Source organism: Ahaetulla prasina, chromosome 8, assembly GCF_028640845.1.
Source record: "Ahaetulla prasina isolate Xishuangbanna chromosome 8, ASM2864084v1, whole genome shotgun sequence".
In the NCBI taxonomy this organism is placed as follows: Eukaryota; Metazoa; Chordata; class Lepidosauria; order Squamata; family Colubridae; genus Ahaetulla; species Ahaetulla prasina.
In genome coordinates, this window is record NC_080546.1 from 25490862 (window position 1) to 25562950 (window position 72089).

Here is a 72089-nt window from a genome sequence, read left to right on the forward strand (position 1 = left end):
TCCCAGGAGTGGGGAGGGAATGGAGATTTTGCAATATCCTTCCCCTAGGAGTGGGGAGGGAATGGGGATTTTGCAGGATCCTTCCCCTGGAATGGGGACAGAATGGAGATGTTGCAGTATCCTCCCCCTACCACGCCCACCAAGCCAAGGCCACCAAGCCATACCACGCCCACCAAGCCACACCCACAGAACCAAAATTAAAATTTGGTTTTAATTTTACCAAAAGTAAAAAAAAATTAAATTCCACCACTGCCCAGAAGCATTGGAAACCCAATCAATACCTGTTAAAGGAGAATCAATCCATAGTCTAAAGTTCAACCTTTCCAAGACCTATCAATGTCTGTTTCCAATATGGAACACACTGAGCTAAAAAAACATCTTTTCTGCAATATCTGCAATTTTCCCATAAATAGCAAATGGCTAAAAATGTACTTGTTCCAGTAAAGCAGAGCTATCCAGCTATCTCAAGAAGAATTATTTTGTAGATTATTTATTTATTAGTTTAGTTTAATTTAGTTATTATTTTATTTTATTACATTTTAATTTATTTTATTTGAGTTAGTATTTTACTTTAATTTTCCAAATAACATAAAAATTTATTCAAAAACAAAATAAATTCTACTGACTTCAATGGGATCTAAACATCCAAAACTGGCATAAGGCATCACAAAGAACAACAAATCTTGTGATTACACAAAGCAGGCCAGCTCAGAATTGGATGAGCTCTCATGAAGGACCTTTTAATAAATCCTGATATATTTAATTTAGTCACTGTCACAACAATAGATAACAACCTAACATCAGGGACATGGGAATTCACATTTAAATTTTTCATAATGTATTTGTCTTCTTATTGGTCCAAGGCATTTGAGAAATCTTAAGTCAGTTTCAAACCTAGCTTGACAAGAGTGCTAAAAAAATCATTTAAATGCCCAAAAGAGAAGTTAGTGGTAATTAGAAAAATCCAAACTCCATTGTCCCACAGTCACCATTGACTGGTTCCTAAAGTTTTAATACATGAGTGTCCAACCATTCGGCTTGCCAGGGCTGCAAGTGAAAAAGAATTGTCTTGGCCTGCAAATAACCTAATTAATATATTGTATATCAATAAGCTTTTTAAAAAAAAAAAAAACAGTCTTGTGGGGCCACATTATTAGCTCTCCAGGATTATAAGTGACCCATGGACTGTGAAACATCCTTCTGCAAGCTTTTAAGTTATCTAAAGATTCCATGAAAGTATATTTCAAACATACAGAAACAAGCAACTTAGTAAAATTCAGTCTAATTATAAGTTGCTTAAAAGCAACTTTTGCAACTGCAAAAATGAATACATTGGGATATTGTTCATTGATTTGGAGGGTAGGGCAGGCAGATTCTCTTCTTTGAGAAAAGGCTTAAAAGAACTTCCTAACTTTTCTCCCAAAACTGTTTTAATTGAAACATTGCTTTTCATTAACACAATAAGACCTCTTGGTTGCACACATGCTGTTTATAAAGAGAACTCATTTAACAATTCAGTCAATGGTTCAATATTCTGAATTTATATTTTTGCTTACCTAAATACCAGAATAGTTTTGCATCTGTTAACTGGATGACAAATATCAACACCTGCCTTGTGAAACACATGGTCAATAAATACCAGGTTCCAGCCATGTAAATTTATTGCCCCTCAGTTTCCAAGTTGATCACTGACTTTCAATCTCAATAGATTCAAACTCAATGTAATTCTCTCTAATCTTGATTGTAGGAGCACAATGTCTGGAACACTCTACCTGATCCTGTTGTTAGTCTCTCTAATCCCTATACCTTTTACCTTAAACTGTCTGTCATTGACCTTTCCCGTTTCTTAAGAGGTCCCTAAGGGGGCGTGCATAAGCGCACTAGTGTGCCTTTCCTACTGTTCCCATTATTTATAGAAATATGGTGTACATAAAATGGAAATATCTCTTACATTTATAAATCAAAGACATAGACTTTGGTTTTATTTGATTTGATCTCAGTTTATAAAAATAAACCTTCAAAATATAGACCTGTATTTAATTGTGCAATTTTTAAAGAAAATTAATTACCTTAATGTAAGCATTAAAACTCCCACGGTGGGCACTGTATTAGAAGAGACATCACCTGTTCACATTAGCCAAGCACTAAAACCTCTTGTATAATTACAGGTGCAATACCTCCATCATTTAATGAGTTTCTGTAACCTAGCCACTATCTTCAGTTAATTAGAGTTCTGTATATTACAGTCATTGCATTTTTCTGTTTGGGGAAGTATCTGTAAGATCAGCAAAGTAATCATTTGTGTGCTTCATACAAACAGTCACCAATCTGATAAAAAAAATGGAGCTATTTTCAATTACAGTCCAGCTTTATATTATTGGGAAGGAAGCATTAAGATAAATTAAACTTGTCATTTTTGCTCAGCCAATGCTTCAAATTTATTGGGCTGTTGTTCAGTGAAACATAGTTAATAGTTTAAAATGGAATTGTTTCAGTCTCCACTTGGCCATTTCTGTGATAGCTCTCAAAAAGTTTGATGTTCAATAAAATTGGCTTAAATCAGCTTTCTTTAACTTGATGCTCTTCAGGTGAGCATTCTAGAGGGTTTTTTTCCCATCTATTCTGGAAACTAACCAAATTTTGCCTGTATTAATGCAATGCTGAAGGTTCAGCCAACATAAATCTTGTGATTATGTCCTAGTCATTGCATCTATTTATTGACTTGTACACTTGAGAGATACCATCAGTACTTTTGAAAATGGTCAAGAAGTTTTGTGCTATGACAGAAACAAAATGGGATGGTCTCATCCCAAAATCCCCAAAACTTTAACCTAAGACTGTCTACTGTTGACCTCACCCCATTCCTAAGTCTGTAAGGGGCATGCATAAGAGCACCGGCGTGCCTACCATCTCTGTCCTAATGTTCCCTTTGGTTGTATTCATTTTGTGTGGTTATTTCATGCTTATACTTATATATATTGTTGTGTTTGACAAAATAAATAAATAAATAAAATAAAAATAAAATCAAGGTGATTATCTCCTATTGACAATCCTCTAGAATAGAATAGAATAGAATAGAATAGAATAGAATAGAATAGAATAGAATAGAATAGAATAGAATAGAATAGAATAGAATTGGCCAAGTGTGATTGGACACACAAGGAATTTGTTTTGGTGCATATGCTCTCAGTGTACATAAAAAAAAAGAAAAAAATCTTCATCAAAGGTACAACATTTACAACACAAATGATGGTCATAGGTTGCAATTTAACCCTTAATGATAGCAACAAAAAGTTACAGTCATACAGTCATAAGTGGAAAGAGATTGGTGATGAAAACGATGAGAAGATTAATAGTAGTAAATAGTTTGATATTGTTGAGGGAATTATTTGTTTAGCAGAGTGATGGCCTTTGGGAAAAAACTGTTCTTGTGTCTAGTTGTTCTGGTGTGCAGTGCTCTATAGCGTCGTTTTGATGGTAGGAGTTGAAACAGTTTATGTCCAGGATGCGAGGGGTCTGTAAATATTTTCACGGCCCTCTTCTTGATTCGTGCAGTATACAGGTCTTCAATGGAAGGCAGGTTGGTAGCAATTATTTTTTCTGCAGTTCTAATTATCCTCTGAAGTCTGTGTCTTTCTTGTTGGGTTCCAGAACCGAACCAGACAGTTATAGAGGTGCAAATGACAGACTCAATAATTCCTCTGTAGAATTGGATCAGTAGCTCCTTGGGCAGTTTGAGCTTTCTGAGTTGGCGCAGAAAGAATATTCTTTGTTGTCCTTTTTTGATGATGAGGCAGCATCAATAACAAAAGTGAGAGCAACCATAATCTGGTTAGATTGTTCTTCCCTTGAATGCAGGTGGAAGATATATTGTCATTTACCCCCAACAAACTTCAAAACTGCTTTACAGAGAGATTGCAATGAAGGATTTTAAAATCAAAACTGAAAAGACTAAAAAAAACTACATAAAAGATATAATGAATTCTTCTCCTAATTTTTTTTCATCTTTTCGGTTACTATTTGGAATACTTATTTATTTTATTTATTTATTTTGTCACAACATCATATAAAAGGATTTTATAATATATAAACATATATATGAGTAAATATTAGGAGGTATAAGCATCTATATATATATAGGAAGAAGAAAAGAAAAACAATAGGACAGGAACGGTAGGCACATTTGTGCGCTTATGCACGCCCCTTATGTTCCTCTTAGGAATGGGGTGAAGTCAATAGTAGAAAGTTTTTGGTTAAAGCTTTTAGGATTATGGGAAGAGACCACAGAGTCAGGGAAAGGATTCCAAGCACTGATGATTCTGTTACAGAAGTCATATTTTCTGCAATCTAGATTAAAGCGGTTAACATTAAGTTTAAATCTGTTGGTTGCTCTTGTATTATTGCAGTTAAAGCTGAAGTAGTCTTTAACAGGAAGGACATTACAATAGATAATTCTATGAGTTAAACTTAGGTCTTGTCGAAGGCGACGGAGTTCCAAGTTTTCTAAGCCTAGGATTTCAAATCTGGTGGGATAAGGTATTTTGTTGTTTTCAGAGGAATGGAGAACTCTTCTTGTGAAATATTTCTGGACACGTTCAATTGTATTGATGTCAGAGATGTGGTGAGGGTTCCAAACAGGTGAGCTGTATTCTAGAATTGGTCTAGCAAATGTTTTGTATGCTCTGGTTAGTAGTGTAGTGTTTTTGGAAAAGAAGCTACGCAAGATTAGGTTTACAACTCTTAGAGCTTTTTGCTATGTAGTTGCAGTGGGCTTTGGCACTTAGATCATTTGACATGAAAACTCCAAGGTCTTTAACGGGTGGGGTCATCTGTAAGGTAATGTCCATCAAGTATGTATTTAGTGTTTGGGTTCTTTTTTCCTATATGTAAGACTGAGCATTTGCTGGTTGAGATTTGGAGTTGCCAAGTTTTAGACCAAGTGGTTAGATGATCAAGGTCTTTTTGGATGATAGATGCATTGTCTGTGGTGTTAAATAGTTTGACATCGTCAGCAAAGAGAACACAATTACTTGTGATATGGTCACAAAGATCATTAATGTATAGTATGAAGAGTGTTGGTCCAAGGACGCTGCCTTGAGGAACGCCACTCTTGACAGGAACAGGATTTGATAGAGCATTGCCAATTTTGACCACTTGTTGTCTGTTAGACAGAAAAGCAGATATCCATTTGTGAAGGGGTCCTGAAATGCCATAGGATTTTAGTTTTAGGAGAAGTTTATCGTGTACTACTGAGTCAAAAGCTTTGCAGAAGTCTATGTAGATTGCATCTATTGTTTAACTATTCATGTAGTTGTAATCCATGTAAACTATTCAATTTAAACACAAATATCTATTAAATGAAGAACCTCAACATTGAACAGTTTAGTTCTGCAAAGATTTTAGCCATTAATGTCTTTAAGAAGTCTTTCCTGAATCAGTTTGCAACAGTTCAGTTTAAGCTGTCAACCTAAGCATAGTTACAAGTGAGTAAATGCTACTGAATATAATAGAGGTTTGCAGTTAACTTTCAGGTGATTGTGTCATATCTTCTTTTCAATCTGCCATAGCCAGTGAGTCCCTGGCCAGCAACAAGATGAATGAAAGATTCCTAAATTAGCAGCACAGGCTTCACACCTTTCAAGGTGGCCAGAGGGTGGAGCAGAGAAGAGCAACTAAGATGATTAGGGGACAGTGAGAACAATTAATCAGTGGAACAACTTGCCTCCAGAAGTTGCGAATGCTCCAACACTGGAAGTTTTTAAGAAGACCATTTGACTGAAGTGGTGTAGGGTTTCCTGCCTAAGCAGGGGGTTGGACTAGAAGACCTCCAAGGTCCCTTCCACCTCTGTTATTCTAGCTGTGTTCTAGCTTGTCCCATGCCTGAGTTCTCACAGAAGCCCCCTTCCTCAGTAAGCCTGAGTGAATGGGTAGATTCCCTGCAGGATGCTTGGGGACAAAAGGCAATCCCCCCCCCAGCGCTTTCTGGGAGTTCCACAATAAAGTCCATCATTCTTTCCTCCCAGGGTTGTGACAGTTCGGCCACTTGGTGCAACAATCTTGGGGCTTTTCCAGATTTAATTATGCAGAAACCTCAGGAAAGAGTTAGAATTGGTTTTCCACTGAAGCTGTGCGGATATGATGTACTCAATAAAGACGACCTCTGAGAAGGAGCCAAGTCTCAGAGTTCTCATTTGCTTGGGTTCGTTAGTCAGAGACCAAGTCTAAATCTTAGCCCTGTCCATACAAGACTTCTATATCAATGAAAAAGATGTACTGTATGGAGAATTTTCAATATTTGTTCAATATAACATTGGATGATTATGAACTAGTAAAAATGGAATTGGAAAACTAATAAATCAACTAGTAAAGCCAAATCCTGGGCCTATTTATATGTAATTATCAAAAACTATTATTTTTTACAAGAGGGAAGAAGGAATAATCTTGTTCTCTATATCATGCATGCCTAGTTAATATCTTTATTATTTATAAGCATCTCTCCATACATATTCCAGTATATATTGTAGTGGGCTTCTAACAACCAGTTTGCCCAGCACCAAAAATGTGAGTGTGCATGCCTTCCACACATGTGTGCGGCCCTCTGTGCATATGCACGGCTTCAAAAACACAGTGATATAGGACGGGACAGTGCCGGGGTGGGTGGGCAGGCCCACCTGCTGGTCACAACTACCGGTTCACGCGAAATGGTCCAAACCAGCAGCAGCCCACCTCTGAACCGATCACAAACCTGTACTGCCCAATAAAGAAGTAATGTTAAAATGTTTAAGAAGTAATGTTCAAATATGTTCTGTGACATCATAAAAACCTGATATATTAGAAAAAATGGCATTTATTGGAAATTATCTATCCAAAGGGTCTTCATATACTGTTTTCTCAACTCTTACAACCATTTATTTGAGGTAGTTCAACATGATTATCAGATGAAAAACTAGATTTATACTTAGTACTGAATCATGGTTGCCTGATTGCTCAGCAAATCTGACTTTGCAAAAATAGCCAGACATATATAATGGCAATTGCAAGAGCCTCGTAGTCCATCATAGTTGTAAAGGGTAGTAAGAATGGCCTTAAGGTGCAGGAGGAACAACCACTACCAATACAACAGTCAGATAAAAGAGCCTGAGTCAAGGTCAGAAATGTAACCTGAGAAACAGCTCTGACAAGGCCTTCCCTAATTATCACAAAGATAAAGGAAAGGAGGAAGGAAGCATATTCAGACTTTCATTATTCAGTTTGTTATATCTTTATAATAAAAATAGCATTGACCTACATGACTTTGAGTTCCTAGTCTGATCTGCCTTAAAGGACTAACAATACTGACATTCAGTAAAAATCTGGCCTTCCCTTAATATGGTCACTAATAATTTTCTTCCCTTCTAGACTATCCCTATTACCTGCTGAGGTAAATGAGAGAAAATTGAAAGTGAAGATGCTTTTGGCTCAAGAATGGTTTTGTTCAGCTCCTAAATGCTTCTGGTGGTTTAACTTTGTATAGTTCCATTTTACTTGAAAATTAAATAAAAAAAGAAATAAAATTGAGTAATGGGATGTCTGTGGATAGTCATGGCCCATTAACTTAGGTTTTTCTTTTTATGTGTAGTATAAAGTTTAAATAATTGTCTTAGTGGATGCTGAATGTTTAGTGTGTGCTTAATTGTGAAAAAACCATCAATCATTTATCCTGAAAATTATTTTTCAGCAAAGTGGTTTTATTATTGCAATGAGGGGGTTGGTAATTTTGTAAATCTACATTTCATATACATTATAGACTATATTTGACAACAGAAACTCACTTCATGGTTTCTGGTTGTTTAATGCTATTGAGGCCACCGGGATATGTGAAAAATTTATTATATTTCCTATCTTTCATGGAATAAGTTTCTAAATTGTTAGTTTCTCAACTGTTTACAGATTCTGGTCACACAGAAGAGTCTAAACTGTGTTATTGGTTGGTATGCTTGGAAATTGGGTCTCATATCTTTGCTGGTCTTCCAAGTTTTGAAATGGTTAGTAATTTATGGTTAGAGATCCATACAGTTCCTGATCCAAAAAATATAAAGACTGAAAGTTACATTGTACTTTTTTAGGCAAAATGATTTCCTCTAGATTTTATCTGCTATCCAGATAAAAACAGGAAATATAAATGAAGAATAAATCTCAAACAAGGAGTAATAGTTTTTAAAGGATCAGGCAAGAAGGCACCATAAGAATCAAAGCTGTATTGACTTAGTCTAATTACAATTGGTTTTCTAATTGTAATCTAATTCTAACACTGATCTCCACTCAGCTACAGCAATAACCTAACTCTTCTACAGAAAGTTTATAAAGTACTTTCTATAGTTTCAGGCATCTTGGAATTTGGAGGATTTCCCAATCTTTGCTAGTCATGATCTTGAGTTTCACATGGAACTTATAAACTGAAGTGGACTTCAGAAGATCCATGCACTTCTTCACTTTGAAGATGTCACCACTGTGCAATGTAATGCCTTAATTAAAAGGGTAGCTCTTCTCCACAAAATTTTTCCAAATTGTTTTGTTGTTGAGGAAGCATTATACTTCAACCAATTGCTTTTTAGACTATTGTTAACCCACATTTATATTTTTTTTAAATAAGTAACTCAAGGCAGCAAACATATCTAATATTCCTTCCTCCTCCTCTTTTCCCCACAACAACCACCATTTGGGATTAGATGGGCTGACAGAGAGACTGGTTTTATCTTTACCTGTTTGTGGCCAGTTGCCAAAGCCAAGAAAACCTAAGGGGGAAAAAATCAATATTTATGCAATCAGCTACGCACCCACTTAATGTGTACTTACTGGTGCAAACCATTAAAATACTTATGTCAAACAAAAATTGGACATCAAGATAGTATCCTTAAAATAAATCATGTTTTTCAATAGAATAGTGATGTGAATACAAGGCTTACAGGGCACAATGTTATTACTTAGGAAAAATACTTGGTTCTAATGAGTATGATATTTCTTTATAGTGTATAGAAGCTTATCTCAAACTGAGATCACTATTTCTTGCACTGGACCTGTAGGGAATGACTTTATCAGTGAATTGTTAATTTGCACTAACTTCTTCTGAATTCATCATGTACTACACAGTGCATCTTTGAACTTGGAATATTAAGAACTCAGTCCTACTTCACTCTTGAGGACATGTAGTAAGCTACTGAAAGTACAGGTTTTGCAGGATGAATGTTTAAATGAGTCATAGCAGTAAAGCCTTTGCTAATTATCCTGTTTCCTTAATGATCCGCATGCATCAAATTGCTTGAGGTTTTAATGAAACACTGGTTTAAACAAATGTCAGAGCCAGTCAAAATGATAAAGTAAATCCAGTCATAGATGTTTTTGAATGTCAACTATTTTTTATTCAAGACATAAAATTAATTGTGTAATTAGGAGGAAAGTATTACTACACTTGTTGGCTTTTTAGCTGAGAATAATAAATGCATTTTTTCTTGTTTTCTTGCAAAAGTTACCTGTATCTTTTCTCCCATTTATTGTGCTACCAACAGTTCTAGATTTAGAAGATGTAAAACGGAGCAGCAAATGATCCAACCTCTCAAGTCCATAGCACACGCTCGACTTGGATTGAATTGGATTTTGAGATCCAATCATAAATATATGCTGCATTATAAATAGTTTGGCATGGCAACCTGAAACTGTGCAAGACTGATTTGGTGAATCCTTCAAGTACTTTAAATCTTAATAATGCACATACATAATTACTTATTGAAAGTGTCCCCGTGTAAACACTTCGAACACATCCATTGAGGAATCAGTCAGGACTTTCTCTTACAGATAATGTTTCCGGAAATGGCGATCTCTTGGCAAAACAGAAGCCAAGTGTTGGTTCTAAGATAATACAGCCTATCCCTATAGCAGGGGTCTCCAACCTTAGCAACTTTAAGACTTGTGGACTTCAACTCCCAGAATTCCTCAGCCAGCTTTGCTGGCTGAGGGATTCTGGGAGCTGAAGTCCACAAGTCTTAAAGTTGCCAAGTTTGGAGACCCCTGCCCTATAGCGTGTTTCAATAAAAATTTAGATTGGTGCTACGGATGGGTTTAGACATGGAAATATTGCATTTGGAAGCTTCTCAACTGAAGCCCAGGATTGGAAAAATGGATCATGGACAATGAAAATGAAAACAATTTACATGAGATAGTTTTTATATTGTACTGTCTCTTCCAGTTTTTTCTTACAGCAATAATTCTATAAGGTAGGTTAGGTTTAGAGATGATAACTGAAACTGACCCAGTTTTAGCCATTATGTACCTATTCATTGGCTAAAACTCTTGTTTGAAGACTAGACAACATCCAAACTACCACGTAATGCTTTGTATTATGGAAGATTCATTTCTGACAAACTATGCCTAGAATAGTTGAATGGCTCTTCTAAAAAAACATTGACAATACCAGGGAATGTTTTTAAAAATGCCATAAACATAACACAAGATTGGGTACATTCCTTTTCCACAAATAAGGTGTCTCCACAATCACTCTCAACACAGAAAATGCTACAAAGGGGAAATATGTATGTGCATGTAAGCTAAAGAGCTGAAGTGAAGAAACTCCTGGTCTAGTGTCTTAAGATGTGTATTTTTTATTTATTTATTTGTTGACTACGTATTAGATAATATATATAAGTATGAAATTGTATACATAAAATGAATACAATTAAAGAGAACATTAGGACAGGGACGGTAGGCACGCTGGTGCTCTTATATACACCCCTTACAGACCACTTAGGAGTGAGGTGAGGTCAACAGTAGACAGTCTAAGGTTAACATTTTGTGGATTTTGTGATGAAACTACAGAGTCAGGTAGTACATTCCAGGCATTGACCACTCTGTTGCTGAAGTCATATTTTCTGCAATTGAGTTTGGTGTGGTTTACCTTAAGTTTGTATCTATTGTGTGCTCGTGTATTATTGTGGTTGAAGCTGAAGTAGTCATTGACAAGTAGGACATTGTAGCAGATGATTTTATGAGCTATGCTTAGGTCATACTGAAGATGGCGTAGTTCTAAATTTTTTAAGCTCCAAATTTCAAGTCTGGTGGCATAAGGTATTTTGTTGCGAGCGGAAGAGTGGGGGACTCTTCTTGTGAAATATTTCTGGACACGTTCAATTGTATTAATGTCCGATATGCAGTGCAGGTGCAGACGAGCTGTATTCGAGAATTGGTCTAGCAAATGTTTTCTACGCTCTGGTTAGTAGTGTAATATTACCATGGTTGTTATGCTGGTTATGTTGTTATGTTGGCTTAAGATGTTGAAAACCCTTGTCTTAGAACTATTCCTTCTTTCTTTAAATGAATTTCTGCTGTTGTTTTGCAGGGTATTTAGCCTCAAGCTAGCTGCTTTGCCAGCCTTTAAAAATGGGGAGTAGTTGTAGAAGTGTGAACCCTCAATGAATCACGTCTCTTTTCATTCATCACAAACCACAAGGTGGCCCTCAGATTAATTACAATGTTTATCTTAGCATTTGAATGTATGCAAATAAAAGTAATTACAATAATTACCATGACATTAGGGGAATGATGGTACTCAAAAGATCTCACGGCACCCCTTAGTGCCGCGGCACACTGGTTGGGAACCACTGGGTTAGGGGTTATCTAATTTATCACAGACGCCCATCTAAAAGAATTAGGTTGTGTGGAAGTACAACAGAGATTTCCAACTTTCTCTCAACAGTTCTTGAGCAATTTATGAGGAGTGGAATATCTTCAGGATTGTCTTCCGATTTAGGATAAATGTAGTTTAGATTGCTGAGCATACTAATCACCCCCATGGTAATGATTGCTGTAAATTAAAAAAAACAAAACCCTAAGAAACACAAAGTAAACATTGAGATGTATATATTTTATTACCTTGCTTTTTTGCCAGAAGCAGCAATTAAGGAATGAAAATTTTGTGTGAAGTAATAGCAAGCAGAGAAGAAAGACTGCCTATGCGCATCCACTTTATTAAAAAGAGAAGGAGAAAGCTAAGAGAAAGTGCAGATTTCCATAACAGTTTTTATATGCTGGCTTATGTTTGGCTTGTAGTCAACTACTGATCCAAGATGGGGAGATGATGATGCCACCTGATTTGTTATCCTTTATGTGATTATATCTGATGCCGTCTATTATATTTCTTTTTTAAAAGTTATTTTATTAAAGAGTTTTAAATACTAAAAGATAATACAAACTGGAAATACACAAATACAAACAGGAAAAAAGAAAAGAATAGAAAGAAAAGAAAAGTGGAGTGGAGTGGAATGGAATGGAATGGAATGGAATGGAGTGAGGAGAGGGGAGGGGAGGGGAGGGGAGAGGAGATTTAAAGAAATGACTCCCAATGTCTCCATCTCCTATGGAATTACATAATGTTCACTTTTCCAAAAGCCCCCTTTCCAGCCATCCATTCACAAATCATTGTCATTTCTGCCTTAATATCAGCAAAAACCTCCAAAAGAGTACCCATAATTTTATTGTAATATTTCTTTTTTTAGCCCTCACCAAACAAGTTTATATTCCTTTTTTTTTTGCTTCTGAGAACCTTAATGTTTAATTCATGAAATTCAAACATTCTTCAAAGTTTAGAAAGCTCCTTGCAGGAGAAGAACAGGCATAATGGGGGAGGCAGACTTAAATATGTTATTAGTTTAGAGCAGTGCTTCTCAAATAGTGGGGCGCGCCCCCCAGGGGGGGCACGAGGCTCCGTAAAGGGGGCCGCGTTTGACCTCGGCAAACACTGTCATAACAAGCTATTGATACTATTTACAGTCGCGCGGGGGGCGCAAAAAATGTTTTCTTCTTCCTAGGGGGGCATGACAGAAAATAATTGAGAAGCACTGGTTTAGAGTCACATTCCCACAAGCTCTCCATATCCAACCTCTCCTGAATTTCATTGACCCTTATATGGTGGTGACTTTAGTATTGGACTTTAGTTGATCAGATTAATGTCAGGCACCAAAAATCAAGCTTAGGTTACAACATAGAGAATTTATTCAAGTCTATACTCAAGAATCTGGTACGCCTCTTTTGTAAATCAAAAAATAAGTCCTTGCTTAAAATAAGTCCTTTTTCATCTCTTATTTTATTTATTTATTCATTTATATTTTCACTCTGACTGTCATCTCTGTGTTATAAACCTCACTTTATTTCTCCATCAGCTGCAATGTGTATCTCCTCTTCACCCTGTCCATAAATTCTTCCATAACGTTACCAGTCACGTCTTTCAGAGGTGGGTTTCACCATGTTCTGACCAGTTCTGGAGAACTGGTAGCAGAAATTTTGAGTAGTTCAGAGAACCGGTAGTAAAAATTCTGACTGCCCCTGCCCCCATCTATTCTCTGCCTTCCGAGTCCCAGCTGATCGGGAGGAAATGGGGATTTTGCAGTATCCTTCCCCTGGAGTTGGGTGGGAATGGAGATTTTACAGTATCCTTCCCATGCCATGCCACCAAGCCACACCCACAGAACTGGTAGTAAAAAAAAATTGAAACCCATCACTAACATTTTTCATTTTTTTCCTCATAACCTTGTTCCAAAAAAAATGTACAAGTTCAGATATTATTGATGGCAAATTAGTTATAAATTTCTTACCCGATGCTTCAAAAATCCTTTGAAATGTCTTACACCTCATAGCTTTATCAGTCCATTTCTGTCACTTTTCTTTTTCCTGTCTGGAACTTTAGTCCCCTCTGGTGGCTTATTTTTATATTCACAAAGTCTCAGGTTACTTTTTTGTTTTATTCTCAACTTTCAGACAATGTTTTCATTCCTGATAAACCAAATAAATTGTGGGTGAGAGAGGGATGAATTATAGGTCTGAAGTTCCAGAAGAAGCCCCCCGAGCTTATTTTGGAGTTATCACTAAAACTACAATTTTTAATGTGAGGTAAAGAGAAAGTTACATTTAAATGGGGAGGGGGGTAATCATAATTATTGTAGGCAGTTAATTTAATTGAAATATACTTTAAAGCTTGGGCTAACTTATTTTGCCAAGCCTAGAGGTAATTATTCATGGGAGTATAGTCTGTAATATGTTACTCAAAAGCCAAGCATGGTTTTTAAATTCTAAGACCAAAAAGAACTGCTTGGACCCCTTCTACTGGCCTTGCTGGATTCATCAAGGCAAATCAGGGTTGCCTCCCAGACACCTAATAATAATTCAATCAAAGTAAAAATAGCAGCTAGAAAGCGAGTAGCTTGGATTGTTACTCTAGCGCACATTTGAAATCCACTTGCAAAGAGGAATGTAATTCAGGCCTTATAAGTTGAAAAACTTGTGTCCTTTCACTTGCTGTTGAAATACAACTTCCAGCAAGCCTCATTATTTGCCCTTGTTAATCCCACCCACACACACACACACTTTGAAAATTCCCATAATGACTCACCAAACTTTGTTTTAAACCATGCAGGAAACAGATGGTGAGGAAAGAGATAGGAAGTGAATCGTCGGAGGGATATTTGAAGTTGGGATTGAAAAGGGAACATTGGGTGTTGTCAAAGATAAGCCAGTAAAAGGTTAAACCCATCCTTTAATGGTTAGTTTTTTCAAGCTTCTTGACTATGAGTCATACTTGAAAAAAAATCATATTTACTGAATAAAATTGCAAAGAAATCTAGGTTTTTGTAAAGTATAAGACAAACAAGGCTCAAGTTAGAGATGACCAAGCCAGTGCTATTATCTAGCTGTCTGTTTTCTATCTAGCTGTCTGTCTTCTGTCTCTCTGTCTTTCATCTATCATCTATCATCATATATATATATATATATATATTTGTTTTCTGATATATATATATACATATATACCATATATATATGGTAGGCAAAGGTGTTTTTTTCATATAGAGTATGTATTTACTTTTAATTAAAGTTCTGCCTGTTTGCGAAGTGTTTTTTAGATGTTTGTAAGTTTGCCACTCCAATCTTTAGGTGCCCTTATCTGAATTTCTGTCTAGTTTGGGAAGGTACATCTGATTTTGATATTAGGGGTTCAAGTGTGATGTGATGATCTTTCACATTCTTACCAAAAAAAAAAATCAAATTGCCAAAATTAAACAAGTTCATGGCTCCCATGTTCTCCTGATCCACCACTTCACATTATATTTTTACATTTTATTCCTTTAAACCTGTGCTGAATGTTCAGCATTATATAGTTTTATATGGGTATAAATATGTACCCATATAATTTGAACCCATATTTATATGGCTACAAATCCTGGCAAATAGATGGGGAAGGAATGGAGGTAGTGACAGATTTTATTTTCCTGGGCTCCAAGGTCACCCTATGTGAGGACTGCAGCCAAGAAATTAAAAGACACGTGGTCCTGGGGTGGAAAGCTATGGCAAATCTAGACAGCTTACTAAAAAGCAGAGACATCACCCTGCCAACAAAAGTGCATATAGTCAAGGCTATGGTTTTCCCAGTTGCAATGTATGGCTGTGAAAATTGGACCATTAGAAAGGCTGAGCACCAAAGAATTGAGGCCTTTGAACTCGGTGCTGGAGAAGACTCCTGCAAGTCCCTTGGACTGCAAAGCGATCAAACCAGTCAGTCCTAGAGGAGATCAACCCTGACTGCTCTTTCGAAGGCCAGATCCTGAAGATGAAACTCAAATACTTTGGCCACCTAATGAGAAGGAAGGACTCACTGGAGAAGAGACTAATGCTGGGAAAGACTGAGGGCAAAAGAAGAAGGGGATGACAGAGAAGGAGGTGGCTGGATGGGGTCACTGAAGCAGTAGGCATGAGCTTAAATGGACTCCAGAAGATGATTGAGGACAGGAAGGCCTGGAGGAACATTGTCCATGGGGTCATGATGGGTTGGACACAACTTCACAACTAACAACAACAAATACAAAGCACTGGACTCCTTTTGTATTCAGAAAAGAAGCAGTATTTATCATGTTGTAATGTCAAAACTCATCCTTCTTCTCTAAGTCATTTTATCAGGGAAGGGTTGCAAGTTTACTAGAGCCAATTTAGAACTAATTGCTGTAAACACAGTCATACTGTACCATGCAGCAGAAATCAATATAAAACAATTGCGCACCACCTATGTCAATATACTCTAGGGAAACAGATTTAGCCCTTCATCATATTCCATTCATTGGACTTCTTTGTCATTTTCATAACTCCAAAAACCAAGCCATAAATTTTTCCCTACACTTAGCTTTTTATATCCAAGAACATGCTCAAGAATTGAATTAGTTCTGAACATATAATTAAGCAGTATCAGTTAGAGCTTTAATAGTCATTAAGGTTTACAGAATTATTGATGCTCATTAAGAGAGACTGCAAGACAATCTCTACCAGGCTGATACCTTCCAGATGTCTGGTACAAACAGCAGGGAATTCTGGAAATCTGTCCCCTCTTAACAGGAGGGCAATGGCATGGATTTCCCTCTGCCTTCAAGAATAAGAAAAGAGTGTGTATGCAAATTTACAAAATACCATGAGGAGAACAAAAAAAAATTGCCATGTAAGAACATTTGATTTGATGGAATCATATCACTTGATTACTATTAAAAAGGTAAATGTAAAGGTTCCCCTCACACATATGTGCTAGTCGTTCCGGATTCTAGGGGGTGGTGCTCATCTCCATTTCAAAGCCGAAGAGCCAGCATTGTCCGTGGTCATGTGGCCGGCATGACTAAACGCCAAAGGCACATGGAACACTGTTACCTTTCCACCAAAGGTGGTCCCTATTTTTCTACTTGCATTTTATACGTGCTTTCGAACTGCTGCGTTGGCAGAAGCTGGGACAAGTAACGGGAGCTCACCCCATTACAGGGCTCTAGGGATTCGAACCACTGAACTGTCGACCTTTCGATCGACAAGCTCATCCACTGACCCACTTGGTTACTATTAATTCATCCCCAAAAAGGAGAGGTTGGAAGAGGAGGTCAGTGCTGGAATGACTAGTTTAGATCAGAGGTAAACTACCTGTAGAACATCACATATTGCAAGGCCAGAATGTCTATCATCTGATACAAATCTACTTCCCAAGAAAACTGGGTTTAGAAGATGTCACATTACAAATTCCCTTGAATTTGAAGGGTTATGCATCATTCAGTGTAATCTTTTTATTATTCTATAAAAAATGACTGGAAAACCTTTTGTATTAGAGCTTTACTGAAAATTCCTGCTGTGTGCAGGGCAATGATACCATTAATCAAACATTTCTATTCTGTCCTGGTTTAGATGAATTTCTCTCATTCTTATTGCAATTAGTTTACATTTACTTTAGGGCTTAATGCGTAGTATTCATGTTTTTCTGCTTCTAAATGGTGGTAACAATGCCATCAATTTTCAGCAGTTGGGTAGAGGGAGGCACTGCAAAAATAATATCTATTATCAACTTTTATTTATATCTATTATTATTATTATTATTCATTAAACATGAAACTCAGTCAACTAAACATTTAAAATGTGTCACAAATACTAATGACTGGCGCTGATGATTGATATCGGTTGCTGCCAGCATCCTAGGTATCAACCAAGTATCTTCTTAAAATATATGATGTTCTGAGTAGCAGTTTTTTGCAGTTCTGCTGGTGTTAGAGCAGGAAGCTGCAATTTCTTGATATATTTTGTAAAATTCTTGAACATGGTACCAACTGCCCTGAAGACAATGGGTATCCGTGTTGCATGTTTCATCCATAATCGCATAGTTTCAATGGTCAGGTCGCATATATTTCATGATTTTTTCCAGTTCTTTTTCTTCAACTCTGGTGTCTCCTGGTACAGTGATATCAATAAATTGTATGCTTCGGTTTTCGACAACTGTGATATCTGGCATGTTGTGTTCCAAATGACGATCCGTCTGTATTCGAAAGTCCCACAAGATCTTCACTTTCTCATTTTCGACAACTTTTTCTACTTTATGTTCCCATTACTTTTTGGATATAGGTAAGTAGTAGTAATAGTAGTAGTAGTATTGTTAGTATTAGTATTATTATATCTATGTAACAAATCATAAGGTTTAAATGTGGTCTTTCTGTTCTGAAGTTCAGTGTCTGGATCCTCTATACTATTTCATGGAAGTTCTGTGGATGTTCTTTGTTATACACTTATAATTTTTTATACACATACACTTGATCACTATGTGCCATGAAATTTTCTTTGGGATTCATTGCCATAAATTAGGTATTAATCAAATACTACATTGAACCCTGAAATGGCACAAAAAACATAATCATGAAGAAATAAAACTCTGTGAATGAATAGTGGAAGTTTACTGTAGCAAGAGTGAGCTTCCAAGGCAATTGGTTGGGCAGATTGTTGGACTAGAAGCCGACATGAGCCATGGTGGTACAGTGGTTAAAATACACTATTGGAGGCTAATTCTGTCAGCTGGCTCCAGTTCAATCCTGAGCAGCTCAAGGTTGACTCAGCCTGCCATCCTTCTGAGGTCGGTAAAATGAGAACCCAGATTGTTGGGGGCAATATGCTGAGTCTGTAAACTGCTTAGAGAGGGTTGTAAATGAGACTTCCAGTTGATGTCGCGGTGAGAACGGCTGGAAAATAGCGGAGCTCCACCAGGCTCTGTGAAATGCCGCTGGCAACTGCTTGCTGGGAGACCCTATCCTGGAGGGGAGGTGAAGAAAGGAGAGACACTTCATCAATCACGAGGAAAGCCCAATTTCCTCACTGATCTGAAGAAAGCTCTCCTGAACAGCAGCAGGGACAACAGCCATTTTTGGTCAGTCACAAACTGGGACAACCGGGACACTAAGATCTTGTGCTGGAGCGATGTGTGAACAGAGCAGTGAAACTGGGTGAGAAAATTTCCAACTGTTACCTTAGAGATTTAACTTAAACTTAAAGTTCCAAAAATGATCTCCAAACACTAAAAAAGCAGCAACTGGATTTATGGAGAAAAATTAAAGACTAAAAACTAAAGAGGAAAATTAAAGATTAAAGATTTAGAAGTAAAAGAAAAACCTAAAAGATGATTTAAAACATAGAAAGCCTGGAAAAGCCAAACAACATTGTGAAAAGTGACTATTTGGGAGAAATTGCTTTTCTAAACTTTATCTCTAACTCCCCTGATTGGATGACAAGCAGCTGTTTTTGATTTTTTATATTCTGTGGAATCCTGGAATTGGGAGTAGGGGAGCCATCTACTGGAGGAAGATTATGCATTGTACAAAATCCAAAAGGAAATGAAGAAAAAATAAATAACATCTGGAAGACTATCTTACCTTGACTTTATTTAATAGGCAATTGGAATGCTGCCGTGGCGGGCTGCAATCGGTTTAACAACCGGTTTAGTGAGTGCATATGAAACATACTTGACAAAGTATTTTACAATTGTTAACCCAGTTGGATTTTTTAAAAAAATCAAACAAAGAAAAATGCATGAACAGATTCTGTAAATCTAATTTATTCCTTCACTGGAAATATATTAACAAAGTCAGATCTCACCTCAAAAATCATGTAGGTAAGTATACCATGAATCTATAAAGTAGTGACCCCGTTGAAATTACCTAGTACTGTAGAAAATATGCATAATTTGTAATAAATATTGCACATATCCTCCAAACTGCTGTAACATGGAAAAGAAAAGTGCCATTATTTTCTTCTTCCTTTCTGTCCACAGTATCAAGTTTCTTGTGTTGTTGTTATTATTTGCAAAAAAAATCAATTTGCATATATTTTAGAATACACATAAATTCCAATAAGAACTAAATTACAGCAAGAAAAAATACATATCCATCAAGATGTAAAATCAAATTTGTAAAAATAAATGCAGGAATACAATGTGTTTTCTTTACTAAAATGTATGAAGACCTTTAAAAACTGTGCATATATCTAGGCAGGACCCAAATGATAATTACATGCCATACATGCAAAGGTCCATCTTCATTGATCCTGGATTAAATCAATAGGAATACCATAACTTTCTTCTAATTCCTTAATTCCTCCAAAAGTTTTCATTAATCATGGTGGGAAAATAATGATTTGGGCCAACATGAATAATTTGGGGGAAATAAAAGCTAAAATGGGCATGTAAAGCTTTTGAAAACGTAAATGTTTGGCCCTCAAGTTTGTCAATGTTTTCTACATTGACCCATTCTATAATATCCATATATTATAGCCATGCTTGTTGAGACATACTCTTAAAAAAAAAAGCAAAATATTTTTTTTAAGTTGTTTGGCCCTTGATTAAAGAATTTAATATAGCAATTCCAGGAAAGATCCCTCTCCTTAAAAGACTGAAGAACTGTTCTTCCGCTAGAATAAATTATATTGGTTATGAACCAGTTCAGTCAGTGTTGGCTAACCTTTCGGCACCAAGTGCTGAAACGGGATCGTGCGTGCCAGAAACTGAAAGAGCAGCTACCTGGGGTACATGTGCGCCCTGGGGTGGCCTGGAGCAGCTGGTCTGTTGGTTTCTGGTGCATGAATATGCACTGGCCATCTGGTCTTCCGGTTTCTGGCACGCATGTACGCACAAAGACCAGCAGCTGTCTGGTGCACATGCGCACACCAGGAAGATGATCTTCTGGTTTCCAGCACACACATGCGCACCATCCACATGGTCTTCACGCCAGCATGCATCCCAGAAGCCATAAGACCAGGTGGCCGGTGCACATGCATGCACTGGAAATTGGAAGAGCAGCTGCCCGGCACGTGCATGTGCACCCAGCGGCTGATGTTCCTGTTTCCGGCACTCCCACATATGTGAAGACCAGATGGCCAGCATGCCGGAACCCAGAAGAGCAATGGGCAACGACTCAGGTGTCCAGAGAGATGGCTCTGTGTGCCACTTCTGGCAGGCGTGCCATAGGTTCACCATCATGGAGTTAGACTGTTGAGCACAATGATGCATTCCTAAATATTGGGTTAGCAATCATATGGAACATTTACCTGACCCGGCTTCTTATTTAATGTTTGGAACTGAAGCTGGACTTTCCATTAAAATTGGAACACAATTCTTATGAGAGCTTTGTTTATATATCAAAAGTGTACACAGGCAATCAATATTTAGAGCATATCTAGACATGCAATTCAGCCAAAAGTCATAGTTTTCCTATCCTTTCCATTTCTAAGGAATTTATAACAAGAAACTTTAACAGTTTAGAATGCTGACTGTGGCTCATTTGTGTTGAAAGTCAGTAATAAAAATCCAATGTTTCATGGCTGTCTACTGTTTAATTCTTCCTTTAAAAATAAATGTTATTAATTATTAAAAAGTTGGTGAATTTTTTTCGCCAGCTTTTAAATTTATTTTTAATGCCATTCCCATAAGCATGAAAGAAATAAAAATAAATAAATAAAAGGAAGTCCAATTAAACCAATGTTAATTAGAAATTGGAATTTCTGCATGATTTTTAAGATCTTGCGAAAAATGTTTGTTTATTTTCAAATTAATAATTTCTGTGGTGGAAATTTTTAAACCTATTTTGAATTACACTGTAGTAAAAAAAAGGCAGTGATTTCTCTAAAAAGAGGAAAAGGGGAGGAGCAGGGTGATGAGGAAGAGAGAGGGGGAGGGTCAGGAGGAGGAGGGGGAAGCGGGAGGGGAAAGGGGGAGGAGGAGGAGGAGGAGGAGGAGAAAATTGGTATTCCTTCAGTCCTAGCAGGCAGAACAAACCATTTTCCAAAAGCTAGAGATCTGTAAAATCAGAGTCTTCCAGTTGCCATATCATTTTCATAAAAATTAATGAACAAAGTATGTAATGCTCATTCAGGAAGGCGATAGGCCAGCAGGATACTGAAATGACAGTGTGATTTCTCCTACTCGGAGGAGTCCCCTATGTGGTTAAAATGCTATAAACACATACCTTAAAATGGGACTGAATTTTCTGTATATTTTTATAAAGGATTGATCTATACAGTAAACCATTTCAGCCTGAATTATGCTGCACACGTACCTTAAAACAGATCTCAGTACAAAGTTCGAAACCAGGGGCTTTTCTGATATAGAGGTTTGGTAGCACATTTTCATTGACATAAATAATAAATGTCTGTCTGTTTTTCAGACAAACCCTTTCATAACTTAGTCCTCTTATCCCACTAAATTGTTGCTCTCTGATATAAAAGTGACTAACATAGGACAAACACACAGAGGAAAATGCTATCCTAGAATGCATATTAGAAAATTATTTTTATATATTATTTTTATATTTATATATATTATTTTCATGAAAAAAAAGTTGTGTTCCATCAGGGAAGCAAACAAGGTGCCTTTTATTACTTTCAAGTTCCTTTCTGAAGCGCTTCCATTTTCACCTAGTAAATTGTCTTCCTTGTCACATTATTCCAGTTCAATTTCTCCTGCGTAGAGAGTGATGAGCAGGATTGCTGTAAACCCTGTGAGCAAGCCAGCATTTTGAATCAGGAAAAAAACCAGATCTGTTTTTCTTCCAGTTACTTTTTCTCTCAACATGTCGTTCATCTCTGGAAACTGGAGTTGCCATGGGAATAAAAACCACCAAAAAAAAGGAGAAAAAAAAATTACAGTAGGTAAATCTTGCCATCTAGTGGTAGAATAGCATGTTAGTATATTCAATTTATAAAATGCTTTCATTTCTATTTTATGGTGGGGGTTTTTTGTACATTACTGGTAAGAATAGATACAACTTCTAAGTTCCAAGAAAAAAAAAGAACTTAATGATTTGGGGATACACCCATCTTGGAGAGTAAAGCCAAACAATTACTTCACCAAGACATGGATAAGAAAAAAGAAGCTATGCTTTATTTCTAAACCTCTATTCTTAGATTCGGGGACTTCCTCGTCTCTCCATCTTAGTCAGGAAACATTTTATTAGTTTGTGTAGCAAATTTAATTAATAATCATCTGTTTTGGGTCAGCTTATTATGAGTGAAAAGTTAAGATGAAGTTCAGGTCTAGCTGCAAAACTTGATAAGTCGCAGTGTTATGTAGGTAGGAAAAAATAAATCTTTCCTTGTAGACCTTTCATTACCCAGCTAGGTAACATCAACAGTACACGGTATGTTCCCTGTTTATATACAGTAACTTGCCCTTCCAGTTTTAGTCAGTGGATGCTTTTCTCCTTGGTATTTCTTTGAATGGAGTATTGTTTTCTACTTGATTGTTGTCTAGTGTTTATCCCTTGTTATCTAGCTGTTGGCTGCTGGCCAGGGGTAGTCAACCTTTTTATATCTACTGCCCACTTTTGTATCTCTGTTAGTAGTAAAATTTTCTAACCGCCCACCGGTTCCACAGTAATGTGTTGTGTATCATAGTCTGCGCATGCCTCTCGTGCATCGTGGATTGGGTTTCGGGGGAGAGGCGCCAGCTACCAGCTCTGCTTGTTTGTTACAGCTGGGTGGTGTGGGGGGAGATGCACAAGCTATTCTGGGATGAGGCTCTCTTGTGCGTGGTCGCACTATAGCGCCATTTAGTTTCATTTAGGTAACGTGAACTAAACTTATGCACAGACGATACAAATAGTATATTTTCAGAAATTTAAATTGTCAGAGGGAATTTTATGAAAACCTAATGAAAATGTTTTTAAATAATACTATGAATTTTTTTTTAAAAAGTCAATTAAATTTAAAAAAAAGGAAAGTGCTTCAATATCGGACAAAACCCCTATCGCCCACCATGAAAGCTGGAACGCCCACTAGTGGGCAGTAGGGACCAGGTTGACTACCACTGCTGCTGGCGATTGTGTTTATACAATATAGTCCAACAAAATGGATAGCCATACAACTTTATCAAAAAATGCCTGACCACTCAACCTACTACAACACAACAAATATAATATATGAAAAGAATAATGTTACCTTATGTCACAAGTATCTCAGAAACAAACAACAAACAACAGACTATTGTAACCACGTGACTTCATAATAGCACACAAACCAACTAAAGTCTTCTAAAACATAAGTAAACCAAAAGACTTAGTAGCCCAAAAAGAAAGAAGTCATCTGCAACAAATTGCAACACACACTCTAAGGACTGTAATAGCCACTATGTAAGACAGACAGACAGAAGATTATCTATGAACAACAACTAGCAGTCAGAAGATAAAATGGAAACTCCTTAATCTCACAACCCATGGACAGACTCAATCACAACTGGGAAACTGACTATCTCAAACCAAGTTAAATCTAAAAATAACATTCCTTCTTAGGGCTAAGAGAATGTGACTGACCCAAAGTAACCAGTTGGCTTTGTGCCTAAAGCAGGACTAGAACTCATGGCCTCCTATGGTCTTAACCACTACACCAAATTGTTTCTTTCTGCTTATTTACCAACAATTAATCTGGATTATGTCTTGATTCTTTTCTGCATGAGTATTTCTAGATCTTAACTTGATGGAGATTGATATCTGTTTTAACTAAAAGTATTGAACTATTGTCCCACTAGCAGTAGAAATATAGTAGATGCTTTATGTACTTGGCAGCAAACAAATGAAGACAATTCTCATTCCTTGCTGCAATTAGTAAATATATGATTATTTTTTTTAGGTTCAGGTTTGGTCAATCTAAGGCTTCAGCCAACTCCCAGAAGAATATTTCTCCAAAGATCTTACCTAACCAAGGATGGGAAACAAAGCATCTTGGACCATAGACAAAAAGAAAAGAATTTGTAAGTAAGTAAGCCATAAACTGTAGCTATTGTATAGGGCATACATTTAGAATCAATTTTAGAATGCATTTTTAAAGGCTGTCTAACTGTAGAAGGCAAAGACATCAGACCAAAAACTTTACTAATGCTTTACCCATCATATGTAAGCATTTTAATGTGCAGAAAAGTTTCTTATGGAGGAACATTTGACAGTATGAGACCATACAATCTCTGTTTTGACCCAGAGTACTATCACTTCAGCTGATAGATTCCCTTGAACAATGAGATCAGTTCACTATGATCACCTAAGAGAAATGGTAAGAAAGAGAGAAAACGAAGAACTCTTACGAATCCTACCTGTTTCTAGACAGAGAAGAATAAAGTGAGGTTCAGCAATAAATCGGGGTTCTGTATTGATCATTCACACATATTATTACATTTGGCTTAGACACAGTTCTGGTCTAGAGACCTAAAGATAGAGAGATTTGAAAGGTAGATAGAAAATCCTATCACCTACTGTGCCATAAGCAGGCTTTCAAACTGGGTTCTATACATCATGTAAGATAGAAAGACATCAGAGAAAACAGGTTTAATGTCCAACCTTGTCTATGCTCTTGATAAAGATGAGAAACAGCTCATAAAATATACCCAGCTACCATATTTCCACTTTTTTTCTGAACTATGCCTAACTCACTGTACCTCAAGAAATGAGGCACAAACATATCCTACCATTCACTGTGCCAGCTATGATTATAGATGTGATCTATTCATGTCTTCCTCTCTAAGTGGGCGAAATTATATATCTCTACGAATAATTTCACATAGCTTTATTAAATTCTCTGTATTTTTAACACATTGATTTTTCTGGTTTCAGAATTTGCACCGCCAGAAGTATTAACATGTCACGCAGTCCCTGAAAACTTAAGTACTCCAAAAGTTGTGAATAAATTGTAATGCATAACTTGATAAAATAAGAAAAATATTACATACATAGTTGCCCTAATGGCATTTTAATTAATTTTTACTTAGCCATCTTTGTTTGTTTGTTTTTGTCCTAGACATACCAAATGTTTTGAAATGAAAATTGCTAGTATGCCACCACAAGCAAGACGGTGGTAAATTCTAAAACTATAGCTCTTGAATCCCACACAGACTAAATACTAAATCCATATACTTCCCCTTATTTCTCTCAAGTTTTTCAAGCCATTGGCCTCAGTACACATGTAGAACTATTCAATCTTCCATATAGGGTTTTCAGGTGCAGCTGGGTAACTCAGGGAGAACAGCTGTTTTTAGAATTAAGCAAAAAAGGCCAAGATACAAGTTCCTTACTTTGTCTCATAGCAATAAATATTTCCTCCTAGGGTTAGACTGACTGAATTTAACATCATGCTAGATCACATCCAAAATGTCCAGCTTGGAAAAAAGTAACATGAACTAATTGCCATTTCAATGTCCTAATTTCACGCTAATAGTACTGGTACTATGGTTTCTCTTAACATTGTCTCACAAATATTAGTCTCTCATAATCATGCATCGTAATAATGCTAATGGTTAAGTCCATTTATAGTAGACTATAAATATTGTTAAGTAGGTAGATGGGTAGATAAGCTGTAGCAGAAACTTACCATATCTGCAAGGGAGATGTATAGAAACATGCCTCCAGCTACTGCAAAAATGATGTTTGGAGCGAAGTTGTTGCCTACAATTATGCCAAAAACTAGGCCAATATAACAAGAGCATGCTGATAAAAAATTGAAAAACAAGGCCTGCCTTGTGCTCATTCCTGCATTAAGAAGGATGACAAAATCCCCTAAAAAAGAAATGTATGACATTATCAATATGTAACACAGTTACGATTTAAGCTTTCTCCAAGATAAATCAAAATACAGAGAGACAGTTTGGTGTAATCCTTTAAAGGCACGCTTAGTACAGAATGACTTTGAGCCAGTCATTCTATCATTCTTAGAATGAGAAGTTGAAAAACGTCTGTCTATCAATCTCCAGGACAAGCATGATAAATTATAGTCTGTAACCTTCAGTGGAGAGGCTTTCAACTTGCAGTAGATTGATTCAGGATGATAATAATTCAAAATGGACTGGTAAGATGTATATAAAATGTATCAGAAAACTATCATTTCCCCATTTAAATATAAAATATTTATGGATTATGTCTTGCTGGATGAGAAGTTTGTTAGGACAGCTTACCCCCAAGTACCGATGCCCTTAGAGTTGGAATGCAGATTCCTGAATCACTATGATTAAAAGTTGAAAGCCATAACTATGGTAGCTTCATTGGTTCTAGAAGTCTGCCTCAGCTACATACCTTAAACTTTGAAATGATGTAAAACACATTACCTAATTCATGAGGAAACTCTTCACATAAAATGGCTATAGATGTGCTAATTCCCTGAAGTAGGGAAAGTGTGAAAGAAGCTCCAATGGCTAATCCATCAATGAAGTTGTGCAAAGCATCGCTTAATGTGATCATCCAGGCAATTGTACCAATCTCAGATAGGGAAGGCCCTTTCAAACACTTGCATGAACTACTTTGCATTTCTTCTTTCTGCATCAACAATAAAAAATGAGAGTTACATCAAATACTAAGTCACTGTAAAAAAGCAAAGGATCATGTAGCAATAGCAATAGCACTTATATACCGCTTCACAGTGTTTTATAGCCCTCTCTATAGATTTAAACTGCATTTACTGAGAAATAAGACATGGAATGCAAAGTACAGGTAGTTCTCATTTAAAAACTGGTCACTTAGCTACCATTCAAAGTTATGACACACTGTCTCCCCTTACAATCCAGTTCCGGAGTTCCCACAATGGCGTGCGCACGCACACATACTGATCCCATGACCATATTTCAGATGCTCACCTTTACAGCTGGTTGCAGCATTCCATGGTCATGTGACCATGACTTACATTTTTTTTTCCGGTTGGTTTTCCAGCAAAAAAAACCCATAAAAACAAATGGATTCATTTAACAATCAGTGTTTACTTAAGTACCAACCACAAAAACCTCATAAAATCAGTCAATCGTGTGGGTATTATGACTTGGGATTGTCACAACATAATGGAAGTTCTGGGGTCCATTACAGTCATACAGTGGTGGAATTCAAGTAATTTAACAACCGGTTCTCTGCCCTAATGATTTTTTCCAACAACCAGTTTGCCAAAACTGCTCAGAAAGTTAACAACCGGTTCTCCCGAAGTGGTGCAAACTGGCTGAATTCCACCACTGCAGTCGTAAGTCGAGGATTACCTATAATCATTTTCCACATAATATTTCAATTCAAGCACAGAACCATGAAGTCAAATTCACTTCTGATCTATATCACAGTTCTTCTCTTTCTCTGCAGTAAGCTGCCCAAATGAAGTGAATTATCTAAAGAACTGCAAAACAGGATGGACCCAGGTTTCCAATGCTTTTAGCAATAGCAATAGCAATAGCAATAGCAATAGCACTTAGACCTATATACAGCCCTCTCTAAGCGGTTTACAGAGTCAGCATATTGCCCCTGACAATCTGGGTCTTCATTTTACCCACCTCGGAAGGATGGAAGGCTGAGTCGACCTTGAGCCGTGAGATTTGAACTGCTGAATTGCAGCTAGCAGTCAGCTGAAGTAGCTTGCAGTACTGCACTCTAACCACTGTGCCACTTCAGCTCTTAATGTCCAATGTTTTATCCATTTGGTTCAGAAGACCATAATGACTTGGATTCATCTTCTAACAGGCTTATCATAGACAACATGACACCTCTTTGCAAATTTTTAAAATGGCTATTAGATAATACATCAAATAATATGTTTTCCTTTAAAAAGCAGCTGAGCTACAGAATAGTTAATCAATTAAAAGTGGTCAGAAATTAGGTTGATGGACCAGGGATAATTTTCAGCAATAAGATAGGATTCTTTTATTCTTTTAAGCATTTGATACTATGGCAATTTTTCTGAAAGAATTATATTTCATATTGTTAACAGCCAGAGAGTCTTTCTAAGCAGTAGGGACTTTTGGAAACAAAGACACCATATTTTAGCTTATTTTTTTGGTCATCCAATTAAATCTTGTCTATCTCCCTCTAGAACCTGACAGGAGTATTTAAGACTTCACATAGCTTAATAAAGCAAACAACAAAGATAGCTCTTCCTCTGGGACTCTGAATTCAGAGTCAGCACAATTGTTGAACAGAAATTATTGTTCACCTATTAATCATGCCATCTAATTTCAATAGGAAAAGTCTGGACTCCCAGGACACAAGTTTTACTTTAAGTAAACAGATTAACAAAGGAAAGAACACTCTTCACTAATTCATATGATTTAGGGGTAGCTAAGTTGGAAAAAAAACTCCTGTGTCAATTTAAATAAATAATCCATTACATTTTTAAAATGTGATAAAATTTAGAATAGAATAGAATAGAGTAGAGTAGAGTAGAGTAGAGTAGAGTAGAGTAGAGTAGAGTAGAGTAGAGTAGAGTAGAGTAGAGTAGAGTAGAGTAGAGTAGAGTAGAGTAGAGTAGAGTAGAATAGAATAGAATAGAATAGAATAGAATAGAATAGAATTCTTTATTGGCCAAGTGTGATTGGACACACAAGGAATTTGTCTTTGGTGTATATGCTCTCAGTTTACATAAGGAGAATAAAATACATTCATCAAGAATAAAAAGATACAACACTTAGTGATAGTCAAGATTACTAATAAGCTATCAAATCGTATTAGGAAACAAATATAATTGAAAGATACAAGCAACATGGTTATAGTAATAAGTGGGAAGAGATAGATCAGTGATGGCTAACCTTTTCCAGATCAAGTGCCCAAAGTACGCACCTGAAACCCCAAAATGCAATGTGTGTGTGGCCCCTACACATATGCCCCCTCCCCACACATGTGCATCTGTGATCTAATGACCAGCGCCGGCACGAGGCACACACACATGTGCAGTGGAGCTGAACTCGGTCAATGGCTCGCGTGCCCACAGAGAGGGCGCTGCGTGCCACCTGTGGCACACTTGCCATAGGTGCGCCATCATGGAGATAGATAAGGAAGAGAAGACTAATAGTAATACAGTCTTAGTAAATTATCTGACAGAGTTGTGGGAATTAGTTGTTAAGCAGAGTGATGGCATTCAGGAAAAATAATAATAAATTAATAAAATAAATAGTAGTTTATTTGTAAAAATAAATAGTAATTATTAATAATTAATTAATAAATAAAAATAAATAGTTTATTTATAGCAATGGTATGATTATGATCAGTCGCCCAGTCAACCAGATGTGGATTTAATGGCCAGACTGGATCTAGCCAGGCCGGATTTGATATTTTTATCCTCCTATCAAGCCCAAGCCTGGAAAAAAAAATCTTGAATGGCCTGCAGCTGCCTTGCAAAGAGCCAGGCTGGATATGTCTCATCAACAGTTGAAGGAAGAAGGCAGCAGAGGTCATCTGGGGGTGGCAAAGGCAGTGAAGCACAGGTTGATAAGGCTGACCGAGTGCAGGTGGCCAAAAGGGCAGAGATGAGGCAGGGGAGATAGGCAGAAGGCGGGAGTTAAAGTGCCCTGTAGTCATAAATGCAAGTCGGGTATCAAGCACACAAATGTTGATAGTGTGACCATGGGAGCCCTACAACTTCAGTGATTGGTATAAGAACAATTAGTTTAGGACGACTTCCGGTATCCAGCGGCAACGGACGTCTGGAAGGCTTCTCCTGCCTCCAGCGCCCGAATCCGGCCGCCGCCGAGGCCCTCAGGGGCCAGGTGTTCCGAAAAGGACACCTGCCGCACGGACGGCTCGCCAGGGGTCTCCCAGCCGACATACAGGACTGTGGGGACCGATGCTGGCGCGTCCTAGGCTCGGCGGGGTTCGGAGGCCACAGGCCGCGGCCATTATTTTGGTCGTCGCCTGGGCCGCTGTGCCCAGTGACACCGGGGCATTGGATCTATAACTGCAGCAGCCTGGTGGTGAACAGGGCACGGAGAAGAATTGAGGAGGAGAAGGAAGGAATATCGGTAAACGTGAGTGGAGTGCTCCGAGTGCGGGGGTTTTCTCCCCTGCGGTTGGAAGGAGCACGAGTTATTCTGGAGAGAGGAGAACTTAAAATAAGAAGATTACCGGTTTTGTGGAGCTCTGGAGAGAAGAGGTGATGGAGAAATTTAGGAGGGAAGGTTTGAGGCCCCTCCTTCTGGGGAACAGTGGTGGCGCCCAGCTCCGCCTTCACTATGAGAATTTTGATGACATCACTTCCTTCGGCTTCCTGGTTGACTAACTGTACTCTGGACTCGTTGCTCCTGTGAGTGCCCCTGGTGGATCCGGAGGAAATTACAAGGATACCGTGCCTGCCTGAGGATTTTGTATTTTTTTCCTTAATGGCAAAAGGTCAGAGACCAACTGCTGGAGAGATGGAGAGAATTTTGGAAAAGTTATCTAATATGGACAAGAAATTGATGAAATAAGAGCAGAAATTGTGACTATCCAAAAGGATTTAAAGGATACTCAACAAGTTTCAGCAGAAAACAAGCAGAAAGTGGAAGGTTTGAGGGTGAGATGCGGGCAGTGCAGAAAAGAGAGGAGACGACAGGCAATGCTGTGCTTGACCACAGATGGATAAAATGTCTTATTTCCTTAGGTTTCAAAATTTGGAAGAAGTGGACCAAGAAGACTTGAGAGATGTTGTGACTAAATTGTTGGGAGAATTTCTTGGGAGAGGTGTTGATTTCATGAATTGGGATGTGGATCGAGTTTATAGAGTTAATTCGCAATATGCACGCACGCATGCAGTTCCCAGAGACGTTCATGTCAAATTTGTGAGAAGAGAGACGAGATGAAATTTTAGAAAACATAGGAGTGGGGCACTGATTTACAGGGGCAGGGAGATAGCCATTCTGAGGCAGATTCCCAGACAGGTACGTGAAAAAGAAAGAAATATTATTTTTGTCAAGCAAATTGTACCAGAAGGAGTGGGCTTCAGATGGCTGATGCCAGAGGGATTGATGATTTTCCGGGAGGGCATTACGAAAAAATCAGTACAATTATGGAGGCTACGGCCTATGTGGAGGAACACAAAGCCTTCCTGGAATCAGATGACCCAGGAATTGAAGAAGGGGAGGTTATAGATCATGGGGCTGAAGCGGCTGCCGCTGTTGCGGCCCTGGAGTTGGGTCAGGCTGAACCCAGAGTTCTGAGATCCAAAACTAGGAAGTGATAAAGATATTTGTGTTGGTTTTCCTTATTCTCTTTTGTACGATATTCTGTTTATTCTTGACTCTTCTTTATTACGTATTTAAAATTTGCAAACTTAGCTACTTCGTGTCACCTGCTTGCCTTATGGCTGTTGTATGTGTTAAAAAATTTGAGTAAAATTCTTATTTTAGATAAGAAAAATGAAAATTTACCATACCTGATATGTATTTGTATAAACCTTTTTTGACTAATAAAAACTTTTTGAATAACAATTAGTTTAGTACCATTGCAACTTTGAACTGTCACACAGGTGTATGTATTTTTAGCAAACATTTTATGACTATATTTTTTATTGTGGATGAACTGCACTGAAAAATTTGAATAATTTCAAATACTATCTAAATTTCAGTCAATGCATTGGAAATACAAAATTAGGTACTGATTTATTTATTTTTTTACCATTGGCTAATATGGCTCTATTCTGACAATGAAATTCTCAGAGACGCACTTAAAGAACAATTTCAACATTTCAAAAATTACAGTCAATTTTCTCATCAAAGTAAACATAGAAAAATTAAATGATGTCTGACTTAATTTTCCTATTGAATTTTTTTTTCTTTAATCTTCTTAACCTTCAGTAATTAACAGGAAGGATCCTGAAAAAACTGTTAGAGCAGAAATTTTCTAGCCACCAGACGTGGCCAACCAATAATAAATAATAAAAATAAAGCTTTATTAATAATATTAAACAATAATATATGTGATTAAACAATAACAGGTCCTTAGGAAGGATTTGATATGTAAATAAAAATTCCAGCTGTAGTCCAAACATTTGTATGGCTATAATAATAATATTTGCCACAATACTAATAACACCCTCAAACATCTACCTATCCCTAATCCTAGAGCAGGACTTTATAAGTGGATAAAAATGTCAAATCCAGTCTAAATATCTGGCTGACTGTGTGGCCAACCATAAAATTTCTTAACACTATCTTTGTTTTAAGGCAGAAGGGAAAGTTTACAATATTGTCCTTTTTTAACCAAATCAAACATTAAAGCTTTCCAGTCTGAGCAACCATGAATCTTGTATAAACATTACACAAGATGTTAAAGGTTACAGTTTCAACTATGAATGGAATTTAATTTTACGTGACTGCTGGAGATATTGACAGAGAGCTAAACTAACAGTTCACAAACCTAAAAGAAAGAGAAAGGATACTACCCTAAAGTTTAATTTTATTGTTATATTAACAGGACTTGCCTAAAGTCAAACAGGGTACCTTAAAGTCAATGTTTAAAGTCAAAGATAATCTTATGAACCTGCAGATTTTCCCAATGTAATCTAGTGTCAGCTTCCTGTTATGCCTAATATTAGGTAAAGGTAAAGGTTCCCCTCGCACATATGTGCTAGTTGTTCCCAATTCTAAGGGGCGGTGCTCATCTCTGTTTCAAAGCCGAAGAGCCAGTGCTGTCCAAAGACGTCTCTGTGGTCATGTGGCCAGCATGACTAAATGGCAAAGGCGCACAGAATGCTGTTACCTTCCCATCAAAGGTGGTCCCTATTTTTTTACTTGTATTTTTTACGTGCTTTCAAACTGCTAGGTTGGCAGAAGCTGGGACAAGTAATGGGAACTCACCCCATTACGCAGCACTAGGGATTCGAACCATTGAACTGCCAACCTTTCGACCGACAAACTCAGTATCTTAGCCACTGAGCCTCCATGTCCCCTTATGCCTAATATTACTATATAACCAGTAATGAGATTCAAATAATTTAACAACCGGTTCTCTGCCCTAATGATTTCTTCCAAAAACCAGTTCACCAAACTGCTCAGAAAGTTAACAACCGGTTCTCCCGAAGTGGTGCGAACTGGCTGAATCCCACCACTGTATATAACTATATATGCCTCAGTCAATTGCAGAACCAACTTCAGGGAAATGTTTTGATGGGCAAACCCAGAAAAGAGAATATACCCAACAGGCTATTACCTCCAATTTGCATGACATAATGAAAGAGATTATGTTTCTCAGTTTATGGTTCTTACATGTTCCATTGCGTGGAACTTGGGATATCATTGCCAATGACATCAGATTCTTGGAATCAGTACTGGCCAAGCCCAGCCTTTTCCTGAACAGCTGCCAGCCACTGTCTATTTAACTATGTAGTGTAGTATATATTCAGTAGGTAGGAAGGCTGGAGTGAACTATGAACATATGAACCAATTTATAACGAAGTTGAAAATGATATGAGTTGGTAAAGTGCAATGGTTAATAAGAAAGCAATATATATATGTGTGTGTCTGTCTGTCTGTGTGTGTGTGTGTGTGTGTGTGTGTGTGTGTGTGTGTTTTCTGAGGTTTTCATGGGTGTTTGTATGTAGGTCTTTGGTTGTTCAGGCTTTCTCCCGTGTAAAATTGGAAGTGTCTTGATGACGTTTCGATGAAGTCTCATTCGTCATCTTCAATCAGCAATGATTGCTCCTAGAAGCACGAAGCAGTAAACACCAGCCTGAAGATGACGAATGAGACTTCGTCGAAACGTCGCCAAGACACTTCCAATTTTACACGGGAGAAAACCCGAACAACCAAAGATAGATAGATAGAGAGAGGGGGGGGAGATAGAAATATATATGGATAAAGTAAATCTACAACTTAATTGTAAGAAATATTTATATGTGTTTGTATAAACAAACACAATTTTTTCTCTCTGTGTTTCTCTGTGTGCACACACACACGCACATACTGATGTTGGAGTGGACAATGAACTCAAGGTCAATTTTAAAACTATTATCAACAAAGAAAAGATCAGCAATCAGCTCTTTGCTGGAAATGCTGTGATAAACTGGCAAGACATGTTCATTCATACCTGTCCAGAGATCACACTGACATTATCAAAACCCAAGTTTCCATTAGCTTCTGCTACAGCTGGATTTGCATAGCACATGGTTCCATTAACTGGTTTGATTGATTCTACAGGAGCAGGAGGTGCAGAACAATCTCGAGGAAGTTTCAGTTCTTGAGGCTCAAAATGACTGTGGCCCATCTAAAGAGAACCAGATAAAACAATCCAGGAAGGAATCAATGGACTTTATGAAAATATAACTTTAGAAATAGAATAGGTAGGTAGGTAGGTAGGTAAGTAGGTAGGTAGGTAGGTAGATGTAGGTAGGTAGGTAAGTAGATAGATAGATAGATAGATAGATAGATAGATAGATAGATAGATAGATAGATAGATAGATAGATAGATAGATAGATAGATAGACGGATATAGATAGAGACAGAGAGAGAGAGAGAGAGAAATACAGAGAGGGAGGGAGGGAGAGGGAGAGGGAGAGAGAAGGAAAGATCTTGTCTAAATGTACTTTGTTCCAATGAAAATAGCTGATTGATATACCACAAATACAGTAAATATATCTTAATGTGAGCAATGTGGCATTCTTATCCAGAAGTGCACATCCTGGATCTGAGGAATACATGTGACTCTTAAAAGCCTTATGTACAAACCTCAGGACACTCCAAAAGTTACCACACAATTGTTTTTAATGGGACAGAAAGGAAAACTATTCAATATTTATTTTTATTATTATTTTTTTATTTGTCATAACACCATACATAAGCATAAGCATGAAGCAACAGTAGGACAGTAGCAACAGCAGATACCCAGCAAAGAATCACATCATGTATTTAATCTATATGATTAAATGTTAATGAAATATAATCGTACATTAAATCCAATTTAGCATTTGACCTGGCCTATTTATTTATTTATTTATTTTTGAACAGATCCATGTGTGGTTAGCATAAAAGTGTAACATTAACACTGTATATCAGAGATACTATTGTCTTTTCAACCTACAATTTCACACATGTCAGTGGCATTTCTCTTCCAATCTCATTCTGGCTGGAGAGAAAGTCCTAGCTTCCACTCAGACTTTGCTTCTCTACAATGAACTGACTTGTGTGAGATCTGTTGTCTGATGTGGTCTTTGGTTAAAACATTGCATCAGTTTTTTTCGCTATTTTCTGCACCGTTAAATAAATATAATCATCTTTAGCAGTGAAAACAGCACACATCTCCACATCCCTTTAATTCAATCCTGCTACCCAACTCACTTGACTATAGGTCTTCAATATCATTTTAAGAATTCTTTCCACAAAGAATAAGATGTAGAATCCACCAAAAATTGCAACTGCTTTTTCAACATAGTTATCTTCTTTGGGATCAAATCCAAATGCCTAGAACAAAAATATTGATAACAATTCCATGTCATTTGATATTTCTGTATTCTTTTTAAGAAGGCTTTTTTTTCTTTACGGTATTCACTTTTTCATCATATTCATGCAGTAAATTTAACCCAAATTTACTTGTTATTGTAATTCACCTAAATTAAATCATAAACAGTATGTCACCATTTGCTAGGCCCATCCCATAACAAAGGTTGCCTGTTCTGTATTTAAATATTCCAAACTGGCTGATTTTTTAAATCAATCTTGCAAAATAATTAATCCACAAAATGTACATGTGGGTCAGAATGAATGCTGAACATGGTAATTTGCATGGAAATAAATTGTAGTAGGCAACTCTTATTCCATTTCACCTCTCTGTGGACTGTCAAACATTGGGGAAATCAGGAGATTCAGGCAGTTCAAATGAGCATAGAGATTTATTGCAAGGTTAAGCTGTCTACAAGAATCTGAACTATTAATGGTCAAGAGAAATTAGTGGGAATTAAGAAAGGAATTCAAGGTGGGCTGGACTTAGATCTCTTGTGGGCATGGACTCTTGACTGATGAAATGTTTGATCCCTCCCTCAGGCTCAGTCTGGTCATCTCAACAGTTCATCAGGGGTGTCAAACTCAAGGCCCACGGGCCACATCTGGCCTGCCAGGTGCTTAGATATGACCTGCGGGGCTACTCTGGAAACAGTGAGGGACTGGCCCACAGTGCCTCTGTCAGCGAAAACAGGCTCCCAAGCTCTGTTTCCAGCTGCGATGCCTCCTGCCATCCTCTGCCAGTGAAAACAGAGCTCGGGAGGGCCATGTGCAGACATAGGGTTGCAGGACGCCATCATAGCTGGAAACAGGTGCCCAACATGAGTGACACTGAGCAGGCCATGCCCACTCTGGCCACACCCACCCCAGCCCCCTGAGGTCAAACCCAACCCTGATGCAGCCCTCAATGAAATTGAGTTTAACACCTCTGTCCTACATGAACTCTATTCATCCAACATGCTTAACCAGCTCAGCAACTAACCTAATCATTTTTTCTTACCAATGGTTCTGGCAGCAAACATCATCATTTGAGGAATAAAAAAAAAATCACTTCCTCTTTCCATGAAGCAATCCTGCCAAAGCTTCATGACATCAACAACCCCTTTTCCACTGGCAGACAACCATAGACATGACTCGGTGACTGTAGTCAATCAATGCTTTCAAATTGTGTTCTATTTGCCAGGCCACTGCCAATAGACATATAACATTAGCATGTTCTCCCTTCCACTTCCTGTCAGACTGGTAATTTATTTTTCTTAGATAGGGAATAGTGGTACAAATCTAATCTATCTCCCTGAAAGAGTTTGTGGTTTTGGGAAATGGGGAAGAAAGGGAATGATTGCAATATTGAAGAGAATCTTTCCGGATGTTCAGTCTTAAGGGAAAACATAAAATATGGTTATATTCCCATCATTTTTGTTTAGGTTTTCCTTACCTCTGGAATAAGTTGAAAAATTGCATTAGAGAAGAGCGTTCCAATGGCCAAACCTACAAAGTAGGTTAAAATCTTAGGGAAATAGTCCTTCTTTAAAAGAGGTGTTAAAACCAATCCAAGAAGTGACGCAAGGCTGATTATAGTCACAGCAAGGAATCCAAAGCCCCAAACTGTAAAAAGGACAAAAATGATACAGTAAAATATATATTAGTTGTATTAAACTAACAAAGTCCTTCTTGGTGATTCATTGGATAGGGAACTCATCTGGCAGGAAAAAATAGTTCATCCATCTAGTTGAAAAACAGCTGACGGCCTAACATTCAAGATATAGTTAAGTCCAAGGATTTGCTGAGATTATTTGACTAGGAACAACATATAAATATGAGTCCCATAGGTGATGCAGGCAGTAAAAAAGCTGATTAAATAAATGAATAATAAAATATGCTAAATTGCACACGGCAACACACTAAAAATGCTAAATACGGGGTTTTTCATGTTTATGATCACTATTTCCATTCTTGAACCATAGATTGCCACAATAACTTCACATTATTTTATTTCCTTTTCCTTGACATTTCCCATTATGCTACATTTCTTGTCAGCTAAAGTTACAGTAGTTAAAAATAACCCAAAAAAAAAAACAAGGCAGAAAAATTGTGACCTGACTAAAATGCACCTGACAGATGCAACAAAGTTTTTTACTCTTTTTAACTGCTTTTTAACATTTTTATTCATATTTTTAAAGAAAATAAAAAGAGAAAATGAACAAAAATAAGAAACAAAAGAGAATGCAAAGATATACAGATAGTCATCGACTTACAACAGTTCATTTAATGACTATTCAAGGTTACAAACCACTGGAAAAAATTACTTATGACCATTTTGCACACTTAGTTGCAACATCCTCATCGTCACATGATCAAAATTTAAATGCTTGGCAACTGACTCATATTTATGACAGTTGCCAGGTTCCAGCATCATGTGATCACTTTTTAACCTTTTGACAAGCAAAGTCAAATGGGGAACCAGATTCACTTAACAACTCTGGCAAGAAAGGTCGTAAAATGGTGGAAATTTCTCACTCAGCAACAGAAATGTTGGGCTCAGTTGTGCTCATAAGTCAAGGACTAGCTATAATATTAATAAGTTGGCACAAAAATTATAGAACTTGTACAGTTAGGGCTCAATATATTGTTGTTGAAGAATTAACCATAAAAACAAAATATGCTGTTTTTAACAATAAGGGAAAAGAGTTTAGAGATCTTTTTTTATTTCTGAGTGTCAAACTCTCCATTATTTTGTTATTTAAAGACACTAATAAAAGAAGTACCGCTAAAAGCATTAGAGGTGAATATGTAGTTTCTAACAACTTCTTTGTTGTATCCGGACTTATTTACAATATTTATAAATATGGTAAATTTCATGTGTTTCTGATTTTCTTTGGTCAACTCTTTTTTGTCTTATAAACCATACTGTTGTTGTTAGTTGCAAAGTTGTGTCTAACCCATCACAACCCCATAGACAATGTTCCTCCAGGCCTTCCTGTCCTCTACCATCCTCTGGAGTCCATTTAAGCTCACACCGACTGCTTCATTGACCCCATCCAGCCAACTCATTCTCTGTCGGCCCATTCTTCTTTTGCCCTCAATTGTTCCCAGCATTACTCACTTCTCCAGTCAGTCCTTCCTTCTCATTAGGTGGCCAAAGTATTTGAGTTTCATCTTCAGGATCTGGCATTCGAAAGAGCACTCAGGGTTGATCTCCTCTAGGACTGACTTGTTTGTTCACCCTGCAGTCCATGGGACTCTCAGGACTCTTCTCCAGCACCATCGTTCAAAAAAACCGTAGTGCTTTTTGTAGTCTAGTTTAGATTCCATTTCTGTAAATTGCCTTTCTTTTGGAGATTCTTTCGATAACTTTTCTCTATTTGTCTTGATGATTGTCCCCTATGATTTGGTTTATCTGTAAAAGTCCTTGCTCAACAGTCTTTCTTGAAAGAGATATAATCTATTGACATCATTACACATGGGAGGCACTATTTACAGTTACCAATATTATAGTTTGCTAAGCTAAGACTATGAAGTTCCTTCTAAGTTCAAACAAAATTCCTGCACTATGTCAGCTTTTATGCAATTAGTGTTTAAGTTTAAAATGTTTCACAACAATGCCTTTCTAATAATATCTGCTGAGACGATACAAGACTTAGTCTTACCTGTATTACTAAGCACCATGGTATTTGGAACTAAGGGACACAGCATCATTTTGTTATTATCACAATATAAAAATTTAATTATGATCATTATCTGAGTTGATATAATAAAATTATCATGAAATATCAGTTAGTAGTGAAAACTGGCAGCCAACATTATGCCACTGTAACTATAGAAACATTGATATTTTTTGTAGAACTACAGAACTAGAAAAAAATAATCTGCTAACTAAACTAGATTCCAAATGGAGAATTACCTTCTGTAGGAGATGGCTTGGAATTGACTTTGGGGCCTTTTTCACAGGGGTGAAAGATCACTTGTTGTAAGACAGCAGGGCATATTGTAGAGAAGGAGGATTCCATTAGCCTGGTACTGTTTGATATTCCATACAGAGAAAAAATATCTTCAGAAGACATGCACTAAAAGAGAATAAAAAAACCTATGTTAGTTTGACAAAGAAAAGGAAGGTACTTACAGCAGAGAGATGCAAAACATTTTAGATTCGATTGTCATCAACTGTATAAAAGATTACTTTTAGAATGGCATCTGAGGAGAAAATTCTCATTATACTTCTCAGTATCCTTCTGAAAGGATCTAGGAACCTTGGCAAGCTCAAAGTTTATTTTAATTATAGATTTTAAAGTGAATCTTAAATATTTGCAAGGTAAACTTTCCTTGAACTTGATCCACCCTACCCTGCAAATAAGGAAAATCAAGCTATCAGAGTACAAGACATGGGCACGGTCACTAGATTCTCAATGCAGGCATCTCAGCCATACCTTATTCCATTCATTATTAATTTTTGTTCATTAATTCATTCCAGCTGTACACCGCTCAATCTAGAATGACTCATGTGACCCACTTGCTGCCTGCTTCTATGCAGAAAACGATGGCACAGTTTGAAAAGTGCACTTCATCATGATCACATCACAATCCCATGAAGTCACGGGAGGTCATGTTGCAGGCTAAGGCTGCTGCAGTTTGGATACCAAACACAGAATGGATAATAAAAGCTAGACTGAACACCATTAGCAAAGCTGTATCAATCAATACTTACACAGAGATCTGCCATGATGAGTGAAAGTGGCAGGAGAAGTGAGCCATTACAAGTCCATTTGCAGTGGGTTGCTTTCATTGGCCAAGTTGTATAGCAGTGATGGGTTGCTATCGGTTCTCCCCGGTTCGGGAGAGTCGGTAGCGGAGATGTTGAAGTGACAGCGAACCGGTTCACTCCGCCCGTCATCTGGGCCCTCCCATCCGCCCTTGCGCTATATCTACCTTTATTCCTCCGTTTTTAGCCCAGCTAAAAGGCACGGCAGAGCGGATTGCCATGCCTCAGCTGTTTAGCCAGTCAATGCACGAAGCGCAAGTTTGGCATGTGTGCGAGCGAAAAGAGCACGCGCACACTGATCACGTGAAAAGCGCGTGCGCGAAGTGAACCGGTAGTAACACCGGTTAGAATCCACTACTGTTGTATAGCCTTAAATCCCTCCCTCTTCCCTTAGTGAGGTTCCTTAGATAGTTTTTTAGGGAAAATAAATCAGGAAATGGCTGCAGAGTTTCAGCAAAGGAAGGTTATGTATTACCTACAACTGGTATACCACTAAGTGTAAGGCAAAAGCAGCAAAATAATTATCCAGTTGGGATCAGGCCAAAAAGCTCTTTAAAGTTAGGTTTGCCCAAAGCAAAGAGAGCATCAAGATTCTCAGTCATCTATGTCAAGGTTGTCCCAAAGATGCTTTTTCAAGAGGCAATTGGATTTTGTTTTTCCTTGAAGATGTTTCATTTCTTGGATGAGAAGCAAAATGCCTTCAAGGAAAAACAAAGTCCAGTTGTCTTTTGAAAAGCATCTTTGGAATAAAGTCAGCTAATGTGGTTTTAGGGGGGAAAATGAGGAAGAAGTTACTTTAATTAAGCAAAGTTTTGTGGACTGGTTGAAAATGCAGTTCATTCACAGTTCAGGTCATGTCTCTCTTTTCTTTCATTCCTATGTTTAGGAGACACTTTTGCACAGTTGAGAAGCAGATCAACCAAGGAACCTGTTCTGAAAGGAATGACTTTCACTGGATCAGCACTTTCGAAAGGACATGAATAAGAAAGAAATATAATTAAGTGATATATAGAAGCATGTTCCAATGTTTGCTTGACCTGGGAGCAAAAATCGGTAATTGAAATCCTGTGCATTTCTGCTCCTAATATTTCATAAACATGTTGTATTTCTGGAGACAAGATGTCATTCAAATGTGCTTCATCCTTTATTGTTTATACAGTTTCGCACAGATTGTGTTAATCCTATGGATGGTTTTGTTCTGAAGCTTTATGAAACCAACTAATACTTTCCCCTGAAAAACTTGAATTGCTACATATTTATATCATGAAATCCTATAATCATTCAATTATACTTTGGAAGTATTCAGGTAATAGTTATTTAATCTCTGAAACAGAATATGTGGCAAAATTGACGTGTTAGGTTAGAGAAAATATCTATATTTACTGGATATTGGAAACACCTTATGGAATTTTTGCATAAGAAGAGAAAAACATCAACTTATATTTTATTATCTTGATTATTAGAGAGGGTAATTATAAAAAGAACAGAATCATGAAATAATTTTAGAGAGAGAGAGGTTAAACTATCATTGTATTTATAACTGCTGAAAACAAGATTGGATGCCATTTCTTTATACACATACACACACACACACACACACACACACACACACATACACACACACACATACCCGTGCTCCACTACAAAACTATATGATTGGGCTTGATAAATTGATATAGCTTGAAAATTAATGAGTAGTTACGATCAGCCTCTTCTCTCCCCTTCTCTCCCTCAGGCTTGCCCCACAGAAGCCTCACCTATCTTATCCCCTTTCTCTCCGTCAGTCTAACTCCTTAGCATCAGAGCATTTTTCAGATGGGGAGGGGGAGTAGAATGTCTAAACTCCCAGCCCACAGGCTGGATGAGTCATGCGCTGGCCACGGCCACACCCAAGTGGCAGTTGGAACAGAGTTCTTTTCAGGTGGGGAGGGGGAATAGAACATCTAACTCCTTAGAATCAAAGCGTGTTCATAATAATATAAGAAATATTAATGATCTGATGGCCATTTTGAAAAATCCTTTATTAGCGAGCACCTAGAAAGCAAGAGGAACATACGTGTCAAATTACAAGTTTGTAGGCTTTACAGTTCTGGAGATTTTATGATGATGAGTGAGCCAATTGGGCTTATTATCAGAGGATATCTTATTTTGGGGTGTGTGTGTGTGTGTGTGTGTGTGTGTGTGTGTGTGTGTGTTCTACTTGTTTTCTTTTTGCACTTTTAGGCAGAGTGCATAAAAATCAATAAGTTTTTAAAAAAATTAAAAATCTGATTTTTTTTATTTAAATGTTTTTTTAATTAAATTTATTTTAATAAAATGCTTTTGGAGTAAAAATTAATCTAAAGTTAGTTTTCTATTTAATATATATTAATAATTTAGTTTATTCAGCATGAAAGCAGCTTAGTTATGTAGCATGTTATGTAGCATTCATTGGCATCATCCATTTTGCTCTAAGACTTCATGGGGACCTAACACTAACCCTAAGTGGGTTTATCCTCCAATGGGATTTTTCCATGTATTTTACCTGGGAAGGCAGAAAAGCCTGTCTGAAAAAGTCTGCACCCTTCTAAGCATACTGTTGCGCTAGGAATATATTCTGCAATATTGGGACTGTCAGTGAGTCAACAGAGGAGGAGTTGCTGTGGGACAGAGATGACAGTTGCTCTTTAAAAAATGATTTAAATCAAGATGATTTAAGCCTTTTTATCAGTGATTTAAATTATGATTTAAATCGTGATTTAAATCAACTTGATTTAAATCAAATCCACCCTGCTTTTAGGTTTTTCTTTTATTTCTCCCTTTTTCTTCTTCATTGTTCTATTTTAGTTTGTATTAATTCTTATTATTATTGTTAAAACTTTCAATAAAATTATGTATATTTTTAAAAAAGGAAACAAGTCCCCCCCCTCCTTTGTTTAAGCCTGGAATGACAGTTAAATTCTCTCTGCCATTACTCCAAAGGTAGTAGTCAGGGCATGACTAACTGCCAAAGCAATATATATTTCAATGTTTGTGCCCTGTCAATCTTGTACAAGGTAAATTGCCTGACCTTTGGCCACAGTGTCACCTGCAGTCAGTAATCACAATAAAAAGATAACTTGTGATAGGAATACAGTAGAGTGTTTTTCCAAGGAAATAGTTCAGATTTAGCTCTGTATCTGAAATTGACTCGAAGTCAAAATTCTGCAATACTCTTCCGGGTCTATAATTACGGTAATTACTGATCAATTCTTTGTTCTTTGTTGACCTTACGTCTTCTAAGCATTCAGTTTCCCCTGGTGTTAACATACACGCATAAAAACATCATCATCGGCATTCTGATCAGATATATATAAACAAATATGCAATAACATCAATCATATTATAGCATATATTATCTTCCATTATAGTATTGATTATATAACCATCATAAATATTTACTCATCTGTTTTTCTTTCGCCTATAAACCATATTTCACCTAATTCCACTCTTCTAACCTCAATATTTGTCATTTAACCATTTATAGAATAGTTCCCATGTTATAAAATAGTTCGAATCTTCTTTTCCTTTAATTTTTAGAGTTAACCTATCCATCTCTGCACATTCCAGAATTGTTACGTGACTGTAATTTACAACGTTTTTGCCAGAAACTGGCATTTCCTTCCAGTTTCTGGCAAAAAAAATGCCTATTGCAGAGAACAGTTTCACTTAACAACCATGGTATTTGCATTATAACTCCATGTTTGTTTTATAAGTGCTGTGTTTGCTTAACTACCACCGCAAAAAAGGTTGTAAGATCAGACATGGTTACATAATGATCCACTTAACCTCTGACTGGCACAACTTACAATCTTACGGTCATTAGTTGAGGACTACCTATAGTTTCATTGACCGCTATTCTAATGAACCACTGTACTTAATTATATAACAGTTTTATTGTCATTAAATATACTTTATATACTTTATGTCTATAAATTGCATTTTTGTATGTTATCGTGATATTCTACAAAAAAACAAAAAATTTAAACCAATAAAACTGGTTCATATTCCATATTCTATCAAATAGTGATATATAAATAATACAAAAATAACAAGAATAATGTCATAATTACTTCTTCATATAAAGGGAGGTATAAATAAGCTATTTTCCTGAATCTTCTGGCTTATACAGTAAATATTGACGTATGTTCCAATGTACATATTTACCAACTTTCTTTGTAATTTCCCAAATAGTATTTAAAAACCATGCTGACAAAGCAGCTATTATCATATCCTTGACTTAAAGAACAATTTAATGTAGGGACAGATCCGATAAAACAAATTTATGAATTTATGGTATTTGCTAGAGTTTATATTATATGTATGAAGCAATAAGCAGCTGGCCTTTTAGTCTTTCATTGTTTGCATTATTTCTGTTGTTGTGATAAGTATTCTGTTTTCTTTTTATTGTTGTGAACTGCACTGATATTTATATTGAAGGAAACACTGAAGAGAACATGGATAAATAGCATTTATAACATAATTATAGAAACCCAGATTGCAAGTTGTACATATTACTTTTGGATGGTCTAATTTAAAAAAAAAACAGTCGATAGAAGTACCAGATGAAAAAAGTTTAACATTTTCTTCTTTGCAATGCAATGCATTTTACCAATACATCTCACCTATCCATTATACTACCAGGTTAAGCTTAGTTTGAGCCTATCACAAAGAGAGACTAAAAAGCTGAAATAGCTTTCTGCCTCATGTGGTGAAAACTAGCTTGTATTAAAGTCATTGCTGCTGCTGTTGTTTAATTTCTGGATATTCCTCCGCGACCAATAGCAGTTTGGGTGGATTATTGCATGCCTGGCGTTTACTTCCAAAATGAATGTGGGCCTTAATTATTTCTACACAGAAACATTTCACAACAGGTATTCTCTGATATATTCTCCTCCCTATTTTTCTTGCTTGTTAACACTTCTTTTGGGAGGAAGAGGGTTATGCCGTATACAAAATGCTGTGATAATGCATAAGGACAATACTACTAGCTTGAGAGCTAGAGCATGGCCTAATATGTAAATAATGGCCAGATAGATACATTTAATTTCTTTCAGAATTTTGGGACTACAACTCCCTTCATCCATACTGCAGACTAAAGAGGGAGAGCAAATTTGGGGAGGGAGATATGAATGATATGTATGTGTTGTGCCTAGAGGGCCCCAAGATGAGAAAATTAGTTTACATTTTAAATGCAGAGGTAAACACACAATTCAGTGTGGAGCACAAAGAGAATAACAAAGAGATGATAGACTCAATCTTTTCATATTATTTAAAGAAAAAATCAGTAAGACTCAAGCCTATTCTGATGAAATTATTATTTACAATATACCAGTATTTATCAGATGTAATTATTATGTAATTATAGTTATATAACAATATTCAGACTAAAGCCTACACTGATGTAATTATAATGAGCACATAATTGGATTTATTTCATCTGGCAGATACACTCAAACCTAAGTGTGTGAAACTTTTCTACAACATATAATCAATAAAAGAGAGTATTTGTAGCTCAGGGTTGAAATGAGGAGGGCTTGGTGCTCTCTCTGAGCTTGGTTGTTTTCTTGCAAATGTCTCATTACCCACACTGATAACATTATTATTTAGTCTCACTTCCTCGATCATTTATTAGATCTTCTGTGTATGCATAAAGCATGTCCTATGGCACTAAACCACAGTTCTATCTTCATATGTATTCCATACCATAATAACGCTAACTCCATAATGAGCTACAATTTATGTGTGATTCCTTTTCATATCTTATTTATTGAAGAACGGAAATGTCACCACTGTCCATAACCGTACAGCTCTCCATGGATACATGTGGCTATTTGCACAGTTGCAACAACAAGTTGTTTGAACTTTGCTTTTATTCTGAAAAATTGCTTCATTTAAAAAGCTATACTTTTTTTTCTTGCACTAGTGACTCAATATTTTAACAAAATCCAGGAAAAGAAGGACAGATTAGCTGCCACTATATTCTAATAGATAGCATTAGAAGTTGCCTATACTAAAGCATGTTCAGTTATCGTGTATACAATATTTAATACTGAAGATAATAAATTTGTCTTCCTAAATCTAACATTCTCCAGTTTCAGTGATTTGCATCACAGAGTTACAGTCCAATACAGAGCACAACTAAATCCGGACTCTATTAGTCGTGATCATGTGGCCGGCATAACTAAACACCAAAGGCGCACAGAACGCTGTTACCTTCCCACCAAAGGTGGTCCCTATTTTTCTACGTGCTTTCGAACTGCTAGGTTGGCAGAATCTGGGACAAGTAACAGGTGCTCACCCTGTTACTTGGCACTAGGGATTCGAACTGCCGAACTGCCGACCTTTCGATCGACAAGCTCAGCGTCTTAGCCATTGAGCCACCGCGCATCCCTAACAATATTATATATAACAATATATAATGTTGTTAACTTATAACAATATATGCTTATTGTTGTTAACAATATGGGATGTTAACTGCTTACAGTCCAGCGTTCCCCGACAACACATACTTGCTATGGTTGCTACTAAGATTTCCACCATCAAAAGTCCTTCTGGTTCTATGATAGAACATTCGGCCATTGACTTGAACATTAAAGTTAGAGCGGCAATAAAATGAGCCGGTGTGGTCAGTGGATCCCAGCTCTTAAACTTTGCCAGTTCTTCCTCCCAACCACACTGGAGGAAGGGAGGGAAGAAAGAATAAACTACTGTAAATGGAGAGAGCTATGAAAAGTCTATTTTCCGCCTTATCTGTAGCTTTTGAATTTTTCAGCGTTCGACTAAAATTCTTAAAAAGAAAAAAAAATGAAGAAATCCCTAAGGAAAACCAACTCGAAACTTTGGGCTCCTACTTCCCTCTTCCCTAAACTTGGAAGCAGAAACCGAGAAGGCTGGGTGGAGTTTCTAGCGCTAGGGATGCAGGGCAAAGGGCGGGAATGTCTCCCTACCTGGTTGTAGCGCAGATGCGCCAGCGATCCCGGAGCCAAGAACTCGCTCTGTTTCTGCCGGGCGCCCAACTTCTGCAGCATCCGGCCCACCTGCTCGCTCGAGAGGCTCCGGTTCCCTCCGAAGACGGCGAAGAGATCCTGAGCGAAGTGCCCTCCGACCGACGGGGACGCCGTTGCCGCTGTTGCTGTTGTTGATGCTGCTTCTTGGGCGCCGGTCGAAACGAAAACGCCAAGGGCCAGAGCCGAGACGGCGGCCACGAGCGTCCGAGCCACGAGGGGAGACATCGCCGGCAAGCAAGAAGAGGCGAGGGAGGAGGGAAGACGAAGCGTGGAGCAAGGAAACAGACCAACTGAAGCCTTTGGGAGCGGACAGCCAAGCGGGACTGAGCCTTCCTCGGGCACTCAGACGTCGGCACTGCGGCAGGTGGAAGCCGTTTTCTTCCCTCCCTCTTGGGCAGGGACAAGGGCCCTTCCCCGGACGTTCCCCAAATCCTATCCCGGAAGGGTGTAGGTAGGAGAAACTGGCTCAGCCCAAAAGACCTTTTCTGCAGTCCCGAGGATGATAAGCGCACTCAGCTCTTCCTGTAACAGGAGGGGGGGAAACCAAGGGCAGAAAAAGTATCAGAAACCATCTTAACCCAATCCTACAAAGTCCCTTCTAACTCTGTTAATCTGTATCTATCTAGTTGCCCATAAAGGGCACATTGGACTACAGCTGCTGGGCTCTCTGAATTGCTTGCCCAATCAGGAGGGCAATAGTGTCAGGAGGTTACGAAAGACTGCATTGTTCTAATATTTATTATTATTCTATCCCTCTGTTGATGCAACCAAGGATTGCATTGGCTTTTTTGGCTGCTGCTGCACACTGCTGGCTCATATTTAAGTGATTGTCCACTAGGCATCCAGGATCCCTCTCTCAGTGACTGCTATTGAGCCAGGTTTCACCCAATCTGTACTTGTACATTTGGTTTTTTCTTCTTTAAGTGCAAAACCTTCCCTTTTTCTCTACATTGAATTTCCTTTTGTTACATAAGGCCCAGCATTCAAGTCTGTTGTGATCCATCTGTATCTTAAGCCTGTCTTCTGGAGTGTTGGCTATTCCTGCCAGTTTAGTGTCATCTACAAATTTAGTGAGTTCCCCTTCCCACATCTAAATTGTTTATGAAAATGTTGAAGAGTACTGGGCCTAAAACAAAATTTTGGGGTACCCCACTGCTTACTTACATGTAGATGTAGTTCAATTACATCTGTAGATATAATTCCATCAACTCTGCTTTGTTGTTGTCGTGGTGGTGGTTGTTATTATTATTATTATTATTAATTTGAAATTCAGCACTGCCAGTAATAATGAAAAAACTCATTTCCCAAATCAGCCCATAATTTCATTTACTCTATATTGACACCTATTTGAACTTCAGACATACTGTATCTCTTTCTTAACCATCCCAGAAACTGAAAATGAAATCTGGCATTTAAAGAATAAGACTATTATTGAGCAATTCTATTTCCTATTGAGCTGGACTAAGATCACCTTCTGTTTGATAACAACGCTCTTCTGTTTTTCACTAGAAAGGGAATGTTTTTCTAGTTATATGCAGCTCAGATTTTCTTTCTCTTTAAACCAAAGATGACCCAGCTAAATAAACTTCACTTGGTTCATGTATCACAATAATCCATGGTTTTGTTTATTTGTTTCTGTGAAAGTCATAATAATCTGGTTCACATCTAATGCTACATCAAGGGTGAGCAACATTTGGCTATAGGTCTAAAAAGATCATTAGAATCTGATCAGATTAGGCCACAATAGCATTATGTCCATCACAAGAATGTTGCACCAAAAGTAGTAATAATTGCATAATTTGTGCAAAGACAAACATATCGCTGGTTCTCCTTGCCCCCCTTCTCTCCTGCAGATATCCATGCCCAAGTCCCTTATTGTGGCCACAGTCTTCTCTGACCACAATGCCTGAAAAGCAACTGTATGATTTTCTTCATTATGTGGCAAGAAATACTCAAAACTGTAATTCAAGTACTACAGTAGGTTTAACATGGTTCAAAATCAAATATCAAAATTCTTCCCCATAATCCAATAAACCTTAAAAATATTGGGTCCATCTACACAAATCCATACAAATTTTGGGTGGATTAAGATATTGTGGTAAACCAAAACTAAATGAATTATGTCGTAGCACAATTTATTTTGTGAATTTATACTGAAGTTATTGTACAGAATTTTCCTTTCCCCGAACTTCATTTTGGATTAAGAGAAGCCATAATTGAGCATGATTGGATCAATCTTACTTTCTACATCACATACAGTATATCCAAGCTTTAGGTTGCTAGGAAAAAGTGTTAGATAAGTAGAGCTTGTACAGAAGAATAGAACAATATTAACAATTAATATCAACCTAGCCTAGCATCTATTTCCATTGTTGATGCCTCCAGGAAGCTCAAAAACAAGCATATCAGTAACAGTATTTTTCTCTTTTTTTTCTTTATCATTTGGTATGTAGAGAGATACCCATCCCTCAAACTCTGAGAGCTTCTGAGAGCTCCTGAGTAAACTACCTTCTTCTTGTTTTTAAACAGTAAGGACTTACTATAGCTTCTTTCACATATTCAAAATATATGGACAGATATCAGTGAATCTTTGAAGGTTATGTGGATTATTAATAATTTTTAATTGTTACTGAGATTTATATCCATGTGAGTTCCCAAGAGAATCTTACAAATATATTTCTTCTGCAAAATAAATAAAAGAAAAAGAGAAAGAAAGGAAGGAAGGAAGGAAGGAAGGAAGGAAGGAAGGAAGGAAGGAAGGAAGGAAGGAAGGAAGGAAAGAAAGAGAAGAGAGAGAGAGAGAGAGAAGAGAAATCACCCCATAACAATCGTTCTTAGCCATGACAATCTCAAGGAAATAATTTTAGCAGCAATAGTTACCTATTGCTCCAGGCCTTCTGGAACACCTGAATCCTGGTTGGTTTCTTGAATGCTCACACTACTGGTTGTCGCAAAGGTGCTTTTTCAAAAGGCATCTGGTCTTTGTTTTTCCTGGAAAACCAGGACCTGGATGACTGAGAATATCCATAGACTTTCACACTACTGATGTTAGCCTAATCTTGGATGGCCCACTGTTTCAAAGCAGAGAGGCGGTAACAGAAAAGGCACAGTCTCATAGTCCCCAATGACAGCAAACCATCAAGGATGTTGCTTGAAGGGTAAACTCCCTAGCTTGTTAGAAGGACAAAAAAAACAATGGGACAAGATCCCAGAGGCCTCGGGTTTCAAACAGTTGGAAGCCAAATGGAAATCATATCTCTTGCAGTAGTGGTACTACATAGGTAAATTGGCAAATACCCTTTATTTACTTTATTAAATTTGTATGCTGCCCACCTCCCCAATAAAATTATCTTGAGTGGCTTAATTACTTCAGTCGCAGAATTCTGGAAAAAGTGTAACTTTGGGGTGATCTTCTAGGGCAGTCCTGCACAGAACAAATTATAATTGTCCACTGGAAAGGTTTAAGATGAGCATGAGTAACTCCTGATTTAGCAGTAGTCATGACTAGTGCACAAGATGGAGTTGTGCAAAGGGCTACCTAGTCACAGAAGTAGCCTGCTCATCAAACAGAAGGTGTGAGTCCAAGGGCACTCTGAACTTAATGGCATTTCTATCCAGAATAGCATGATCCCATCCAAAAAAATGGAATATCATTGGTCTTGGATTCTAAATTCCCAGCCACTCTCTCTTCTCTGTATTCTATTGAATAGATATACATATACTATAGATTTGAGAATTTCCTCCGTTTCCACTTTGCTGGTTTATCCTCCAGAAGCTTTCAACATACTTGCCAATGTAAAGTGTTGTAATTATAAGAAACTTGTTGAGGGTAGGGGAGGGAAGTGTATAGAATCTTAATTTCAAATTTACAGAGAAGAAATGTTTCTGTCTTCTATCTTCTGTCTCATCATCCGTGATTATATAAAACTTCCCCAGCTTCCTATGCCTAAATTACTTTATAGTGTGCATTTTGAAAGCCCAGAGTATTTTCATGTTTTTTCTCATAGAAAAATGCTTCAATCCCTGTTCATTTTAATGATTGCTTTTTCAGATCTAAAATACCCTTTTTGTCAGGGAATTAGTACAGCTTTTCATAAATTCAGATTTAAATAAAAGCATTGTTTCATTTTTGTCCTTTGTTCACTTGCTTGCTTGCTTGAAATAAATATTGTATATTATCAATAGGGTTATATACTAGCTTAACTATTACATCATCAGTCCCCTTATTAATAATGGTGGTGTGATCACCCTTATCCTTATTGTATTGCTTTTTTTATAACTGATCTTTGTTTTCATCCTTTATCTGTTGTACCTGCCTGATTTTATTTATATGAACTGCCAGGAGTCACTTGGGATTGCTGCAGCTTAGAAAATGCAACAGAAGAATTGAAAACACAACACCATAATCCTTAGGATGAAGAGTTCATTTCTTCTACCACTACCAGATTCTTTTCTAGTCTGTTCAAAGACTAGAAAGGCACTTGAGTTTGTCACTCAATCAAAAACAATGCCGGAGTTGCACCCAATGCAAAAAATCTCTTCAGGTTGCCTTGTCTTTTTTTAAGGAAAAGGAATTAGACACATTTAAATTATCGTTGTTACTGCTAACTAAAGCAATATGTAGCTAAACGTTAACCTTATTTGGAAAAAAAAATGTGAAATGCAGTCATGGGCTGCAGAGGGAATGGGGCACAGCTTGGGCTTTGCAGATGGTAAACAATAGTTTGCTGGAGCTTGGCTCTTGTTTTGAAATGTCAATATCTGAACACGAAAAATGAAAGAATCTGCCAAAAAAACAGTGGGATCATCGGGCAATTGCCTTTATCAACTTCCTGAGTAAATGATATATATTATTAGAGCATGAGTTTATAGAGTTATTTTTAACTTCCAGGTATGCCTACAGCAGATCTTTAAAATTGCCCAACATATCTATGTTTTATTTATCCACATGAGAGATCCTGGCAATAACTACACACAAGAGCACAATCCACACATCGAATGTCAGCATTCTAAAATTCTCGTAAAGTCTTTTGATCTTTTACCCAAAAGGCTCTGTTTCAACCCAATAAACATTACAGATAATTAAAAATGCTGTTTTTCAAGACAATCTCGTTAAAGCTGACTTTTTTTCCTAGCACAGTTTCTGGCCTCCAAGTATTGTAGAAATACCTTCCATGGAAATACCCCTACAGAAGTTTTATTTATAATTACATAGCCAGTGTATATATGTTTACTTTGTCATGTTTTCATCATATGCTAAATAAATAATAAATTGCAGATGTTAACCAATAGTATTTAAAAATCAGGAGGAATCTGGAAGCATCTTTCCAGACTAAAGTATTTTATTATAGAAATGCATAAGCTTTCAAGAGGCACTGCTCACGTCACTTCATCTTCAACTCATGATCCTATATCAGTTTAGACATCTGTGCACCTCTTCTGATTTTGCCCAAGAAAAAGATGTTTAGTGACCGCTGAGTGTCTGTGGGTTGGGGGAGATAATGGTATAACATCTTACATTTATAACTGTCTGGTTTGGTTCTGCAACCCAACAAGACAGACACAGACTTCAGAGGATAATTAGAACTGCAGAAAAAGCAATTGCTACCAACCTGCCTTCCATTCTGGATCTGTATACTGCACAAGTCAAAAAGAGGGCTGTGAAAATATTTACAGACCTCTCGCATCCTGGACATAGATTGTTTCAACATCTACCTTCAAAACAATGCTATAGAGCACTGCACACCAGAACAACTAGACACAAGAACATTTTTTTCCCAAACGCCATCACTCTGCTAAGCAAATAATCCCCTCTACATTTTCAAACTATTCACTAAGTCTGCATTATTACTACTATTAATCTTCTCGTCGTTTCTATCACCCATCTCCTCCCACTTATGACTGCATGACTGTAACTTTGTTGCTTGTACACGTACGATTTATATTGACATTGTTTCCTAGTACATTGTTTCCTAGATTGTTTATTTGTACCCTATGACTATGATTAAGTGTTGTACCTTATGATTCTTGACGAATGTATCTTGTCTTTTTATATAAACTGAGTGCATATGCACCAAAGACAAATTCCTTGTGTATCCAATCACACTGGCCAATAAAGAATTCTATTCTACTCTACTCTACTCTACTCTACTCTACTCTACTCTACTCTACTCTAATGAACAGCTACAGTAGGTGTGGAAATCCACTCACAGCCCTCTAACTCTAGTTATTCAACCATCTCCTAGGAAAAAAGAAAGCAAACAGGAACTTTCCAGGGCCAAATATTATTTACAATGGGAAGACGGTAAGAATGCTTTCTCTGTTCTTCCACACAGTAATTACATTCAACTCTCTCCATTCATTCACAAACATCTGTGTTGTCTAGTCTTTCCCTCTCTTTCATAATAGTTTCTGCTTCTATTTCCCATTGTAATGGGCAGGAGAGAACAACACTTATTCCTTACTCACCTTGCCCTGGCTCTGGTTACTCCAGCAGTCCTTCAGAATTAACACTGTTGCTTCCTTGAGAAGAACACAGGTTGTCGTTCAGCAACTATATGCTGCCAGATAACTTGAGGCACGTGCAATTTCTAGGATCAAAGATCAGCCACTATATGCTCCTCCCAGCTGTGGTTTTAGCCCTCTTTTTGTTCCATAAAACACAGCCAAATTGAATGAGGCACTAAAATAATTCCTGCTGCTAACTCAGCTGCTACAGACTCTTGTTTTGCACAGTAAGCAGTATACAATTATGCCTTGAAGCTTGCCTTGAGAAGTAACTGATTTGTTTTCTGTGTAAGCAAAGTTATAGAAGCAGTTCAGCATAACAGTTAGAATATAATTTTCTTACATTCCACGGACGTTGGCTTCCATTAAGGTCTTCACATCCACCAGCAGATTGTAGTTCCTCTTCTTCTCATAATTTTGTTTCTTTTTGGCTGGTATAGATAAAGGCACACAAAAGGCTGCACTGGAGAAACTCTCTTGTTTAAACTGTCCATTTAAACTGTCAGTAGTCTGAAAGTTTTCCTTGTAGGTCCTGCTTGTTTCTAGTAAGTTATCCAAAGTGAGCTCCATGGATCTTTAGAGAGCGAAACCCTGTCAATATTGATTCAAGTGAAGGGACTTAGGTTTGACAAGTTCAGTAAGAGTTATACCAAGTGAAACTATACACTCACTTCTTGAAAAATTTCAAAAGTAGGAAACTCTGATTTTTCAATCTACCAGAAAGTTTAGATATTGAACTAAGTATATAAGTGTTTTGCAAAACTATTCTGTATCTTTAAACAGGAACTAACTTTTTATAGGTTAAAAGCTACAGTATGAGTGGTATGTGGGTAGAGCTAAGACGAACATTTCATTTCATGTAATTGAAATATAAATGTTTACATTTTACTGTAAACTATATTAATAAAATATAGTTTACATCATTCTTTTCTGTTCAGAAGAATTCACTAAATTACAATTTTTGTGAATAGTTTTGCAGGTCATCCAAGGACTGCACACAAGGCTTGGGGAACTGCATATACCATTGTTGTATTTCAGGTTATTCATCTCAGGTTTGAATAAGATGCTAATAGTAACCAGCCAACTTAAGCAGTTGGCAGTGGGAATTGAATTTCCCTTTTGCAACATTTTTGTCTTACTTTTGCCTAGTTTACTTTTTCATTCCAGGTTTTATGTACAGATACTTTTGTATGTTTATTTATTTATTTATTTTTTTAATCGTATTTATATACCGCCCTATCTCCCGAAGGACTCAGGGCGGTTCACAGGCACTTAAAAAACACAAAGCAATAAATACAATATAAAACAATTTTAAAACTTATTCTATAAGCCCGTTAATTAAAATATAAGAATAAAAGCCAATTAAAACCCATAAATTTAAAATCTAGCTCAGTCCTGCACAATTAAATAAGTATGTTTTAAGCCCGCTTAAAACATGTTGTAATTTGACTTATCATAGCTATGGAGAACTTCCTCATACTTACAAAATTCCTGAGAAAAAGACCAGACTATAAGGAGAACACTGATATTTGCATACAAAACTTTTTTCTACCTTCTAGGATTTCAGACTAATGAAATCTGCAAGGACCTGGCAAACCAGCACTTTTCAGCACTTTCTCTGATAAGAAAAATCATTTTGGGCAGAGAAACAGGTGTATATAGATGATTCAGTTGATGACTCTACCTCAATTTATCTCTTGTACTTCAGTACAATAATAATTCACTAATAAATTAAATGTAGAAATGTCCTGGGATGGACAGAAAACTAAGAAAGAATAATACTTGCCGATCGGAAGGCTGGCAGTTCAACAGTTTGTATCCCTAGTGCCATGTAACGGAGTGAGCTCCCGTTACTTGTCCCAGCTTCTGCCAACCTAGAATTTCAAAAGCACTTAAAAAATGCAAGTAGAAAAATAGGGACCACCTTTGATGGGAAGGTAACAGCATTCCATGTGCCTTTGGCATTTAGTCATGCTGGCCACATGACCACGGAGGTGTCTTCAGACAGCGCTGGCTCTTCAGCTTTGAAACAGAGACAAGCACCACCCCCTAGAGTCAAAAATGACTAACACATATGTGCGAGGGGAACCTTTACCTTTTTAAGTACAGTAGTCCTTGACTTATGACCGCAATTGAGCCCAGAATTTATGTTGCTAAATAAAAAATTTATTAAATGAGATTTGTCCCATATTGCAACGTTTTTGCCAGATGAATTTGTTCAGTGAATCACTGCGATTGTTAAATGAGTAACATGGTAGTTAAAAGAATCTGGTTTTTCCACTGACTTTGTCAGAAAGTCGCAAAATGGGATCACATGACCCTGGAGCACTGCAACCGTCATAAATATGAGCCAGTTGCCAAGCGTCTGAATTTCAATCCGTGACCATGAAGATTCCACAGCAGTCGTAAGTGTGAAAAGTCACTTTTTTAAGTGCCATCGTAACTTCAAACAGTCACTAAATGAACTGTTGTAAGTCAAGGACTACCTGTATTGTGAACAGAGCAAAAACATTTAGTTCGGTTTAAAACCATGGAAAGATTTGTCCATCAAGCATTCTTAGTTTATTTATCTGTAAATATGGGAACAATTCATCAAAATGTAAACCTTTAAGGTTTTGAAATATGTAGTTTTGAATAAACCTCAGATGGCAATTCCACTATCTTGTACTTTATGGGCAACTGGTTCTCAATATCACTTGCAATTTCAATGAAGTCATTTTCAGCTACCGGAATACAGTCTGTGTTTGCATAATGCTGAAAAGTTCAACTCCTGGGCAATTCCAGTCAGAATTATCTTTTCCCAATCCGCTGCAGAATGAAAATCCGTTTCTGACTGGGAGCTTGCCAAAGTTTTGCCTCAAGTACTGATACTTCCTCCCTCCAATTCCTTTTTCCCTTCCAATAACTAGGAGAATGCTTAAGCAGCATGTTATTTAAAAAAGAAAGAAATATCAAATTAGCCCAAGAAAATCTTCTGTAGTATATACAACACTGAAACTTAAGAACAACGTATTGGTGAAGTCAGCTGTATGTTCCCCAAATAATTATCTCTCATCATAGTATTTTACAGTGAATATAAATCATACAGTATAATATAATCTTGTCAAGAACTACTAGGAATCTAACAAGTTAATATGTGGAGAACCTATCAAAAGCACATATTTAAAGTTCACCAGTCCTGTCTCTAGTCTTCATATTTGGCCTGGAATACTAAACATCATCAAGTTGTCTCTTGGATACATGAAGGCACTAATGTGTGTAATCATGTTTATTTATTTTATTTATTTATTTTATTTATTTATTTATTTGTCACAAGAGTATATATAAGCATAAGCATGAAATAACTATACGATATATAAGCATAAATATAATCATAAGTGTGTAATAACTATATGAAATTGGATACAATCAAAGGGAACATTAGGACAGGAACAATAGGCACTCCTGATGTCTCCCTTGTTGGTGTTCCTTTTCTGATCAGTTTCTGACGTACTGGTACTAAATGACAAGATCTGAATGGATCTCTGCTTTTTTTCAGCTCGATGTGAATAATAACTGCCAACTCACATTTGTTACCTCAGGCAAAGGGGGTCTGAAACAGTGGTGGGTTTCAAAAATGTTTATTACCGGTTCTGTGGGCGTGGCTTGGTGGGCGTGCTTGGTGGGCGTGGCAGGGGAAGGATCCTGTAAAATCTCCATTCCTACCCACTCCATGGAAAGGATACTATAAAATCTCCATTCCCTATTCATTCCAGGGGAAGGTTACTGCAAAATCCCGATTTCCTCCTGATTAGCAGGGACATGGGAGGCACAGAATAGATGGGAGCGGGGCCAGTCAGAGGTGGTATTTACCGGTTGTCCAAACTACTCAAAATATCCACTACCGGTTCTCCAGAATTGGTCAGAACCTGTTGAAACCCACCTTTGGTCTGAGACCACAGTATAGAAGTCTGCTTTTTGCATTCAAACAGACCCAAGAACAGCTGTCTTCATGCTATCAAGTATAAACACAGTTAAGTCCTGTAATATGAGGCAACAACAGGCAAGATGTCTACCTGGCACTCCATTTACTGTATACATTTAGGCAGAAGTGTGTAAAAGTCTTTTCTTGCCTCTTTATATGTTCCTTGATTTTGCCTTCTGAGTTTCAACCAAGTTGGCACATTCCAGGCTCCTTCAATTAAACAATGCCTTTTATTGGGACCCCAGAAATATCTCTTCTCTGTAGCAGTGCCTGCCCTCTGGAACAAGATTTGCCCCAAAATTCAAATGCCCCAACCTTCTGATGTTTTGAAAGGCCCTGAAAACTTAGCTCTTCACCCAGGCCTTTGGTGAAGATGACTGATGTCTCTTTCCTTCCTTCTTCTTGTTTCCATCCAAATACGTTTTCTCTTCCTTCATCATCATCATTATTATTATTGTTGTTGTTGTTGCTATTAATCTCTTGTTTTAAATATTTTTATTAATTTGTAAACTCACCAGGAATCAGGCAGCATATACATTTATATTATTATAGTTCGCTGCACAATTAGCCAGATGTTTAGACTTTGCTCTGAGGTAAACAGGTGTGAGATTCTAGCATTAATCTATGTATTTAATTGCATGTTAGGCCAAGTTAAAAATAGTTGTTAATGTAGCATTAACATCGTTCTTTTTCAGTCTTAAGAAATCTTTTGCTTTGAATACATTACCTCAGTAAGCCTTCCAAAATCATTTCTGCTAGGCTGCTATTATGATCTCAGTAGTGCAGTTAACTTTTGGGACTGAAGCAACAATATAGCACCTGATCTAAAGCCAGGGCTAAGACAAGATTGAGCCAAGAATCTCCCACTTCTGAGTTCTGAGTAATCCTATGCCTATTGAAGCAGACGTATGTCCAGTGTAGCTTATTTGTACATAAATTGGCTGAGAATTGTAATATTAAATATTATATACTATTTGTATGTTGCAGAGATTAATAGGAGTAGTTATAGTAGCATTCTTAGTCAACTGGCAGCCTGATTACAGTGTTGTAATTTTTCACAAATTAACAGCTTCACTAACTTAGCTTGGAAGCAGCATGAAAACATATACCTGGACCATAACATTAAAGAGCAAGAGCAATTGCAAAGAGATTTCCTTATATCCTGTATTGTACTGAAAAATAAATCTATCATAATTTTATTGAAAAAGAGCAGAAAATCTAATGAAATTCTCATTTAGGCTAAATACAAAGAGGTTCCAGTACATATTGTGATTATAATGTAGCTGAGAGGTGTTTGTTCAGTGTCCTTGTTGTTGAGTGTCCTTCTAAAAGTCTGACTTTTCCAGGTTTCTTTCCTTTTCACTAAGTCTAAGGAGGTAGAACTTTATCATAGAAGCTACACAGCTATTTCTGATGGAGTATTGCCATAAACCCGTGATGGCAAACCTATGGAACGCATGCCATAAGTGGCATGCGGAGCCATGGTTGTGGGCACGTGAGCGTTACCCTAGCTCAGCTCCAGCATGCATGTGCTGGCCAGCTGATTTTGGGGCCTTCCGGGGAGTGGGGGAGGCAATTTTTGCCTTCCCCAGGCTCCAAGAAAGCCTCTGGAGCCTGAGGAGGGCAAAAAATGGGCCTTCCAGGCTCACTGGAAGTTGGGAAATGGGCCGTTTCTGGCCTCTGGAGGGCCTTGGAGAGGTGGGGGAGGCCATTTTCGCCTCCCCAGGCTCCAAGAAAGCCTCTAGAGCCTGGGGAGGGCAAAAAAACAGGCCTACCGGGCCCACTGGTAATCTTTTTGCCGTCGCGTGTCAAAAGCGAAGAGAGAGTGGGGGGTCGCACACGCATGCAGGGGGGTGCGATGTGGGGGGGCATTGAATTATGGGTGTGGGCACACAAGTGCGCTATCCCACCATGCTCCCCCCACTTTTGGCATATGATGGCAAAAAGATTAGCCATCACTGCCATAAACCATCGATTTCAGGTTTTACTGGTCTTTCCCAATATCATATCTGGCCTTTGAGGGCATGATACCAAAATCTGCATGAAGCTGGAAAAAACTAAATTTTATTTAAAGCTAAACTTCAGTGCAACTAAATAAAGTTAATTTGTTATTCACCAATCGTATATGTAATTATTTTCACTTCACAAGCATTTTGTTGTTCTTCTCTTCATTCTTTCCAGTGGCCTCTTTTTTGAGTTGTGGCAACCAAAACTGGATATAGTACAGCAATTGTGGTTTGATGAGAGCAATACTATCATTTCTTTTGATCTTAAGACTATTCCTGTGTTGATACAGCCTAAAACTGCATTGGCAGTTTTGGCAGCTTCACATTGGTGGCTCATGCTCAATCTGTAATCTATTAAAACAACCCAATCCTTATTTCAACTAACAGCACTAACCCAGGTACTTCCTGTCTTGTACCATGGCATCTGGTTTTTGCTGCCTAAGTACAGAGTCTTACATTCCACACCAGTTAACAACATTTTTTGGTTAGGGTCTAATTCTCAATCTAGCAGGATCCCTTAGAATCTCGAGCCTGTGTTCTGGGGTGATAATAATCCCCCTTATTTGTGAAATCTGCAGAAGTTATGAGCATTGCTTGTCTTTATGAACATATTGAAGACTGCTAGTAGATTCTTCAGTGGTAGTAGAATCCTGGGTTATTTTGTGTAAATATCCATTATTTATTTTAAGTTCTGCATTCTCCTTTTGTAAATAAAATATGAAGTATATGTACATAAATTACATAATCAGCTTTTCGATTATATATATATTAACCTGGATTACATAGAACATTCAATTGATGTTGATCAAGCACATTTTCAGGTATCATGCCCTTGATTTGATTTCCTGTGCATCAAAACTATTATTATTGAAACCATCATCATCAATAAACAGAGAGTAAAGTCATTCACAGCATAGTTTAATCCATCCCAAATCAAATTATTAAAAGAAAAGCATTGGCCCCCAATTCTGGGGTGAAACCTGAAGAAGTAGCTCTTGTGATTCATCATGATAGTCTAAGTAATGAGAAGAACTGTGTATCAGCCAGATTTGAAATACTGCTGAGATAAGCAGAAAGCACAAAGATCCACGAAATTACCAGATTTATGATGCCAAATATTGCCTAAGAAGTTAAATAATTTTGAATGTAGCCATTCAAGGCATCTCATTGTGGCATTTTCTAATGAATAAAGACAAAAATCTTGCTTTTTTTGGGCCCTTGGTTCTCTCTTTTTCATTCAATGTTCTCTTGTACCTTCTGATCTGTCTAGCCAACCACTATCTGTATTTAAACAGTGAGGTTGGCTCATGAATTCCTTTACCACAATAAATTGGTTAAGACATTTCAGACATGTTTTCTGAGGCATGTCCCTCAGAAAACTTGCATGGAAACCTACATCCATAAATTAATATATATTCTTCTATGAAACATTTTTAGGGTGGTGATTTATTCAAAGTGAGAGGAAAAACTGAGCTGAACAAAGAAAGAAAAAAGCTAAGGGTCAAAAAGTGTTGGAAGGGGGCATAGAACAGGGAACACTCAAAATAGTTAAATGCATTATAAAAAGTGAAACACCAACACATTTCAAGGGTGTGAAGTCCTAGTAAAGCAATTTCTCTCCATGAGAAAGGCAACATAAACTAATTAACATGATACTTTCTCCTCATTCTATAATCTTAGACACAATCTGTCTCCAATACACATAAACCAACATTTTGCAAGATGTTATGTTGTTGTATATTTAGATGGCAATTAGTGATAGTTTAATTGTTTCACTTACGCACTTTTGTAACATAAAATAATATAAGTGAGTTAAACAACCTTTATGTAGAAATAACAGTAATGTACTTCCTTTTTCAAAATATTTGCTGGGAAAGATCCACAATCCACCCTCCCACAAGTGCCAAATATAATGTCAGATATAATACTTCAGAGTCGTTTTGCTAGAAGCAAGAAAGATGATGATAATAATAACAGAGTTGGAAGGGACCTTGAAGGTCTTCTAGTCCAACACCCTGCCCAGGCAGGAAACCCTACACCACTTCAGACAAATGGTTATCCAACATCTAAAAACTTCCAGTGTTGGAGCATTCACAACTTCTGCAGGCAAGTTGTTCCACTGATTAATTGTTCTCACTGTCAGGAAATTTCTCCTTAGTTCTAAGTTGCTTCTCTCCTTGATTATTTATTTATTTATTTATTTATTTATTTTGTCACACAGTATATATAAGCATAAGCATGAAATAACTAAACAATACATAAGCATATTTATAAGCATGAGTATATAATAACTATATTAATTGGATATAACGAAAGGAAACAATAGGACAGGAACAGTAGGCACGCTTGTGCTCTTATGGATGCCCCTTACAGACCTCTTAGGAATAATAATAATAATAATAATATTTTAATTTGTATACCGCCCTTCTCCCGAAGGACTCAGGGCGGTGAACAGGCAGATAAAATATAAATACACACAATAATTTAAAACAACCCTTAAAAAACTAATTTAAATGCCCAAAATGTTAAAAAACATACTCCCCTGTAAAATAACACAATTTTAAAAACCCATCCAATAAAAATAAAAATCAGGCTAGTCCAGCCATATGAAATAAATAAGTTTTAAGTTCGCGGCGAAAGGTCCTAAGGTCAGGTAATTGTCGAAGTCCGAGGGGAAGTTCGTTCCACAGGGTCGGAGCTCCCACAGAGAAGGCCCTCCCCCTGGGGGCCGCCAGTCGACACTGTTTGGCTGACGGCACCCTGAGGAGTCCCTCTCTGTGGGAGCGTACCGGACGATGGGAGATAGAAGCCGGCAGTAGGCGGTCCCGTAGATAGCCCGGTCCTAAGCCATGGAGCGCTTTAAAGGGTGGTAACCAATACCTTGAAGCGCACCCGGAAAGCAACAGGTAGCCAGTGCAGTCTGCGCAGGATAGGTGTTATGTGGGAGCTCCGAGACGCTCCCTCAATAACCCGCGCAGCTGCATTCTGAACTAGCTGAAGTCTCCGGGTGCTCTTCAAGGGGAGCCCCATGTAGAGAGCATTGCAGTAGTCCAGGCGAGAGGTAACAAGGGCATGAGTGACTGTGCATAAGGCATCCCGGTCCAGGGAGGGCCGCAACTGGCGGATCAGGCGAACCTGATAAAATGCTCTCCTGGAGACGGTCGCCAAATGGTCTTCAAAGGACAACCAGCCATCCAGGAGCACGCCCAAGTTGCGTACCTTCTCCATCGGGGCCAATGATTCACCCCCGACAGACAGCCGCATCTGCAGCTGACTGTACCGAGGTGCCGGCATCCACAGCCACTCCGTCTTGGAGGGATTAAGTTTGAGCCTGTTCCTCCCCATCCAGACCCGTACGGCTTCCAGACACCGGGACAACACTTCGACAGCTTCACTGGGGTGGCCCGGGGTGGAAAAGTACAGCTGGGTGTCATCAGCGTACAGTTGGTATCTCACCCCAAAGCCACTGATGAGGAAAGGGGTGAGGTCAATAGTAGCCAGTTTTTGATTGAAGCTTTGGGGATTTTGGGAAGAGACCAGAGAGTCAGGTAGTGTATTCCAAGTATTAACAACTCTGTTACTGAAGTCATATTCTTCGTGGCAACCCCTGAGATATTGGAACACTGCTATCAAGTCTCCCCTAGTCCTTCTTTTCATTAAACTAGACCTACCGAGTTCCTGCAACCGTTCTTCATATGTTTTAGCCTCCAGTCCCCTAATCATCTTTGTTGCTCTTCTCTGCACTCTTTCTAGAGTCTCCACATCTTTTTTACATCATGGTGACCAAAACTGAATGCAAATATATTTGTAGAGTCTGGATGCAATGATCACACTTAGTTTGGGGTAAGATAAAATCTATTAGTTGAATTTAATTCAGAATCATTTTCTACTTGTGAATTTTGGAGTGCAGTTAGCATATTCGTATTTCAGGAGTAGTTCACAGAGATTTTTTTTGTCGTCATTTTGTTTTGTTTTGTTTTCTTCTACAATCAAACATGACCGAATAAATAGCAGCTAAATAATCAGGCAGTGTGTGAAACTTCCAAGCATTAACTGGAGCCCATCAGTAATGATGAAATCGGACTGGCTAAACCAGACCTTCTAGATATAATCTGAAGGATGCATTTCTCTGACAATAGAAGCTAGTGAAAAACTAGTGTGCATATGTCTCTCAGTGTTGTGCGTACAATTTAAGCAAGAGAAATACTGTAACTAATGTACAAATAATTAATGTAATAACTAAACAAATTATTACTTTCAAAGGATCAGTGTAAAAATAAAATACGAGTGCTATATATTTATCTAATATACAAACCTGTAGTTTGGGACCTGTCTGAGGTAATGGTTAATGTACCAGACTAGACAATGGATGTCTATGATTTTTACTCACCATCTAGATCAGAGATGTCAAACTCAAGACCCGGGGGGCCAGATCCAGCCTGTGGGATACTTAGATCTGGCCCACAGACCTGCCCTGGAAACAGCAAAGGATCAGCCCTTGGTGCCTCTGCCAGCAAAAATGGAGCTTGAGGGGGTCTCTGTTTTCGCTGGCAGAGGGTTGCAGGAGGCTGTTGCAGCCAAAAAAGGAGTTTGAGAACCCCTTTTCGCTGGCAGTGCTCGGACCACCACAGGCGACCTTGACACGAGTGATATTTGCCATACCCACCCTGGCCCCCTGAAGTCAACCACAACCCTGATGCAGCTGATGCAGCTCTCAATGAAATCGAGTTTGACACCCCTGATCTAAATTATGAATATGAATTATTGTGCCATTAATTAATTTTAAATTTATAATTATGTCTGGTATGGAAACATGGAAAATGGGCAACTTGGTCTTCTGTTCCAAAATTTGCATTCCTTTAATCCATTAATTAATTTGAGTCTTCTCCTCCAACAGCCCTGTGAGGTAAATTGGTTGAGAAAGAGAGATGCTCTTTTTTTCCAGTAAGGATTACTGCCTGACCCAAATTGAATGCTCGAAAAAAAAATACACAGCTGAATGCTATGTAAATGTTTACCAGCAGCTGGGTAAATTAAATAGATGATGAAATCCATATGGAAGATAGCTACTGAAAGCTCAGGAACAAGATTTTCCAGTGTATGACTAAAATATAGAATAGAAGTCCAGGTTATGTTCTATAGGTTTAGTAAACTCATCCTCCAGAGCCTTGATCACAACAGTGTTTAAACCCATTGTAATTATATGAGTTCTATGTTTTGTTCCCAGCTGTAAAGGACTGAGGGAATGGACTTGGAAAAACAGGTGGAAGAGCTGCTACCAAGGCAATAGTCAGATAAAAGGGACCTAAGCCCAGGCCAAGAATGTAAAGTGAGTAAACATCTCAGGCAAGCCCTTCCTGCATAAAAGTAAAGGAAGGAAAGAAAGAAAGGGAAAAACACATTCAGACTTGCTTGGTTCTGTTACTGAATTTATAATAGAAGTAGTACTGACCTACATGATACTGGTTTCCTTATCTGGTCTGATACCAGCAATGTGTCCATTTATTATTCTAATGTGGTATTTTTCCATATTGGGAGGTTTATAATTCTTGTTAGACACCCAGAATCACGGAGTAAATAAATACATAACACAGCATCTGTAGCTGCTGTGAAAATAGCCTGCTATAAGAACTTTTGTCTTGCCTTTAATGCATAAACACACTTGTGTATATATTCTTATGTTAATAGAGGCTGGTTAATCTTACTAGATATAAATAGTCCTCGACTTATAACCATTCATTTAGTCACTGTTCTAATTTACAATGGCACCAAAAGGGAGTTACAACGAGTCCTTGCATTTATGTCTATCACATGTGATCAAAATTTGGGTACTTGGCAACCAAAAATTCTGGTCCCAATTGGGTTGTAAACCAAGCACTACCTTAATTAGACAAATTAGGTATGAGATAGAACTACCACATCTAGGCTGCAAAAATCCAGGAAAGAGTTGCTATTTGATGTCATTTGGGCCCAGTCCTAGGAGAAGCCATGTCTTTAGACAGAATTCAACATGGGATAATCAAGGTAATCTTTATCATTCAATTAATAATGTTTTTCTTGAGAAACAAATGTCCGTCTTTTTGGTATTTCTTCACTCATTTCTTAAAACTCAAAACTGATATTTAACAAAAGTAATTTATTGATGTAAATGAATGGATATACAAGTAGACACTTCAACAACAGAGCACATCTAACATTCTGGCTGAACAGAAAAATGCATTTGTGGGGAGCCATGCTATAACAATTTGCTGGCAAAGAATCGATTTTATTCTTTACATCTGCATAATTATTTAGTGATCTAAGGCTGACTTACCTTAACTTTTGTTAAAGTTTCATACAATTTATCAGAAAGCATAAGTAAAATGACTTTCCAAAATCTATGCCCCTTCCTGGAACTGTACATTCTATATGTAGAAAAAAATAAAAAATTAACAAGGTATTGAAAATAAAAAGTGAATAAAAAGCTAATGTAAAATGCAGCAGAGAATTTTTCTAAGATTACATAGTTCAAGGACATAAATACTACCATGTTTTCCCGAAAATACAACCTATCCCAAAAATAAGCCCTAGCCTGATTTTAACACCTGCACATAACATAAACCCTACCCTGAAAATAAGCCCTAGTTAAGCCCTGCCCACAGTCTGGTTGTATGAGATGGGGCAAGGTGCAGGTGAAAAAAATCAAGCTAGGGTGGGGGTGTGGGGTTGGAGGTGCCCGACACACCCCACACCCGCTTACCACAAGGCTCATCGCACTGGTAGAGCCGCTCTCGGAAGGATGCCGCAAGGTACAAAATCAGTTTTCCGCAATGGGCAACCAGATGTCTCTGTAAGTCTCCAAAGCAGAACATGAATGCACCACACAAGTTTGCTTGATGGGTAATAGATGACAGTTGCCATATATGGTACATGCATCAACACAGCAGTTGTTATTTTTGCTTAAAACCTGACTGCTATGCAAAAACATCCCAATCCACCCTTTTCTACAAATACTAACAAGCTGGCTTTTGCAGGAATAAAATGGTGGCTAATCTGTTGGAGCAACACAAAAATATGCCAGCCTACGTTGTCTCTACTTCTATGTGCCCATCCCACTGAAATGTCAGTGCAATATTCACAGCCATTCATGGTGTCTATCAAACTGGGATGCAATAGAACCAACTTGGCTAATAGCCACCCACATCATGCATTCGTTTAAAACAATCGCTACATAATTCCATGCAAGCAATTTTCGTTTAATTCTGTGTAGAAGAATTATTTGGTTTTGATAGTCCTGAATCTTCCGTATAGCCACTTTATGGGATCCTAGATTTTAATGTTAAGAAAGATGGGATGAAACTTATTTCCACTTTTTCTACACCGTGTAATTTCTACACTTATGAAATGCATTGCATCAACAGTATTCTAAACAGTTCCATTCCCTCCCACTCAAAAGAAAGTGCTATAATCAGGACAATTGGGCAATAATGTACCCAATGAGGAAACAGTGAGAATGCCCAAAATGGTCTCAGTCTATGGTTTGAAGAAGGAAGACATTTCAATTGCTTTGAACACTTCAATTGTCTGAAGTGTTCTCGTTACACACTCTATCAGGCTATACATAGAGCAGGAAAAACCTACTGACTCAGATGTTCTTCTAAAGGGTAGAAAAGCATTATTTGTCTTCCTTCCTGAAAGAATGTAACAACTTTTACAAAGTTCTGTTACTCATAGTAAAAGAATGTAAGCACTTCTTTTTTAAGGGTTCTAGCTGAAGAAAGCTTCAACTCACACGGACCTGTTCAAGAAGTTTATTTATTTTAAATTAATTAATTAATCAATAACTCTTGAGTGTATAAAACTGGGCTGCCAATGTCCATACTTTCTGCATCTCTTTGCTGCCACCTAGAGACCATATTGATTTTTGCAGCTCAGATAGAAAATTCTCTAGAAGCGCTTCTTCTAGAACAGGGGTGTCAAACTCAAGGCCCAGGAGCTACATCCGGCCCATAGGGTGCTTAGATCTGGCCCATGGGGCCACCCTGGAAATAGCAAAGGACCCTCCTGAGCTCCATTTTCACTGGCAGAGGGTTGCAAGATGTAGTTGCAGCCAAAAACGGAGCTCAGGAGCCCATTTTCACTGGTAGAGCTCTCAGACCAACACAGGTGCCCCTGACATGGTGATGTCAAGCTGGTCACAGCCACCCTGGCCATGGCCCCCCTGGCCCCCCGAGGTCAAACACAACCTTGATGCAGCCCTCAATGAAATCGAGTTTGACACCCCTGTTCTACTTCCAACAGCTTGAGTCTTTGCTACTTTTGGACCATCTTCCCTAAGTAATATGTACCTGGCTTACACATTCTGATAGGGATCTCAGGTGTCAACCTTATGGAAGAAGGATTTAATCATGCAGCAATGTGTTTATTGTTTTAACTTATTTATTATAAAGAATACCCATGGATGTTTTTACTGTAGGCCACCTTCCTTCTGACAGGAAACATAATAAGCAAAGTGGATAATAAGTCCAGAAATAATTTCCAGGAAGGGTTAGGAAATTCTATCTGAAAGCAGCTACCACCTAGCTAGGGCAATACTCAATCAGATGGACATAAGGCAAGTTTCTATATTCCACCCATTGGCACCATCAAGTAGAACACGAGTCACATCTGATTGCAACACACCTCTCAAAATAGCAATCTTAAAACTGTGATAAGGGACATGTGAAATATGAAAATTAAGTATGAATATCAAACCAGTCAGACCTAGAGGTGTGCTAACGGCTGACTGCTCTTTAGAAGGCCCGATCCTGAAGATGAAGCTCAAATACTTTGGCCACCTAATGAGAAGGAAGGACTCACTGGAGAAGAGCCTAATGCTGGGAAAGACTGAGGGCAAAAGAAGAATGGGACGACAAAGAATGAGGTGGCTGGATGGAGTCACTGAAGCAGTCGGCGTGAGCTTAAATGGACTCCAGAGGATGATAGAGGACAGGAAGGCCTGGAGGAACATTGTCCATGGGGTCGCGATGGGTCAGACACGACTTCATAACTAACAATAACAACCTGGAGATATTTCAGAAAAACATATAGAAGTAATGTGGGGAAACTAACATCTATGCTTGTTGCTAACTTTCTTTTTTCAGGGAGTGGAAGAAGATACAACAGAAACAACTGCACTTGATGTGAGATTAGCTAACCAATCTGACTATTTGGTTAAGGAAGTAGAAGCAGCAGGAATGTTGGGGAGGAAATGAATGAAATGTAAGAATGAAGTTCTTAATTTTAAGGGGAAATTCATTTAATATTGTCAGCCACTTATCTTAGACTTCAAAAGGACACACCATAATAAGTTAAGAGGTGTGATAAATGGAATTAATAGGACTGTGATACTAATGAAAAAGAGTAGAAATGCTAGAAGCTCAACTAAAGAGAAAGACCAGAAGCTCAACTAAAAACAATTCAAAAAGGAGGACAGCAAATTCAGCAAATGGGGCTATACGAGTTTAGTGAAAAATCTGAAAGTAAAAGAGTATATACAGAAAAAAAGAAAAAAGAAAGAATGACACTTCATCAAAAAAAATGCATATAGGTGGTCTCAAAACAAAAAGAATATCAAGAAAGACAATCTCAGAATAAATTAAGATGCTAAAAGCAATACAATTTCTCTTTCGATTTCTTCAAAATAAAGGGCTTGTGTTTTCTAACAAATGTTTCTAGATTTTAGCTATCTTGCCTGATGAAGCTTTTTTGGAAACAGAAATGGTTATACCTGTTTTGTAAAGATTCAGGTGCCAAAGTATTGACTCAACAGATTACGTCCAATCTCTGTACTTGTTGCACAATAGGTTAAAAAAAGGATAATCTGCTATAAAGTAGACCCAACAAAGGCCTCAGAATTGCCCAGAAAAAAATATTTCACTTATTATATCCAAATTCTAAGTTGCTTCAGTAAATAATTCAGTAAACAATTCAGTAAATAATCCCTCAATACTGTCAAACTATTGACTGGATTTGCACTACTATTAATCTTCACATTGTTCCCATCACCCATCTCCTTCCACTTATGACTGTAACTTTGTTGCTTGTATCCTTACAGTTTATACTGATATTGATTGTTTCCTGATTGCTTATTTGTAGCCTATGACTGTCATTATGTGTTATATCATAAAGTGTTAAATTTTTCCCCTATGACTATCATTAAGTGTTATAAGTGTTGTACCTTGATGAAGGTAACTTTTCTTTTATGTACACTGAGAGCATATGCACCAAGACAAATTCCTTGTGTGTCCAATCACACTTGGCCAATAAAAAATTCAATTCTATTCTATTCTATTCTATTCTATTCTATTCTATTCTATTCTATTCTAAATGAAGAAATAAGTTTTATTATATAGCTGTGCGTTGTTCAACAGAGTCAGCTTTGGCACTGTACTATATTTGCCTTTATGATTAAAGGAGAACATAACAGAACTTCCGAGCAAGCCCATCTGATTCCAAAATCTGAGCCTGAAGCAATGTTCTGACAAAGGTAAAGAAAATATTTTGCTTATGAAACTGGAAATGTGTTTACATTTGCATTTTCCTCTTTGCATTTACACTAAAACATAAATAATAAGTTTTTGTTTTTGATTGATTTGATTCGAATCCTTTCACAACACTGTAATCAAATATTTAATCATTTTTGCATTTATTCACACTTTAAGGGAGAAGGAGCATTAGATGGAATCAGAATGAAAGTGCATTCTTCATTTAACAAAGGGCATTGTGCTGCCTTGTACAACCTGTTATTCCTCAAGCCAGACTCAATCTTTGCTTTGACACAGATCTTTAACTGTTAACATAGGTAGGTTCACAAACATCTCTCTGGCCAAAAGAACCAATTTAGGTTGAGGCTTGTCTTTAAATGGATTTCTGATATCTCAGTTTTACAGAGAAAGAGGAGGATGGGAAGATTTGCGCATCTCAAACTCTGCATAGACACCGGTGGATATATCAAAGCCATAATATTTTTGAGAGCCAGTATGGTGTAGAGGTCAAGACATTGGATGATAACTCAAGAGACACAGAGTCAAGTTCACCACCAACCATGGAATCTCAGTATATTTAACTTTGGCTAATTGCTTTCACTCAACAGAATCTCCCTGACATGCTTGTTGCAAGTAGTACTGAATTGATAAAACTTGGTTGACCTCGTCTGGGAGATATCTTCCACACTCCACACACCCCAAAATCATTCCATAAGAGGGCAAGAGTAGCAAACTACTACCCCTTTGCTGTTAAAACAATAAGTACATGTCCATGAACTCATGGGAACTGAGCTTGACTTGAAAGTATCTTTTATAATATATCCCACCAGAGTGAAGAAACCACTCACTAGATGCCTCGTCAATTTTCTGTTCTAATGATTACTGCTGGGGAGTAATTTCAAGGTCCCAATTGTTCTCTTGATCCCTCTAGATCAAGAGATAATAGAACAATGGCCATAGTGCACTTGACGCAACAGAGTAATTTTGTGGTCCTCAGAATTCTCCAATATCGTAAAATCTTCAGCAGTGATTTTTGTGTAAGCACATTTTTTTAAAAAAGAAGTGATGAGTTAAATTTCTAGTAATTTTAACACACTTGTGTTGACCTTTAGAAAGACGTCACTGGAAGCCATCCACAAACCAAATACAATTTAAAAATTTAAGCACCCAAATCCTTAGACTTGTCCAACATAGCAGCAACATGAAAAAATGAGTACGTGAGGAGAGGGGTAAGTGAAATCCAGCAGAACTGGATTTGAGTAGTTCGGAGAACCAGTATCGGAAATTTTGAGTAGTTT

At 37.6% G+C, this 72089-nt stretch overlaps 2 protein-coding genes across 2 annotated transcripts in view; both read right to left on the minus strand.

Annotated features, from left to right (window-relative positions):
- Positions 1–19392: 19392 nt before the first annotated feature.
- Positions 19393–48347, minus strand: SLC39A8 (solute carrier family 39 member 8). Its single transcript, XM_058193036.1, has 8 exons — positions 47750–48347; positions 39927–40089; positions 37461–37630; positions 35867–35989; positions 34620–34796; positions 26927–27134; positions 26197–26381; positions 19393–22435 (listed from the first exon to the last, which is right to left on the minus strand). Exons 1-8 carry the CDS (start codon positions 48032–48034, stop codon positions 22286–22288), a joined length of 1461 nt encoding a protein of 486 aa, XP_058049019.1. The 5' UTR covers positions 48035–48347; the 3' UTR covers positions 19393–22285.
- A 19053-nt stretch (positions 48348–67400) lies between these two features.
- Positions 67401–72089, minus strand: part of LOC131203167 (uncharacterized protein K02A2.6-like) — a gene marked incomplete at its 5' end in the record, with an annotated part of 14914 nt that continues 10225 nt past the window's right edge. Inside the window, one exon of the mRNA XM_058193119.1 lies at positions 67401–67591. Coding sequence (XP_058049102.1) covers positions 67401–67591 — 191 coding nt within the window. The remainder of the gene's footprint in view (positions 67592–72089) is intronic.

Excerpts from the sequence above, each read along its gene's own strand:
- SLC39A8 (XM_058193036.1), bottom strand. The coding sequence starts at position 48,034 with ATGTCTCCCCTCGTGGCTCGGACGCTCGTGGCCGCCGTCTCGGCTCTG. Across the intron at positions 37,631-39,926 it reads CAAGCCATCTCCTACAGAAG|TTTGGGGCTTTGGATTCCTT; the intron begins GTAATTCTCCAT and ends TCCTTTTTACAG. Across the intron at positions 27,135-34,619 it reads TCAGTGTGATCTCTGGACAG|AAAGAAGAAATGCAAAGTAG; the intron begins GTATGAATGAAC and ends TTGTTGATGCAG.